At 60.7% G+C, this 66,470-nt stretch overlaps 6 protein-coding genes across 6 annotated transcripts in view; 5 read left to right on the forward strand and 1 right to left on the reverse strand.

The window, feature by feature from the left end:
• Positions 1-1,642, forward strand: part of LOC116833840 (inositol-trisphosphate 3-kinase C-like) — a 9,834-nt gene extending 8,192 nt beyond the window's left edge. The window contains exons 5-6 of the mRNA XM_075070712.1: positions 782-853; positions 1,049-1,642. Of these exons, the coding sequence (XP_074926813.1) occupies positions 782-853; positions 1,049-1,252 (276 nt within the window). The 3' untranslated portion in view covers positions 1,253-1,642. The remainder of the gene's footprint in view (positions 1-781; positions 854-1,048) is intronic.
• Positions 1,643-7,624: 5,982 nt separating this feature from the next.
• ACTMAP (actin maturation protease) lies at positions 7,625-13,199 on the reverse strand. Its single transcript, XM_032795643.2, has 6 exons — positions 13,091-13,199; positions 12,407-12,475; positions 11,089-11,213; positions 9,690-9,819; positions 9,102-9,172; positions 7,625-8,701 (listed from the first exon to the last, which is right to left on the reverse strand). Exons 3-6 carry the CDS (start codon positions 11,189-11,191, stop codon positions 8,334-8,336), a joined length of 672 nt encoding a protein of 223 aa, XP_032651534.1. The 5' UTR covers positions 11,192-11,213; positions 12,407-12,475; positions 13,091-13,199; the 3' UTR covers positions 7,625-8,333.
• Positions 13,200-14,989: 1,790 nt separating this feature from the next.
• Positions 14,990-17,752, forward strand: SNRPA (small nuclear ribonucleoprotein polypeptide A). The gene is made up of 6 exons (XM_032795642.2): positions 14,990-15,131; positions 15,453-15,625; positions 15,738-15,914; positions 16,211-16,384; positions 16,855-16,943; positions 17,142-17,752. The coding sequence occupies exons 1-6, from the start codon at positions 15,059-15,061 to the stop codon at positions 17,299-17,301; spliced, it is 846 nt and encodes a 281-aa protein (XP_032651533.1). The 5' UTR covers positions 14,990-15,058; the 3' UTR covers positions 17,302-17,752.
• Positions 17,753-23,325: 5,573 nt separating this feature from the next.
• LOC116833868 (rho-related GTP-binding protein RhoU-like) lies at positions 23,326-25,283 on the forward strand. The gene is made up of 3 exons (XM_075070601.1): positions 23,326-23,576; positions 24,219-24,277; positions 24,671-25,283. Exons 1-3 carry the CDS (start codon positions 23,369-23,371, stop codon positions 25,115-25,117), a joined length of 714 nt encoding a protein of 237 aa, XP_074926702.1. The 5' UTR covers positions 23,326-23,368; the 3' UTR covers positions 25,118-25,283.
• An 8,720-nt stretch (positions 25,284-34,003) lies between these two features.
• On the forward strand, positions 34,004-46,403 carry LOC116833841 (ras-related protein Rab-4B; the record flags this gene model as incomplete). The annotated part of the gene is made up of 8 exons (XM_032795610.1): positions 34,004-34,166; positions 35,820-35,900; positions 37,368-37,482; positions 38,837-38,899; positions 39,336-39,490; positions 40,839-40,934; positions 41,432-41,576; positions 41,887-46,403. Coding segments are annotated over 7 exons (789 nt in total), but the record flags the coding sequence as incomplete, so codon positions are not given.
• Positions 46,404-50,807: 4,404 nt separating this feature from the next.
• The window catches only part of LOC116833877 (uncharacterized), a 41,301-nt gene continuing 25,638 nt past the window's right edge, over positions 50,808-66,470 (forward strand). Inside the window, 9 exon segments of the mRNA XM_032795650.2 lie at positions 50,808-51,567; positions 53,466-53,628; positions 54,346-54,495; positions 54,826-54,986; positions 55,902-56,078; positions 57,720-57,861; positions 58,065-58,252; positions 59,500-59,641; positions 60,355-60,524. Coding sequence (XP_032651541.2) covers positions 51,388-51,567; positions 53,466-53,628; positions 54,346-54,495; positions 54,826-54,986; positions 55,902-56,078; positions 57,720-57,861; positions 58,065-58,252; positions 59,500-59,641; positions 60,355-60,524 — 1,473 coding nt within the window. The 5' untranslated portion in view covers positions 50,808-51,387.

The following is a 66,470-nucleotide window of genomic DNA, read 5'->3' on the forward strand; positions in this document are numbered from 1 at the left end:
TGGGAATGTTGTACAGACAAAACTACACAGGATCTTTTCAGGGGGCAAGACAATGATGCCATATTTATTATAACAGTTTGATTTATGACCAATAACTAATATCTCAATCCTTATACACACACGTTATACCTAACACACACACACACCCATCCATCAGGCCAGGAAAGCCGGGCACAAGGCCGAGCTGGGTCTCTGTCGGACGCGCACCGATGCCCTTCCATGTTGGCAGCAGAACGTTACCCTCCGAAGTCTCCCATCTCACCCATCCTTTTTGTAGGCTTCAATTTGAATCCAGAGTCTACAGGCCTTGCTGTGTCACTGCCTCTGGGTTTGGGGATTGATCACCCGTCACTTGCAGGCCTGACTTTCAGCCTGGGACCTGGCTTTGACCTTCCTTCTATTGCACCTTTTCTGTTTAGGGTGGACACTTCTTACTTTGTTAGGGCTCTTGTCTGCATCTTCAGCCGGTGGGTTTGAACTTTATTTCATCAGGACAGGCTGGGGCTGGAGGTTGATTCCATCATCCATCCATACCTCATTCACGCATCTAAACTAGCAAATAAGGTTACAGCAGGGTTTGCAAAAGTGAAGGCTGGAGGAAGCTTTTCCAAAGTGGAGTGAGCGTTTTAAAATGGGGTGTGAATTACAATATGGCAAACAGTGAACAGAAGATACAATGCAGGCAAGTGTAGTGAATGGTGAACAGAAGTTCCATTAATAAAGTGAACAGTTAAAAACACTTTCGTTGATCAGTTCTACACCCTCCCCTCTTCCTCCCCAGACAAACTACCTGGAGCGCTTGAAGGAGCTGCGGGCGGCACTGGAGCAGTCCGAGTTCTTCAACACCCATGAGGTAGGTTCTGGCTGGGCGCGGGGCTGAGGGAGGCAGCCAGCCCGCGGGGGAGGCGCTCCCTGCCGAGTGGGGGGCCCAGCCGGTGCCTCTCACCCTGGGGATCTGTTCTCCTGGCCACTGGCAGCCCCAGGGAAGGAACCCAGGAGTCCTGGCTCCCAGCCTCTGCCCCCTCTGAGCTCTGTTTGCCCCCAGCAGGTGGTGGGGAGCTCTCTGCTTTTTGTCCATGACCGGACGGGATTGGCCAAGGTCTGGATGATCGACTTCGGCAAGACGGTGCCGCTGGCCGGGGAGCAGACGCTGACGCATCGGCTGCCGTGGGTGGAGGGGAACCGGGAGGAAGGCTACCTCTGGGGGCTGGACAATCTCATCACCATCTTCAGCACCATGGAGCAGGACTGAGCCGGGGCCGGCGTGCTGGGGACATCCAGCCCCGGCTCTGTGCAACAGCCGAGCACTGCCGTGCAGTGCCCTCCCGGCCTCTTATTTATACAGCCAGATATGCTACAGCCCATCCGCCTGGGCCGGCTTCCAGCGGCTCAGACGACCCCACGCCAGGGATAGGATGGGGCAGCGCCTGGCCCGTCACACAGACATCAGGGGACCCGGTTTACACCAACTAACGGGAAGGGCGAGAACTAGTCCCGTCTCGGAGCAGAGCCACTTCCCGCTCAGCTGTTCGTTCCACAGCCCAGCCCGAGGGAGAGCGAGGCTGGGGGAACCCTGGGAAGGCCGAGATTGGCCCTGGCGCTGGAGCTTCGGGGCACTCGACGGGAGACAGCAGCATTTCGGGGGCCACTGGCTCAGGGATCCTGCACTCCAGGCCCCAGCAGTGACGCTGGCTGGAACCGAACGGGGCTCGGATCCTCTGGGCCCCTCTCCTGTTCACAGCCCATTTTCCTTCAGCTGGGTCGGGAGGAGGCCTCCCAGCCCCACTTCCTGCCCCTGCTGGTATCAGAGCCAGCCCCACCACCAGGCTGCTCCAGGGGACCTGGTCTGCAGGGAGCTGCCCGTTACCGATTCATGGGATGGTAAATTCAAGGCACTTGAAAAGACTTTTTGGCAATAGCGACTGGGCCCTGGTGTGGCAGGCGGCTGTGGGCTCTGGCGTGACCCTTCTGGGCAGCAGGGTGACCCCCAGCTGCAGCTGCAGGTTTCTCGCCCATCCTCTGAAGCATTTGTGGCCCTGCTGGAGGGTCAGATGCGGCCGGCAATTTCCACCCCCTGCACTTTCTTCTGCTGTGGCAAGGAGCCTCCACCGCCCCATGGCCGGAAAATGAGAACCCCAAGTTACTGTGAAGCTTGCGTGTGCGGTGGGGAGCTCAGGGGTTGCCTGTGGCTGAGTCTATCCTCACCTGGGGGTGGTTTTCCTGGCGGCTGGAGAGCTGGGGTGAGCCTGGCTGGAAAGCTGGGGCTGTCTTTAAAGGGGTCTCGGCCCTTTGAGAACCAACCGGGACGCCACCTCCTCTGCCAGCTTTGTGTGGTTCTCCTAGCCAAGCCTTGGGCTCGCCCCGGGCTCTTGCCCTGCATGCAGGGAGCTGGCACGGCCAGCCAAGGGCCACCTCACCTGCCAGCTTTGTGTGGTTCTCCTGGGCTCGCACCTGGATCTCACCCTGCGAGCGGGCCACCTCCCCTGCCAGCTTTGTGTGGTTCTCCTAGCCCAGCCTTGGGCTTGCCACAGGCTCTCACCCTGCGCGCAGGGTGCTGGCATGGCCAGCCGCGGGCCACCTCCCCTGGCAGCTTTGTGTGGTTCTCCTAGCCCAGCTGTAGGCTCGCCACAGGCTCTCGCCCTGCGTGCAGGGAGCTGGCACCGCCAGCCACGGGCCACCTCCCCTGGCAGCTTTGTGTGGTTCTAGCCCAGCTGTGGGCTTGCCACGGGCTCTCGCCCTGCGCGCAGGGTGCTGGCATGGCCAGCCGCGGGCCACTTCCCCTGGCAGCTTTGTGTGGTTCTAGCCCAGCTGTGGGCTTGCCACGGGCTCTCGCCCTGCGCGCAGGGTGCTGGCATGGCCAGCCGCGGGCCACGAAGGCCCCCAGTGGTGCAGGTGCTGGGTGACTTCGTGGACGGCGACAGAACATCTGTGAGGGCTGGCTCCCGGTGTTGCTGTGCCTGGCTGGGGAATTGCCCAGTTGGCTTTTGCTCGCGACATGCAGCACCTCTTGGGCACGGCCCAGCGGCTGCTACTCTGTGATACCTTCTTTCACCGGCGTGCAGCAGCACAGCGCCCATAGTGCTCTTAGCCCGCCCGCCCCACTCGATCCTAGCACCGCCGTGGGGCCAGCACCACCTGCAGGGAGAGCGCCCCCTGTGAGCCCTGCCCCCAGTGACCCTAGCGCCAGCCTGCTGCCCGGGGAACGCCCCCGCTCCCTGCCAGCTCCCTGCCCACATGACCCTAGCACGCCCTGCCTGCCAGGGGAAAGCGCCCCTGCTGAGCCCCTGCCCACAGTGACCCTAGCACCAGCTGCCTGCCAGGGAGAACGCCCCTACCCGCCCCCGCAGACTCCCTGCCCCAGTACCCTTTAGCTGCCTGGGCCAGCCCAACTGCCAGGGTTGAGTGCTCCCTCTGAGCCCCGCCCCGCTCCTGCACAGCACCGCCAGGGCGCCCTCCTGCAGGAGCAGCCCCTGTTGAATTGCTGTGCCGTACTTGCAGATTGGGGCAGCCGCGTTCCCCTCCTGGCAGGACCCAGACGGGCTGGCCTGGCTAGTGCTCCAGCTGGTGGTCCGCAGCGCCATCGCGCTGCTGGCTCCCGCAGCACCCCACTGCCACCTTGTACAGCAAAACTACACGGGATCTTTTCAGGGGCAAGCTAACTAATATCTTAATTACACACACCACCCCCATAGTTACCATCCTGGACATAGCTTGATTTGTGGCTTGATTTTGCAGCTGGGTTCGTGCTGTGGTGGTAACCAGGAAAGCCGGCACAAGCGAGCTGGTCTCTGTTGGGCCTGCACCGATGTCTTCCATGCTGAGCAGAACGTTACCCTCCAAAGTCTCCATCTCACCCATTCTTTTTGTGCTTCATTTGATCCAGAGTCTATAGCCTGCTGTGGTCACTGCCTCTGGGTTTGTGATTGATCACCCGTCACTTGCAGGCTGACGTCCGCCTCGGACCTGCTTTGATCTTCCTCTATTGCACCTTTTCTTTCAGGGTGGAATTATTTACTTTGTTAGGGCTCTTGTCTGCATCTTCCGCGTGGTTTGAACTTATTCATCAGGACAGGCTGGGCTGAGGTTGATTCCATCATCCATCCATACTTTCCGCATCTCAACAAATAGCAAATAAGTTACGCAGGTTTGCAAAGTGAGCTGGGGAGCTTTTCAAAGTGGAGGAGACGTTTTAAATGGGGTTGATTAATTGGCAAACAGTGACAGAGATACATGAGGAAGTGTCGTGAATGGTGAACAGAATCCATTAAAGTGAACGTTAAAAACACTTTCGTGATCAGTTCTACACCTCCCCTTCCTCCCAGACAAACTACCTGGACGCTTGAAGGAGCTGCGGGCGGCACTGGAGCAGTCGAGTTCTTAACACCCAGAGGTAGGTTCTGCGGGCGCGGCTGAGGGAGGCAGCCAGCCGCGCGGGGAGGCGCTCCCTGCGTGGGGCCCAGCCGTTGCCCTCACCCTGGGATCTTTTCCTGGCCACTGGCACCCCAGGGAAGGAACCCAGGAGTCTGGCTCCCGCCTCTGCCCCCTCGCGCTCTGTTGCCCCAGAGGTGGTGGGAGCTCTCTGCTTTTTGTCCATGCGCGGGATTGGCCAAGTCTGGATGATCGACTTCGGCAAGACGTGCCGTGGCGGGGGAGCGACGCTGACGCATCGGTGCCGTGGGTGGGGGACGAGGATGCTCCTCTGGGGCTGGACATTCATCACCATCTTCAGCACATGGACAGGACTGAGCCGGGCGCCTGCTGGACATCCAGCCCCGGCTTGTGCAACCCGAGCATGCCGTGCTGCCCTCCGCCTCTTATTATTACAGCCAGATATGCTACAGCCCATCGCCTGGCGCGGCTTCCAGCGGCTCAGACGACCACGCAGGGATAGGATGGGCAGCGCCTGGCCGTCACAACAGACATCAGGGACCCGGTTTACACCAACTAACGAAGGGCGACGAACTATCCGTCTCGGCAGCAGCGCACTCCGCCTCAGCTGTTCGTTCCACAGCCAGCCCGGGGAGAGCGAGGCTGGGAACCTGGAAGCCGAGATGGCCTGGCGCTGGAGCTTCGGGGCACTCGAGAGGAACGCGCATTCGGGACTGGCTCCGGATCCTGCACTCAGGCCCACAGTGCGCTGTGAACGAACGGCTGGACTCTGGCCCTCTCTGTTCACGCCCATTTTCCTTCAGCTGCGGTCGGGAGAGGCCTCCCAGCCCACTTCTGCCCCTGCTGGTACAGAGCCAGCCCACCCCCAGGCTGCTCCAGGGACCTGGTCTGCAGGAGTGCCCGTACGATTCATGGGATGGTAATCAAGGCACTTGAAAAGACTTTTTGGCAAAGCGACTGGCCTGGTGTGGGCAGCGGCTTGGGCTCTGGCGTGACCCTTCTGGCAGCAGGTGACCCCAGCTGCAGCTGCAGGTTTCTCGCCCATCTCTCGAGCTTTGTGGCCTGCTGGAGGTCAGATGCGGCCGGCAATTTCCACCCCTGCACTTCTTCGGTGTGGCAAGGCCTCCACCGCCCCTGGAATGAGAACCCCAAGTTATGTGAAGCTTCGGTGTGCGGTGGGGAGCTCGGTTGCTGTGGAGTCTATCTCACCTGGGGGGGTTTCCTGCGGCTGAGAGCTGGGGTGAGCCTGCTGGAAGTGGGGCTGTCTTAAAGGGTCTCGGCCTTTGAGAACCAACGGACGCCACTCCTCTGCCAGCTTTGTGTGGTTCTCCTAGCCAAGCCTGGGCTCGCCCCGGCTCTTGCCTGCATGCGGAGCTGGCACGGCCAGCACGGCCCCTCACTGCAGCTTTGTGTGGTTCTCCTGGCTCGCACCTGGATCTCACCTGCGAGCGGGCCTCCCCTGCCAGCTTTGTGTGTCTCAGCCCAGCCTTGGCTTGCCACAGGCTCTCACCTGCGCGCAGGTGCTGGCATGGCAGCGCGGCCACCTCCCTGGCTTGTGTGGTTTCCTAGCCCAGCTGTAGGCTCGCCACGCGCTCTCGCCTGCGTGCAGGGAGCTGGCACCGCGCACGGCACTCCCTGGCAGCTTTTGTGGTTCTAGCCCAGCTGTGGGCTTGCCACGGCTCGCCCTGCGCGCAGGTGTGCATGGCCAGCCGCGGCCACTTCCCTGGCAGCTTTGTGTGGTTCTAGCCCAGCTGTGGCTTGCACGGCTCTCGCTGGCGCGCTACGGCGTGGCATGGCCAGCGCGCGCACCTCCCTGGCATTTGTGTGGTTCTCCGAGCCAGCTGTAGGCTTGCCACAGGCTCTCGCCTGCGCGCAGGTGCTGGCACCGCCAGCCGCGGGCCACCTCCCCTGGCAGCTTTGTGTGGTTCTAGCCAGCTGTGGGTCGCCACGGGCTCTTCCCTGCGCAGGGTGCTGGCATGGCCAGCCACGGGCCACCTCCCTGGCAGCTTTGTGTGGTTCTAGCCAGCTGTGGCTTGCCCGGGCTCTTGCCTGCACGCAGGTGCTGGCGTGTCGAGGCCAGGCCACCTCTCTGGCAGGCTCTGGCTGGGGCGCGGGTGCATGTGTGCGCACCTAGTCCAAGGCCGAGTGAGGGCCTCGTTTCCCCCTGCTCTGCCGCGCTCTCGTGCCTCGTTTCCTGAGCACTTGCGCGTCTGTGGTAGCATTCACGGGCAGACCAAGCCCTGGGAGTCTCCCCACCGGCCCGCTCCAAGCTGGCCGTCTGGGGAGCGGTTTCAAGGCAGGATTCAGAGCCTGGCTCCATTAGGCCCACCAGCACTGCCAGTAGCTGCCTGAGACGCTCAGATCTGCAGCCCTGCTGGTTCGTCTTGCTGAGCACAGACTCCTCACCTAGAACTCATGGGGGGGGGGGGGACGGGACAGGTGGGTGCGGTTCAGGGGACCATCCTGCTCCCCTCTGGCTCGGGTCCAGGAGCGCAGCGTGTAGCCAGCCAGGCATTCGCTCCAGTCACTAAAGTGCTGCACAGGACCCAGGGGGGACGGGCCCTTCCAAATCCAGCCGCCTGGGGCTCTGGCTGCTCTCAATAGCGCTGGGTCACAGGGCAGGGCACAGGCCAAGCGCTGGAAATGCAGCTGCCCAGCTGAGCCACCGGCTCTGAGGCTTTGGTTCCAAACTCGGAGAGCAGCTGCCATGGGTGCTAGTCTCTGCTGGCTATTCCCGGCCAGCCCAGGGCCCCGCAGCAGAACTGAGAGCAGCACTCAGAGTCCCCAGCCGAGATCTGGGCCCTGTGGTGCCAGGTGCTGCACGCACCCTGGAAGAGAAGTCCCTGCGCCAAAGAGCTCACGGTCCAGACAAAGGGTGGGAGGGGAAACCGAGGCACAGAGCAGGGCAGAGGCTTGCCCAGGGTCAGTGGCAGAGCTGGGACTGGAACCCAGGAGGCAGCACCCAACCCACACGACCTTGCTGCCCAAGGCTGTGAGCGGGTCAGCTCCTGGGGGGGAAGGGGGGGTTCTGAACAGGTCCCCCAGTAGTAGTGGAGCCCCTCCAGCCAGTGGAGCGAGGGATGCTCCTGACCTCCCTGCACGCAGGCAGGACGTTCTCGGGACCGAGCTTTGTCCCTGGCCCATTCCTCTGCGTGGGGCTCTGCCACCCCTATGGAGACGGGCACACGGCCAGGCCTCTGGGGCCGGAACTGTCACAATAAACAGAACCTGCCGGTGTGGAAACCAAACAGCCTTTGTCTTTAATGCACGCTGCTGGCGCGAGTCGAAGTTCCCAAGTTCGCTGTATGACAGCAGCTCTAGAGAGCCGAGACCATTGGGCTGGGTGCCACCCACTGACCCCGGCCAGGATCGGGGCCCCGCCGGGCCGGGCGCTGCCCAGACCCCGACTGAGAGCCAGTCCCTGCTCTCAAGCGCTAACAGTGGCGGGTGGCAGACAGGAAGCGTGAAGTTATTTTCGGAGCCGGCCACAAGTACCTGCCGTTTCCTGGCGCCATGGCCTCAAAGCAGGAATCTGGGACAGTCTGAAAAGAGTCACTGGGTAAGAGCAGCAGCTCCGAAGTGGCTGCACCTCCCCCACGGCCACAGCCAGGCGGGCATCAGGGCTTCCTGCGGCACAGGAAAAAGGGACCAGGGCCGCACCCGGCACTTTAACCCCAGTGTCTCTCTCCTCAGTGGGTCTGAGTATGGTGTGACCTGCCCCTCCCCATGCACCGCTCTGACTCCAAGCGCTCTGCAAAGGAGGGCTGGATCATCGGCCCCATTTTGAAGAGGGGAAACTGAGGCACGGAGCAGGGAAGAGTGGAAGAGCCAGGCCCCCTAGAGTCCCAGATCAGTGCTCCACCCACTAGGCCCTGCTGTCCCTCGTAGCATGGGTGGGTCCAAGGGCTGCAGGGCGTCTCCTCCGCCCGGTGCTCCAGTGGCTCCTAGTGCTCGGCAGCAAGGGGTGGCCCAGCTGGCTGGGGCATGGCGCTGTGTGCGGTTAGTGGGTGCAGCAGCACAGTCTTGCCGCAGAGCCCCGCCCTCACGCCTCCTGCGGGCACTACGTAGACCTTGCCGTCACCTGCCCGCTTGGGGCAGAAGTCGGTCAGCTGGCCGTTGCTCTCATGCGCGTGCCGGTAGCTCCACAGCTGGGGGCGCCAGCTCTTGCCCTGCTTGGAGAGCAGGTAGATCTCCAGCACGTCCTCCGGGGCGGGCAGGGGGCAGGCCGGGCCGGGGTGGAAGAGGCCGGAGATCTCCCCATCCTCCTGACAGGCCGGGCTGAGGGCGCCGGCCCTGATGCCCAGCAGGAGTCCTGCAGGGGGAGAGGAGCCAGCCAGTCTCTGCAGGGCAGCTCCATCCCGCCCCTGGGATCACGGTCCAGTGCGGGGGCAGCCCCCTGATGGGTCCCTGTGCCCAGCCAGCTGCCGTACCCTTGTGACAAGCCTGGGAAATGCAGCCAGGCCTACTCGCCCTCCTGTGCCAAGGGGGGGCACAGGAAGCCCAGCTCTGAGTGGGACTGTCCCCACACCCCAGCCTTAGGATGCTGGGAGCCCCAGGCCCTTTCATGGGGAAGTTTGGGGGTGGACCGGGGCAGGTCGCAGTGGCTGCAGGGAGCTGCCCAGGAACAGGACAAATGGCCTGGGCAGGAGGGGCCCAAGCCCTGTTCGCCGCAGCCCCAGAAGCCGTCCCCAGCCCGTGCTGCTGGGACGTACCTGAGATGACGGCCCAGTGAGCTTTGTAGCCACGTCTCCTGCAGGGCTCGTGGTTGGAATCCTCGTCGTAGCTGGGATGGCCGTTAAGGTTTGCCAAGGGGGCTGTGGTGGACCGGCTGGCGAGGAAGGGACACGGGGGGAGCGCAGGCTGCCCCAGCTCTAGGCACCCAGCTCCTGCCCCTGGAGAACTGCCCTCCCCACCAGGTGCTGACTGGGCACACATGGGGTTGCTAAACTTCTCCAACTAGAGAGGGGCTGGAGCATTAAATCTGCTGCTGTCCAAACCTGTGGGCTCTGGAAGCCACCGCAACGGCTGCCTCAGACTGGCTGGACACGGGGGTAGGCGTGGGTAGGGCATTTAACCACTGGGAGGAGAAGGCACCTGCCCTACATTCATCTCCTTGCACTGCAGCCAGGAAGAGGAGACATGAGAGATGAGGCCACGTCCCACCCCAGAAGTGGCCGCATCTGCCTCTAAAATGACACCCCCAGGCCCGTTCTACAGGGATATCAGAACTGCACCAGCCCCGCCCAAGCATGCAGGCTGCGGTGCGGACCTCATGGGGTCACTGGGCATGGCAAGGATACGGCAGTAGCAGCGGGCAGCCAGCGGTCAGATGGCGAAGGATCCTGTCCCGGTTCTCTCCCTCCAGACCTTCGGAGAGCAGCTCGGCCCGGCACTGGAACAGCTCCTCGGCCAGCTGGGCCATGTCAGCCGCTGGGATGGACAGGGACAGGAATTCAGGCTGCCCCGAGGGCCACCCCCAGCAGAACAGCCTGACCTCGGGCCATGGCCCCGGCTTCCTGCTCCCCTAAGCAGCGCTCCGAAAACACACTGCCGGGGGGACGTGAGCCACATGGGGATAACCAAGGACTCTGCAGCCTAGCAAAGGGCTGACACGACCCAGCAGCTGGGAGGTGAAGCTGGACACATTCAGGCAGGAAATGGGCACAGGTTTGTAACAGGGAGGGGAAGGAACTGCTGGAATGATTTCCCGAGGGCTGCGGCGGGTTCCCCAGCACTGGAGCTGTTCAAATCAAGATGGGGGGTTTTTGGAAAGCTCCTGTTCACACGGAAGCGAATTCAGGGAAGGGCCACGTTCTACGGGAGGTCGGACCAGCTGATCCTGATGGTCCCTGCCAGCCTGAGACTCGATGAATCAGAGAGAACACATAATGCTGGCCCCTGGCCCCATGGCATTTATACAGGCTGGGCTCACTGGGGCCTGCACTCAGGATTTTATCAGCAGCCCAATGATAGCTGGGGTTTTTCCTGACAAAGCTCCACCTCCTGGAGTCCTGGGATTCCACAAAATCCTCATCTTTCATTGGAAATACAAGTGCCCAGCCCTGCTGGCCATGGAGAAAAGCTGGGAAGGCTCCAAAGGTGAATTCCTGGCCCCAAGTGCTCGGCATATGCTCACGATCTCTGACTACTCAGGGCCGGCATTAGCGACGCTCCCGCTGCCTGCCCCAGCTTCCAGAGGAACCTTCTGCCTTGGACAGAAACCTCCAAGCGCTTGCTCCTCGTGGAAGACGAACAGCCCCGCTGCGGGGGTTTTTCCCCTAAATCAAGGAGCTTGCAAGTTTTCAAGCAAACTAATCCTGCTAGGGGAACAGAGGTGGGAGCTGCTGCCGTGCAGAAAGCAGGGTTCAGAGAATAAGGCTGGAAGGGTAGACCATCTAGTCTGACCTCCTGTCCCGCCCGGGCTATTCCACGGCACCCAGCTCCCCCTGCATCGAGCCCTTCCAGGAAGGGGTCCAGTCCCCAGCAACGCTCTAGGGGCGAGACTGAACTCCAGCAAGGCAGGAGTAAAGCCCTCGTGCCCTGCGCTACGTACCACCTCTGGGCGCTTCTTCACGCAGTCACAATGCAGAGCGGGGTCTGGAGGCTCCCCCTGGCGCCCTGCCCAGCACCTGTGGCCTAGTGCAAGGAGAGAGTTTTTAACCCCCAATGTGCCACGGGCGATGGCGACCAGTCACCGACCTGAGAACATCTCCCCTTGGGCAGTGTAGCCTCTCTCCAGCGCCACCTGCACGATCCTCTCCAGGGAGACGTCCTGGGACAGGCTGAGGAGGGAGCCTGCCATCCACAGTGCCACCAGCCCGCACCTAGCGGGGGAGAGAGAGAAGAGACATTGCAGGGAGCCTGGGTCCTACGGGCTGAGCTCGGCCAGACCCCCTCCAAGAGTGCTGGGTTCGGAGACGGGTATTTCTCTGCAAGCCTTGGAAGGCTTCCCTGGGTTCCCGTGTCCTTAGGCCTCTTCCCCCTGCAGCCTGGGGCGCGGGTCACCGGCTGGGCTCATCTGGGCACATCTCACTGAGTCGATTCCCTGCCACCACAGGGACCTGGGGCAGCGGTGGCACCTCAGTCTTAGCTCTGAGGACTGAAATGCTTTGCTCCAACGCAACTCGCTGGGCTCAGCATATCGGTAACCGGGTGAGACCGAAGGGCCTGGCCCACCCAGGAGATCAGGCTTCCAAACGGGCCGTTTGCCACAGATGCTAGCTCCATGAAGGCCTTCATTCCTCCAGGGGAGGGTGCGGCTCGCTGAGGCTGCGCCCCCCGCAGGCTGGGATTCGAGGGAGCTCCTGCTTTGCCTAGGGGAACCTGTTTGAGATGGAAAAGGCCAAGTCTGGGGTTTTTAAAGGCAGATCCCGAGTTGGACGTTAGGTTTAGACCAACTCGTCCGCCCTTGTGCTACCTGCTCACGATCCTTTTCCCTCCAACGCGGTAAGTAACCTTCCCCTGGCCCTTTATGCTCTTGCCTGCTGCTTGGGCAGAGCTCCCCGTAAACATCCGCAGGGCTCCCTCCTCGGCCTCCTGCACCCGCCGGGAAACGTTCCTTTGCTGGGATGCCTCCAACAGACTTCCCAGTGGTTAGTCCACTGGTGACCGCAGATCCCTGCCCGCCATACCAAGTGATACGGCCTCCTTGATTCCCGTGCTCCCTGTCTGTCTGCATCGGCCAGCTCTTCTCTTAGACCTAGACTGCGGGTCTCTGGGGCGGGGACTGTCTTCTGGGAGGTTTATACAGGACCCGGCTCCATGACTGGGCTGCCTAGGTGCTACCATAGCACAGCAGCTGGCTCCCTGCTCAGACCCAGGCTGGCCTCCCCTATGTTCCCCCTGAGGCCCAGGCACAGAAGAGCTCTTGGCAACTGCTTTGGAGGGACCAAGCAGGGGAGGCTGTAGATCCATGGGACTGAGACGCCTCCCCCTGCCCCTGGGTGGGTCCAGCCCCGGGGAAAACCGCCTCCAGCTGCGTTTGCCCTGACAGAGAGGAAGAGGTTGCAATACTCACTGAGGCCCCTCTTGGATTAAGGAAGGCACCGCCCTGTAGTAGAGGAGCCACTTGAAATGCCCGCTAAAGCTGGAAGACAGAACCAGGCAAACACTTACTGGCGATTTGCTGTCCAGCCCCCCCTCACCAGCACTTCCTCCTCTCGTAATTCATGAGATGCTCTCGTCTCCTTCCCGAGCGCTTTGGGAGAACGAAGCAGAGGGCTGACCTCAGCTGCCGCTGGGATTGCGGCTACCTCTGGGCTGTGTTATGGCCACACGGCAATGCCCCACTATGGGATAGGAAGTGGCCCAAGGTCCTGTACCCAGTTGGCCCTGCAGAGGGAATTTAGGGAGGCAAAACGGAATTAGCTCATTAGGGCCTGGCTAGGACACCAGGGTTCACCACACCCGGACTTGAGGCAAAGAGCAGAGTCTAGGAACTAAGTTTTATGTCTCTTTTGAATTATGGGCACCGCCAGCAACACGGAGACCTCCACTGCCACCCTGAGGATTAGGGGCAGGGCTGAGTGAGGGGAGCGAACCCCTGCTGAGCCCCCAGCCCCACAGCACCCCCCAGGGCTGCCCTGGGGTCAGCCCTGCCTGCCAGGGGAGAGCGCCCCCGTCTGCCCCCACCCCGCTCCCTGCAGCATGGGCCCCCTGGCACCTGGGCTCCGTCTGGTGGGTCACCCACCCGGGGCCCGACCTGGATTTCCTGCGGCTCAGCAGCTCCCGGATGTCGTCCCTGCTGCCGGGCGCTGGGGCTGCTCGCTCCAGGGCTGCCTTGAAGAACTTGCCCTTGTCGAGCCCGCATGTGGGCACTGGCCGGGGAGGGGGGAGGGAGGGCCCCGCGGGTCAGGAGGAGGCGGGGCAGGGGAGGGGGCGGGGCAGGGCCCCCGCCGGGGCGGGAGGGGGCGGGGCAAGGGCCCCGGGGGGGCAGAGGGGCGGGGGCGGCAAGCTCCACTGGGGGGGCGGGAGGGGGCGGGGCAGGGCCACGCTGGTGGCGGGAGGGGCGGGGCAGAGCCTCCGCTGGGGGCGGGAGGGCGCGGGCAGTGGCCCCGACTGGGGGGCGGGAGGTGGGCGGGGCCGGGAGCTCCGCTGGAAGCGGGAGGGCGCGGGGGGCAGAGCACCGCTTGGGGCGGGAGGGGCGGGGCAAGAGCTCGCGCTGGGGGCGGGAAGGGGGAGGGGCAGGGCCCCGCTGGGGGGCGGGAGGGGGCGGGGCCATCCCCGACCTGGCTGGGGTGCAGCAGGAGGTGAAAGGGCGCAGCACTAGAACCAAGGTCACTGGGACATGGTTATGAGGTCAAGGAAGTTAACGTCAGTCTCGGCGGGCGTCAGCGGGTCACCTCGGGGTCAACGGCGGCGTGGGTGGGGGCAGTGGCCCGGCGGGGTCGGAGGTCAGGTGGCCGCGGTCGCCGCTGGTGACGCGCTCAGGGCCTCCGCCCAAGCCCTAGCGCCCGCTCCGTGCCCCTCCAAAATGGCGGCCGGCCCGGCTTGAGCAGCCGCAAGCGAGAGGTGAATCCCGATCACGTGAATGGATTCACACGCCACCCGCCCCTCATGCCGCCCTTCCGGGTCGCCGTGACAAGATTGCCGCAATCAAATATGTCCATAATAGCGGTACTGACATCTCCGTAATCAGCCAATGGCCGGCAACTTGCGCGTGAGAGGCGGGGATATACCGAGCCGTCCACCAATATCCCCGCCTTAGGGGGGCCGGAAATAACGATGTGAGAACGGCCTTCGATTGGACATGTTACAGGCCCAAGGCAACTGCTTTGATGCCCGCCACAAACGCAGAGGCCATAGGCCTTTCATTGGCCGGGGCCGGACGAGACTCTCTTGTTATAGGCTCCATGCGTCCTACGGCGCTCCCCGTTGATTGGCTCGCAAGCGACATGGTGGCGGGGTCGTCTCTCAGCGGGTCCTGTGGATGGCGGGCGGCGATAGGCCCCTTGCCGGACTCCATCGGTGTAGGGGCCCGTGGCGCGGAGCGCGGCATCTGGGCCGCGCGGGCGGGGGACCTGGCCGGGGGCAGCCAGCGCCCGGCCTGTGTGACCCAGTATGGCCGGGCGGGGGGCGCGGCGGGGCCGCGGATACCGGCGCCTTCCTGGGGCGGGGCTTATGCGGGGCCCCGCCCCCGAGCTCCCACATCCGGGTCCTACGGGGGGGGGGTCAGCTTGTATCCCCCTCCCCACTGGGGGCGGGGCGTTGTCTCTGGGGTGGGGCTTGGCACCCCTGGGGGTGGGGGCGGGGCCCATTCTCTCTTCCCTGGGGGGCCCCATGGCCAGGCTGGGAGCCCGTGGCAGGAGCTGGGGGGACCAGCTGGGGGGCTCCCCTGGGGCTGGGGGGTCTGTGCCCTAGAGCCTAGGCTGCTGCCCCCCCCATAGGGTCTTGGCCCCAGACCCTCACCACGAGCTGCCTCCCCTGAATGTGGCGTCTGGCTTTGCTGCCTGCTGAGGCACCGTGTGGGGCTGCGGGCGCTCTGGGGTGGGATTAACCCCCGCGCCTGGACCAGCCCTGAGCCCTGGAAGCGCACGCTGGGCATCTTCTGAGGCCATGACCCCCAGTGGTATTGGGAGCCTGCAGCCGGTTCCCCCCTGTGCGCTCACCTCGATTTACCGTCTCCCGTCTCTTCTCCTTAGACCCTGCTGTGGTGTAAGTGCCGAGGACGATGGCCGTCCCGGAAACCCGCCCCAATCACACCATCTACATCAACAACCTCAATGAGAAGATCAAGAAGGATGGTGAGCGAGTTCCTGTCTGGAGCTGGCGATGAGGGTGGCTGGGCTGAGGGGCTTGTGCTGGCGCCCAGCACTTTGGGGGGAAGCCAGGGAGTGTCTGGAGGACTCGCTCTCTCAGCCCCCACTCCTGTTCGCTTGTTGCTGTCTGGCCGAGGAGGACTGGGGGCTTTGGAGGGATAAAAGTGACTCCCGCTGTCTGGCAGGGGGGCTGAGCGCCTCTGTCCGAGGCCGCAGGAGTCACCCACTCTGCGTCCAGCTCCTCGTAGTGGCAAAGCTCCGTGTCTCTCTGCTCCGTGTACCTAATGCTCCAGCTCTCTCTCCTAGAGCTGAAGAAATCCTTGTACGCCATCTTCTCCCAGTTTGGCCAGATCCTGGATATCCTGGTGTCCCGGAGCCTGAAGATGAGGGGACAAGCCTTTGTCATCTTCAAGGAGATCAGCAGCGCCACCAATGCCTTGAGGTCCATGCAGGGGTTCCCCTTCTACGACAAGCCGATGGTGAGTGCTGCGTGCCGCCCTGAGCTGGGGGAGGCCAACTGACGGGAGCTGTTGGAACTGCCCGAGCCGCTGCTCAGCCGGGCTCCCCCTGATGAGCTCTCTTCACCCCCAGAGGATCCAGTATGCCAAGTCAGACTCCGACATCATCTCAAAAATGAAAGGCACCTACGTGGAGCGTGACCGCAAGCGGGAGAAGAGGAAGCCTAAAGGCCCTGAGACGCCCGTCGTCAAGAAACAAATGCCTGGGGCAGCTGCTCCGGTGGCAGCTGCAGTGCAAGGAGCTGTCCCTGTAAGTAACGTGAGCAGCGTCTCTGCCTGGGCTGCTGCCCCAGGGCAGGGGCTGGTTGGCAGCCGGAGCTCGGGGCCTGAGGGAGCCTTTCCTAGTGCAGCCAGCATGGTTTGTCTGGGGCTGCTCTCAGGAGTCGGCCTGAGTCTGCTGGCCCAGCTGGCTGTGGTTAGCTTCTGCGGCCAGCGGCGGGCTCTGATGTGAATGCCAGGACTGTGCCCAGGCAGCCCCCGAGGACTCCGGGGCAGGTCAGCGCCCAGGATCGTGTTGTGAAGCTGGGCTCTCTCTCCCCCGTATAGGGAATGCCGCCAATGAACCAGGCCCCCCGCATGATGCACCACATGGCAGGCCAGCCTCCATACATGCCCCCTCCGGGTATGATCCCCCCACCTGGCATGACTCCTGGAGGAATCGCGCCAGGGGCCATGCCCCCTCAGCAGATGATGCCTGGCCAGATGCCACCTACCCAGCCGGTGAGTATGACAGAGCTTGGCCTGGTTTCGGCTCCTTTCCGGCAGCAGGTAGCAATGGCCATGTCTGATTGGACTCAGCTGTGTGGGGGCAAAGCTCCCTCTGGGCGTGGGGCTTGGGGGAACAGGGCCTTTCCCCTCCAAGGTACCGGTTCCAGTGCGGAGAGGAAAAGAACTCGTGAGCTTGTGTGGGACACCTCCGTGAGGGGTAAGTCTCCCCTCTCTCCGTCTCTCCCCGGCTTGTTGCTCGCCTTGGCTGAGAAGCCAGAGATGCTGAGTCCCAGGGGACTCCCCTGCATGGAGAGCAGGGGGCACTCGCCCTGGCAGGGGGAGGGAGGGTGGCCTGACCTGGGTGCTGCCTCTGCTGTGTGCGTCTGGCTGGAGCCGCCCTGCAGGGTTCTCAGCCTTCCTGTCCAGGTGGCGCTCGTAGTGTCTGCTCCCATCCTGACCCCTGCTCGCACTCTCCCTCGCAGCTCTCTGAGAACCCTCCCAATCACATCCTCTTCCTTACCAACCTGCCCGAGGAGACCAACGAGCTGATGCTGTCCATGCTCTTCAATCAGTGAGTGTGGGCCCTGAGGGAGCTGGGAGGGCCGAGTGGGGAGCTGACGGTCCCAGGGTGGGGGGTGCCAAACCTTGGTGGAAGTGGGCGCTCTGGGAGAGCGCAGAGCATGGTGCTTGGGAGGCCAACGGAGGGGGGCGGGTGCCAGAGTGATCTGGGGGCCTGTCCCCTCTAACAGTCGGGTCCTGCCCCCACCAGGTTCCCGGGGTTCAAGGAGGTGCGGCTGGTGCCTGGGCGGCACGACATCGCTTTTGTGGAGTTTGATAACGAGGTGCAGGCTGGAGCCGCCCGCGACGCCCTCCAGGGCTTCAAGATCACACAGAGCAATGCTATGAAGATTTCCTTTGCCAAGAAGTGAAGCCCCCCAACCCAGGCCCAGAACTGCCCCTCCCCACTGCCCCAGTTAGTGTCTGTTCTGAACCTGGTTCCCCCCTGTTTTTACCGGTTCCCCCCTGTTTTTACCAGTTCCCTGGAAGGTAAGTCCATCCTCAGGGCCAGCTGGATTTCCAGCCCCAAACTCCCCCATTCCCCAGAGCCTTGTGAACTGCCGGCGGGGAAGCATCCCCCCTGCACGCCACGCCACCTTGCTGCTCAGAGTGGGTAGGTGACTCTGGAGCGCCACCAGCTGGTGATCCCTGTGTCTGCAACGAGCCTGGAGCTGGTTCGTGGTGGGATGGTTGGTGTGGGGGTGGGGGTGGCTGGAGGCAGCTAAAACCCTTCTGAAGCATTGTACCCAGAGTCTGCTGCTCAGACATTGCACCTGGCGCTCTCTGTTCTGTAATAAAAGCTCCTTTGTGACCTCCCTGTGACACGGCTGGCCCATTCCTTGCTGGGATCCCAGGTGGGGTGGGGTGAAATCGACTGGGCGGATTCTCTACGGGGGAGTCTCATTCCGTTAAACCCGTGTCCTGAGAGATGGCTCTGAGCCATGCCCCCGGCAGGGGCAGGGCATTGGCAGGAGCTGAAGAGAATTATTCCCAGCCCAGTGATTGTGAAAGTGGTGAATTCTGGGCTTACCCCACCAAAATCCGAGAAGTCTTGGGGGGGCGCTTGTCTGGTCTGAGCAGATTGCCCTGCCTTCTATAACGTAGAGCCTGGAGATCCCAGGATGCACTGCTGGATGGAGCACTGCATGCTGGGAGAGAACACCGTGAAGTGGGTGCCTGGGAGGGGTTGTGCCCCCAGGGTGGAGAGGAATCACCAGTGGCTGGGTTTTGACTACCAGGGTGCCCCCTCTGCCCCCCAGAGATGGCTGCCTACCTCCTCCATTGGCTTCAGAGCTAGTCTGTTCACCCCCTGGCTGGCTGAGAGGAGCCCTGCAGGTGCTGGGGGGTCAGGTGGTTCCCAGCAGCCCCTCAGCAGGGCTGGGTCTAATGTGTTGAGTCGCAGAGCATGAGCTCAGAGCCCAGGATGCTGGCGCTGGCGGGAACTAGTACCTGTGCCACGTAGTGACCTGGTGCCATCTGGCTCAGTGGGATGTCACCGCTGCCACAAGGAGCTTCTGAACTGGGGGGCTTCAGGGGACTCCCCTCCTGGCTTCCCCTCTGACACGGGGCTGGTGGGAGAGCTTTGACAGTGCCCCTCAGCCCCTTCTCTGTGGGGTCCTGCTCCTTCTGTGAGCCTCCGCTGTAGAGAGATGTGGACAATGGGGCCAGTATGTTACCCGAGAGCCGGCCCCTGCGTCAGCAGCCGCCCCGCTCGCCCTTGCTCCTGGCTTGTGTTTGTGGCGCTGGATTATTTAAAAAGCGGAGCGGAAGGGGGCAGAGAATTTGAAGCTGTTGACGGGATTCTGTCTCCCCTCCGCTCTCGCTCTTTGTGTGGCCTGGCCTGAAGACTCCTTGTCTGTTGTGGACATGCAGCCACCTCTGGGGTGGGCCGTGTAGCAGCAGCACTATGCAGTTGGAGGCAACCAGCCCCATCCTGGGAGAGCCACAAGGCCAGAGAATGGCATTGCCCCTACTGGTGTCTGGGCTGGGGGCCGGGGGAGCTGGAATTGTCAGGACGCCAGGCGACATTCTGTCCAAAACCTGGTACCTGCAGCAGCACAGTGCCCCCTGCTCCTGGCAGCACATTCCCTTCGACAGGTTTCAGGGTCACTCATCAGCAGCATGACCCCCCCAGCGCTGCCTGGGGCTCAGCGTCCACTCAGGGAAGGGCCCCCCCTAGTGCCAGGCAAGGCCCAGCACTGCCAAGGGCCCCCTGCCGAATGAATCGGCCCATACTCTCTGCCCAATGGGGTACCTGCTCCGGGATCTCCAAAAATGGCTCAGGGCGGTGACTAGAAACACAGCTGGGCCAAGCTGCCCTCCCTGCGTGGACAATCAGCCTGGGGTGGCTGCATTTCGCCCACCATGGCTAACACCCGGCTCTGGGCCCAGGCCGCTCTGCTGGGCGCCCTGCTGGGGCTGCTGCAGGGGGGCCAGCAGCTGGGCAAGCTGGCGGAGAAGAAGCTGTGTGCGGACACTGACTGCAGCCGTGAGTGTGCCCGGGGGGGGGAGGCTGGGGGCAGTGCCAAGGCCGAGGGGCTACATGGGGGGCGGGCTGGGGGGGCAAGGCTGTGCGCCTGAGGGTGGCATGGGGCTGCATGGGGGCGGTGCGGGGGCAGGGCTGTGCCGAGGGGTGGCACGGGGCCTGCAGGGGCGGTGCTGGGGGCAAGGGCTGTGCCCTGAGGGGTGGCACGGGATGCATGGGGGGCGGTGCTGGGGCAAGGGCTGTGCCCTGAGGGGTGGCAACGGGGCAGCAGGGGGGGTGCGGGGGCAGGCTGTGCCCTGAGTGGTGGCACGGCTGCATGGGGGGCGTGCTGGGGGGCAGGGCTGTGCCTAGGGGTGCACGGGGCAGGCAGGGGGGCGGGTGCTGGGGCAGGCTGTGCCCGAGGGTGGACAGGGCGGGCCAGGTGAAGGGCCATGCAGTGTGGGCAGGGCAGGGCCTCTATAGGGAGGGGGTGATGTGGAAGTGCAGTGCCTGGGCCTAGGGGAATGGACCCTCTGTCTCCCCTCTTCCCCCCCCAGATCCAATCTCCGTTGCGGTGGCCGTGAGGAATTAACAATCGCTCCCGACTGCCGCTTCATCCCCCAATCACAGCGCGGGCAGGGTTCGTTTCTACGTCTTCTCCAAGCTTGAAAGGGCCGTGGCCGGCCTGTTCTGGGGCGGCAGCTGTGAGTCGCTGGAGGCGGGCGCTGGCGCTCTAGAAAACGGCTCCCTTGGCTCTGGCTGGGCGGCATCAGCCCCTACAGCTGGGCATCATGCCCCGGTGCGAGCAGGAGCCAGGGCCACGCAGAGGGCTGGGCCTGACCCCCCACATTTTCCCAAAATCACCAGGTCAAGCCAGTTCCAGCCCTGCTGTTCCCATCTCAGCCCGGTGCCGCCTCTGGCAGGCTGGTGGGCTCCTGTGTGACGGTTTGCTGGGTCTCAGGTCCTAGGGGGTTGGTTCCCGAGCAGGACGGGGGGGGTCCATGGAGGAGGGGGAGTTGTGCCCTGCCCTAGGCTGCAGTTCTGTCGAGGGGAGGGGGAGGGCTGATGTCAGGGGTCTTGGCACCCCCAGCCTAACCCTCCCAAATCTGCCTCTCCTTGCAGGTACAGGCGGATTATTATGGGGGAGCACCCTAGCCGCCTGGTTTCTTTCCCAGCAGCGTGGTCCAGGAGAGCCCAGTAACCTTCAAGCTGGGGAAGGTGCAGAGGTTCAAAACCGAGTGTGAGTAGCCCGAAACTGCAGCCGGTGGGCACCCAAGATTATAGGTGTGGGAGGCCACGGGGAGCTGCCACCACTCACGAGACCACGGCACGCGGAGTTTGAGCTGGCCTGGGCTACGGCTGGCATCTTGCTCCATGGCCTTACGGGCACTGAGCCCCTGAAGAACGGGGGGAGAGACTGTGGGGATGGCAGAGCTGGGGACAGAGAACCCAGGAGTCCTGCTCCCCCAGCTCTACCCATTCCCCTCCCAAAGCTGGGGAGAGAACCCAGGAGTCCTGCTCCCCCAGCTCTACCCATTCCCCTCCCAAAGCTGGGGAGAGAACCCAGGAGTCCTGGCCCCCCAGCTCTACCCACTAGTCCCCATTCCCCTCCCAGAGCTGAGAAGAGAACCCAGGAGTCCTGGCTCCCAGCCCCACCTCAGCTTGTCCCCCCCACCGTCCCTTGGCCATGTCTGATCCCTGTACTCTCTTCCCTTCCAGCAATGGGATTTCTCCTGCCAGTGAGTCCTGCCTCGGCCCCCGCTGCCAGCCTCGCTTGGCTCCCAGCACCCCCTCCTGGGCACCGTGGCTCCAGCGCTTGGCCCAGGTCCTGCTGTTGTTCCAGAGCCCTGGGGGCAGGAGTGAATTTCCTTTTGCTGTAACAACAACACCCCCCTCTCGCCTTAGGGACTTTGGTCCTGGGGCAGCTCCTTGTAGCTTTGCCCTCACTACCCTCCGCCTGCAGCCACTCCAAAATAAAGCCACCCTGCAGCAAACTTGGTGGCCCCCGTCTTTCCCTGGGGAGGAAGCAGGAAGAGTGGATCTCTTGAGTGGGGCGGGGGCTGTTTGCAGCTGCTTTGGCTTCTCGCTGGTGCAGGCCAGCTGTCCACCTGCCTGGCTTGAAAAGTGAGTCCCTTTTGGCTGGGGGGGCAGCCACCAGGGGTGCCCTGGGGGCAAAGGGGAGGTTCCCTCCAGTGTCCAGCTTGGTGGGGGCACTTGGGAATGTTCCTGTCTCCTGTTTTCCTCCCTCCCCCACTGCTGCTCCCCCTTGGATTTGGGGGCTGCTGCAGAGCTGCTGCAGCAGTGTCGTCCCCCTGGAGCAGCAGGCTGGAAATAGAAATCTCCTTCATACACCCTGCCCCAGATTCTCTGCCATCCTGCCCTGCTTGTGCCATGCACTGTACCCACCCCTGGCGTGGGGCTGGGGCCTGGCTGGGTGTGGCTTGGGGTGGGTGGGGAGGGGGATTTCTGATCCCTGCTCCTCCCTCCTCCCTGGGCTGAGGGGTGGGGCTGCAGGATGGCGGAGCAGCTGGTTTCTCACCTGCCTGCTCAAAGTGAAAGCAGAAAAGCGAGTGCCGCCCTGGGGAGGTTTGGGTAGCCAGCAGGCTCAGCAGAGGCAGTGGCTGAAGGAGACCTGGAGGCAGGTCCCTTCTAGCTCAGGGCAGGGGGCATGTGGGGGTCTCCCTAGGGCTGCCCTGGTACTGGGGCCAGAGGCTGTCATCCCCTGCACTGCTAATTCCCTGGGGGGCGTGGGGGATTAGCTAACATCAGAGCCGAGGGGCTGCTGCTGTAGCCCAGGCTGGCTGGGACCTTTCAGATCTGCGCTGCCTGCAGCTGCCAGGAGCCCCAGCCCTCGAGCGAAGCTGCAACTGGCAGCAAAGCTGGAAGGTCTCCACTTTGGGTTTTGGCCCAGGGGCTGAGAGCAGGCTGGAGACCTGGGGCGAAGCTGGGGGCTTCCCTTCTCCTGGTGCCTTTCCTATGCCCCAGGGCTAACGGGACTTTGGGGAGGGGGGCAAGCGCATGGGTCTCACCTTGCAAAATCTGGAAGGCAGCCAAAAACTGGGGGGAGGTTGTAGATGTATTGTCTGTATGATGGTAGCACCCAGGAACTCGACCAACAGCTGGGACCCCCACCCCAAAATCAGCCCCCCTGTCTTCCCAGCTGCCCTGACTGAGACCAGGGCCCCGCTGGGTTGGGTGCTGAGCCTTCCCCCCCATCTCTGGCTCTGGAGCTCTCTGGCAGCTGGCGCTAGGGCTGGGTGTGGGAACTGCAGGGCCAATAAGCAGCTCGCTGAAGCCAGGGCCCTGCCTGGAGCCCTTGTGACCTGGCCCTGGAGTCGCCCTGGCGCCCTGTCCTGTTTCCAGTAACAGGTGATGCTCTCTGCACATGCGCCCGGCTTCCTCCTGCTTGTGCTCCTGGTGCACGGAGGCAGCGCGAAGCCCTGTAGACACGGTCTGCGGCGGTGTCCCGAAGGTGCTGGGCGGGGGGCTCAGGGCAGGCCCCACCCTGCTCCTCAGTAGAGAGGGACCGGTTTCTATTAATGCGCTACAGTGGTGGGTGTCCCTGGGCTGGGGCCAGGCAGCAGTGACAAAGGGTCTCACGCAGCGGAATCGGCCAGGTGGGGCAGGCCCACGGGGTGGGGGGGAGTATTGGGGCTGAAGCTGAGACAGGTACCCCAGTGCCCAGCATGTGCCCGGCTCAGCCAGGGTCCCTGGAGTGCCTGGGCAGGGGGAGCTGGATGCCCAGGGTCTGGGCAGGGACACTCCTCCTCCCCACCCCTTGTGCCCCACCTCCCACAGCGTGCGGGGCGTGTCCCCCGCTAGGGGCGGGGCTATGGAAATGAGCCGGGCTATAAAGGCCGGCTCGGGGCAGAGCGCAGCGGCTTGGAGCGCTGGGCGCACGGGGGCGCAGCAGGCTCCGGACACCCCGCGGCTCCGGCCTCCGCCCCCTCCGCGCAAGGAGCCCGGGCCGGATCATGCCCCCGCAGGGGCTGCTGCCCGGGTACCCGCCGGTGCCCCCGCACCGGCCCGGGCCCGGGCTGGGGCTGGGGCTGGAGCTGGAGCTGGAGCTGCAGTGCGTCCTGCTGGGGGACGGCGCGGTGGGCAAGACGAGCCTGGCGCTGAGCTACAGCGCCAACGGGTACCCGGCCCGCTACGTGCCCACGGCGCTGGACCGCTTCTCGGGTAGGGCTCCAGCCGCGCTGCGCCGGCCCGGGCGCCTGCCAAGGGCTTTCCCGCTCCCTGGGGCGCACGGTCCGTCCCCCCGGAGGTCGCGCTGCCGGCGGGGGGTGCTTTGCCCGCCCCGCTGCCCTGAATGGGACCCCCCCTTATTCCCCCTGGAGCCCAGTGTCAGGGGCTGGGAGCCAAGACTCCTGGGTTCTATCCCTGGCTTGGGGGGGAGTGGGGGCTAGTAGTTAGAGCAGTGGGGGCTGGGAGACAGGACTCCTGGGTTCTCTCCTCAGCTCTGGGAAGGGAGTGGGGGCTAGTGGTTAGAGCAGGGGAGGCTGGGAGCCAGGACTCCTGGGTTCTCTCCTCAGCTCTGGGAAGGGAGTGGGGGCTAGTGGTTAGAGCAGGGGAGGCTGGGAGCCAGGACTCCTGGGTTCTATCCCTGGCTTGTGGGGGGGGGAGTGGGGGCTAGTGGTTAGAGCAAGGCAGGCTGGGAGACAGGACTCCTGGGTTCTGTCCCACCACTGAAAGCGGGGGGTAGCCGTTAGAGGAGAGGGGGAGGGAGCTCTGCCACTGACCTGCTTTTGAGAAGCGTAATGTCCCTGGGGCCGGGGTGGGGGAGTATCTTGCTACAGGGATAACAGTCTCTTCCCCTTGCAGCCGTGGTGCAGGTGGACAGCACCCCCGTGAGGCTGCACCTCTGTGATACAGCGGGGCAGGTAAGAGCCAGCTGGGAGCTCCCTTTAACCGTTCAAACCCCCGGCACGTCTGAGCACGTCAGCCAGGAGGTGCTGAGCAAAGTAAGGAACCTGCCCAGCTCTGCCCCTGCGGCCCCCTGCTCACTGGGGCTCTGTCCCTGCTCTGGGAGGGGAGTGGGGGCTAGTGGTTAGAGCGAGGGAGCTGGAAGCCCAGATTCCTGGGTTCTATTTCTAGGTCCACCTCTGTCTCCAGGTGTGGCCCTGAGGAAGTTGATTCTCTCCTTGGGTCCCAGCTCCCGTATCAGGGACACCGGGATAACCTCTCCCCCCAGGCAGGGGACTGGACGGGTCTGGGGGTCCAGCTGAGGGTGGCTGGAGGCACTCACTGGGGGCTCTCCCTCCGCTTCCCCCCAGGACGAGTTTGACATGCTGCGGCGGCTCTGCTACCCCAAGGCAGATGTCTTCCTCCTCTGCTTCAGCGTGGTGGCCCCCACCTCCTTCCAGAACGTGGGGGAGAAATGGGTGCCGGAGCTGTGCCGGCTCTGCCCCGCTGCCCCCCTGCTGCTGGTGGGCACCCAGTGCGACCTGCGCCAGGACGTCCAGGTGCTCATCCAGCTGGCCCGGCGCCGGGAGAAGCCAGTGGCCGAGCCGGCGGCCCGGGCGCTGGCCCAGAAAGTGGGGGCTGTGGGCTACGTGGAGTGCTCGGCGCTGACCCAGCAGAACCTCAAGGAGGTGTTCGACACGGCCATCCTGGCAGGGCTGCGGCATGCTGAGGCCCGGAGCCGGCAGGCGCGGAGCACAGCCAGCAAGGTGCGGACGCTCTCCAAGGCCTGGTGGAAGAAGTATGTCTGTGTGCGGTAGCCGCCCACCTCCGTGTCCCCTGGGGCCACCCTCCAGCTGGGGGGTGAAGGGCACTCTGGAGTGTAGGGGGCTGGGCTGAGAACAGACAACTCGATCCAGGTGTGGATTCAAGAGCCTCCGGGCGGCTGCTGAACTGGGTGTTTGCCGGCGGGATGGAGACAGGGTGGCTGTGCCGGGCTCCAGACTCCCCCACCCATGCCCATGTGAGCTGTGCTCCTGGGCTGCCGGTCTGCATGGCCTCCCCAATCGAGGGGGTCCGAATTCAAAGCAGGGGCTGGTTCCCCGCTGTGGGGAAAGCCAGAATCTCATCCCTCAAGCTGCCTCCTTGCAGGACAGTCTGTCTTGGCCGGGGGTGGGGGAGGATCCCCCCCAGCACAGTCCCTTTTGCAGAGGATTTTGGTTTGCATGGGGCAGGGAGTGAACCGCTGCAGGAGGATTGCCCCGCTGGACTGGGGAGGGGCAGAACCAGCCCCCCTAGACTGGCCCAGCAAATCCTCCCCCTCGCTGGGCACTTTGTGGAAGGGAATGGCCGGGCACGGGGTGTCCATACTGCAGGGGGCTCAGCCAGGCCCTCCCTCCCCCAGCTGTCTCTAGGCGGGGTCAGAGCCAGCTGCAGCCACAGACTGGAACTTCCCATGTGTGGGGCAGGCTGTGGGGGCCGGTCTGTGGGGCCCTCTCCTGCCGACTGCTATGTTTGCACTAGTATAAAACATCTCTGGCTGAATGGGGGTTGGCCAGGAGCCCCCTCCCCCCCCTGGCATGGGGACCCCCTGACAAATCCCCCTTTCACCCCCTCCCAAGGCCTTAACCCCTTCAAAGCCAGCAGTGCCCTTGGGCGTCCTGTGCCTCCCACTGGGAGGGGGGGGCTGCGGGCTCTGCGGACAGCCGGCCAAGGGGCGTGTCGGGGGGTGTGCTGCTGAACTGCCCCAAGCTCTGCCCCAGGGGTGCTGGTTTCTGATCCCAGGGAGGGGTGGAGGGGGGTGGCAGTTTGTCAGCTGCTGTTGTGATAACCCTGGGCAAAGCCAGGGGTCCGTCCGTCTGTCCTTTCTTTTTTTTAAATGTCTGGAACCAATAAAGTTTCTTTCCCTGGTGCAAACATTGTGGGAGCTACCCCGGGAGCTGCTGGGGGAGGGGGGGAGCCGAGCACTGGGGGGTCGATCAGTGCTTTGAAGGGGGGATTACAGCCCCCTCCCCCAAGCCTAGTGCCCCATGTTGCTGGGCACGGCCTCAGCCCAGCTCAGTTCAGGGGCTCAGGATGGGTCTGGGGAACCACTGCTGCCCTAGGCAGGGCGGGGGCTGGCTAAGGCCCAAGGTTTGCAAAGAGCTGGGGGGGCCGGGGCTTTCAGTGCCACCTCCTGCCCCGCCCCTGGGGAAGGCCCGGGGGCTGAAAGCCGGCAGGTCCCTGATAACCAGCCGCCCGTGTTTGCCCAGGGTAGGTGAGCGGTTCGAGCAGGAAGGGAGGGCAGTGCCCTGGCTGGGTGCGGGGAACTGCTTTTGTGCGCCGGGGGGGATGGAGCCAGTGACGTCAGGGCCAGGAAGGGAGAGAACCCAGGAGTCCTGGCTCCAAGCCCCCCTGCGTCTCACCACTGCCAGATTCCTCTCTCAGTTCACTTCTGTTCCCATGAGCCTGCAGCCAGGGGGGCCCAGGGCCCAGCGCCAGGCTGAGCGGGACCTGGCGGGGTTCCCTGATGGGGAGACACTGAGCTCTGTATCGGGCTCCAGGGGACCATGACAATCAGTCCCCACCTACTGCCAGCAGCCCCTGGGGGGGCAGGTCTAGTGGTTAGAGCAGGGGCTGGGAGCCAGGACTCCTGGGTTCTCTCCCCAGCTCTAGGAGGGGGGTGGGGTCTAGTGGTTAGAGCAGGAGGGGCTGGGAGCAGGACTTCTGGGTTCTGTCCCAGCACTGGGAGGGAAGTGGGGGCTAGTGGTTAGATCAAGGGGGGCTGGGAGCCAGGACTCCTGGGGTCTGGGCCTCGGGGAGGGGAGTGGGGCTAGTGGTTAGAGCAGGGGGCTGGGAGCCAGGACTCCTGGGTTCTGGGGCTCGGGGAGGGGAAGGGGGTGTACAGGGCAGGGCAGAGGCTGCCCCCTGGGGAGGAGGGAAGGTTGGTCACGTTCCTTTTACTGCCCTTCCTTTGATGTGGTCCCTGCTCGAAGCTGTTCCTGGCCGGGGACTGCAGTTGACTCTGGCCTTATCAGCGGCTCCTGCTGCCCTGCCATAAAACTCAGGAGGGGAGCAGAGCCGAAAGCCTCCGAGCCTGGGCAAAGGGCGCTGGGGCCTCTTCTGCCCCAAGGATGGGGTGGGGGGAACTCTGCAAAGAGCTGCGCTTTGCCGGACGTGCCCCACCCCAGAGCTGGCTGCATCCCTCTGCCAGGGCCACTTCAGACCCTGAAAGTGAGGGAGAGAGACATGGTGTGGGGGCTGGAGTCTCTGGGGAGCCTGCTGGGGGACATGCCCCACCCCAGAGCTGGCTGCATCTTGCTGCAGGTTTGGGCCATGGCTCTTGGCATGTAATGATCAGCCTCACAGCAGCGGGGCACCAGCCTGCCCCCCTGGGCTAGGGGGCTGGGGATTCCTGGCAGGGGGGCGGGAAGAATCAGGAACAGGGAATCCCTGGCAAAGAATTATCCTGTGTGGGGATTCCCCAGGGCTTTACACCCCCAGTGGTGCTCTGCCCCACTGATCAGCACCCCCCGCCCCCACTCCACGGCTGTCAGGCTTGGGTGGCCTTTCCTGGAACTCGGACAATCTGATTCCTCTGGGCAAACCCCACTTCCCTTGCGGAAATCAGGAATCTGGGACACGACACTGGAAAACCCCACCTGGCGGGAACGCGGCCGCCTGGGGGGGGGCAGTGGGGTTAGGGGTCGGGATCTCAGTGGAGCAGGGCCAGCGACCACTAGCCAGGGATCTGGCCCCAGACCCTTAACCAACAGCATCAACTGGGAAAAGCCTGGGGCCTGGCTCCCATCCTCCCTGGTTCTAGCCACCAGCCCCCACTGACCTCCCAGAGCTGGGGAGAGAACCCAGGAGTCCTGGCTCCCAGCCCCCCCATCTCTAACCACAAGGCCCTGCTCCCCTCCCAGTGCTGGGGTTAGAATCCAGGAGTCCTGGCCCCCAGCCCCCTGCTCTAACCCACCAGATCCCACTCCCCTCCCAGAGCTGGGGAGAGAACCCAGGAGTCCTGGCCCCCAGAGCCCCCTGCTCTAACCACTGGGCAGCTCGGATGCCCCCTGGCTTTTATTTCCTGGGCTGGAGGGAGGCAATATGGGGGTTTGGCAGGGGGTTGGGAGCCTCCATTTCTTCATCCCCATTAACTGCCTCCCCCATGATCTGAGCCCTGCCCCACCCCCCAGGTGCTGTTCCAGGAACTGGCTGGCAGAGGTGGGGCTGCCCACAGGCACGGGCAGGGCGTGTTCGCATGGCAGGTACAGGGAGTCCATGGTACAGCTGCCCGCTACCTGCCACGCCCAGCTGGCCTGTTCCCGCCCCGGGTCAGGGCTTGCTGGGGCCTGTGGATGAGAGCACAGAGCTCCGGGGTGTGTCTCAGCGCCGTGCCCATGCAGTGCTGGGGGGGCAAAGGGGAAGCAGGATGCCTGGGTCCCATTCCCGGCTCTGGGGGGAGTGGTGTCCTGTGGTTAGAGCTGGGGGGAGGGGGCTGGGCACCAGGACACCTGGGTTCTGTCCCTGGCTCTCGGGGGAGTGGGGTCTAGTGGTTAGAGTGGGGGGGGGAGGGGGCTGGGAACCAGGACTCCCGGGTTTTCTCCCAACTTGGGGTTAAGCTGGTCTCTCTGGGGAGGGCTGGGGGCTCCCTCCTAGGAACCCAACCTGCGAGCCCCCTCCCCAGCCCCCACTCAACTCCCAGACTACAACATGGCCATTCACCTGGGGGCTGAGATTGCAGGGGGCTGCTGGTGAGGGGCACTGGCAGAGCTGGGGGGCAGTGCGGGGAGCCCAGAGCTGCTTAGATTCAGTTCCTGTCACCGTGGGGGAAGCCGTTCACACAGCAGCCTCCCCCCACCATGCTTCTGGGGCTCTTAGCTCCCCAAACCCCCCTTCCTTCAGCAGCAAAGCCGGGGGCGGAGGGGGAGGCTCCTGGGGCAGAATCGCTTGGCGTAGGCCCTGGATGCGGGGGGTCAATCCGGGGCAGGGGGCAGATTTCAGCCCTGGGCACATGCCCCCGCCATGGTGCAACTCGGCGCCCTGCACCCGAGGGTGAGCCGCAGGCTGGGCTGAGCTCAGCTCGGGTGAGGAAAGGAAGGAGCCTGTAGAGGGTGGGGCTGCAACACAGCTGTGAATAACAGGGGTGGGGGGCGAGCAGTGAGACCCGATCCCAGCCCAGGCTGTGGAGGGGTGTCTGGGGTGTGAGCCCGGGGCCCCCCAGCTGCCTGGCGAGGGGGACACAGGAGGTGCCGGGGCAGCCAGCCCTGGGCTCCCTCTGCAGCTGGTGCCTCCGGAGCCCAGAACACAGGTGGAGGGGGGGGGGGGGGCAGGATGGGGGGGGGAGCTCAATGGGGCCCTGCTGAGCCCCTGGGCTGGTTCACCGGTCTGGGAACCCCATCAACTGGCCCTTTCCATACACAGCGACCACCCCCTGCCTGCTGGGGAGCTGGCCTCTGCCCTGTGGCCCCCTCCCCAGCCTGGCCCTTCGCGCCAAAGGATCCATGGGTCCCGCCGAGCAGCTGCTTCTCCAGGGACGCTGCAGCCCCGCGTCCCTTAGCTCTGACCGCACACAAAAGAAAGCCGGGGTGAGAACCCAGAGAGTCCGGCCTCCCAGCCCCCTGCTCTAACCGCTAGAACCCCTCTCCCTCCCTGAGCCGGGGTGAAGAACCAGGAGTCCTGGCTCTCAGCCCCCACTGCTCTAACTCGCTAAGAACCCGCTACCCTCCCTGAGCACGGGGGCGAGAACCCAGGAGTCCTGGCTACCCAGCCCCCCCCTGCAGCTCTAGACCGCTAGAACCCCCCTCCCTCCCTACTCCCTCCCCTCTCCCTCCCTCGAGCCGGGGTGAAGACCGCACGGAGTCCGGGCTCGCAAGCCCCCTGCCACTAAACCGCTAGACCCCTCCCCTCCCCTCCCCTCCCTCTCACCTTGAGCCGGGGCGAAGAACCCCAGGAGGTCCGGGCTCCCCAGCCCCCCCCCGCTCTAACCGGCTAGACCCCTCCTCCCTTCCCTGAGCCGGGTGAGAACCCAGGAGTCCCGGGCTCCAGCCCCCCTGCTCCTAACCAGCTAGACCCCTCCCGCCCCTCCCCTCCCCCTCCCCTCCCGAGACCCCGAGAGAAGCTCAGGCCAGTCCGGGCTCCCAGCCCCGCCCCTCCGCCAAGCCCCTCCCCGGGTGACGTCCACAACGCACGCCAGGCGCGCGGCGCGGACCCGGAAGTGGATTATAACCGGCCGGGTCGCTGGGCGCCGCCATAATCGCGCCCGCTACCGCTCGGCAGCTCCCAGCCTCCCGCCCCCGCCCGCAGCCATGTCCCGAGAGCTACGAGTCAGTGGGGGGCTCTGTGCCGGGGGGGCAAGTGGGGGAGGGGGGCTCTGGTGCCGGGGGCCAGTGGGGGCTCCGTGCGGGGGCGGGGGGCTCCGTGCCGGGGGGGGAGGTGCGTGGCACGGAAGGGGGGCGGGGGGCTCCGTGCGGGGGGGAGGTGCAGTGGCATCGTCAGGGGGGGGGCGGGGGCCTCCGTGCGGGGGCGCGGGGGGCTCCGTGCCGGGGGGGAAGGTGCGTGGCACGGAGAGGGGGGGGCAGGGGTGCTCCGGTGCCGGGGGAGGTGCGTGGCACGCAGGTGGGTGGCGGGCGGGCACGTCGCACAGCCAGCACCTTCACGCCGGTGCGCTCGAGGTCTTGCACGCGCAGGGGGGGCGGGGGGCTCCAGTGCGGGGTGGGGCTTTCTGTGCCGCGGGGCCGGAGCGTGCCGTGCGGAGTCACAGCGGGGAGGCGGGGTCGCACCCTCGAGGGGGAGGAACAGCGACGTTGAGCCCGCGCGTGTGGGCTGGGGGCGGTGGCGGCGGAGGGTTGCCGGAGCGAGGCGGAGGGGTGGGGGCGAGCAGGGTGACCTCCTCCCCGCCCGCGCTAGCTATCACTCGAGCCAGCAGCGCTGTGGCCAGGACGGACAACCGAGGCCGCCGCGTCCGGCTCAGGCCTGGCAATCCTCCTGCTCTGGGCGTGCCAGAAAATCTCCTACCACGGAGCAGCGTCCTTGGCCCAGTTTGGCGCCTGTGCGTGGTGCTCCGGTGGGGGGCTGGGAAGGCCCTGCCCTGGGAATGAACCGGCGTTCAGTGGCCCCTGTGTGCCCCCCGGGGGGGCTTCGGGACAAAGCAGGGCTGGGGCGCGGACGGAGGAACAGAGATGTGACTTTTTCCTCATGCACCTCCGCCAGTTCCGCCTCCTCGCGTTGGTTTTGTCTGCGCGGGGAGCGCTTTCTCGTAACGCCCGTACTCCGCACGAAGCCGTGGGTTAACGCTGCTTTTGCAGGAAAGGCCTGGGGCTGTCACCTTTCACTGCAGCCCTGCCCGCATGGGAGTCAGCAGCTCCTAGGAGCGCGCACCGGGCCCGTCTCTCACGGGCCTGGGCTGTACAGCCAGCGGGCTGTGTTCAGCTGTACTGCGAGAGCCAAAGCCAGCAGTGAACTGGTGTCCACACTGGGGCTTGGGCTGGTGTCACTCTGCCAGTAAATAAACAGAAAATCACCCCCCTTCCCCCAGCCAACACCACAGGCTGCCCTTCACTGCTGGCACTCTTCACAGTCAAGAGGCTGAAGAGTTTGTTTCAAACCACTTTTGTTGGAAATCTCGCTGGCTGTTCGTCCAGCCAGACTCCTGGGGAGAGCAGGGGAATCTCTTTTCGCTTGTTTTACTTTGTGCCTTTGCATGTCTTCAGGTTCACTGGTTGTGCGGTTTCCTCGGGACCTGCGCTCGTGTTTGTGTTGTGTTCCGCATGAGCACGGACGGCGCCACGTGAGAAATGTGATCAGAAAACCGCAGTTGGCAGAGAGGCAGGTGCCATGGCTGAGATGACTTTGAACTCACTCGCTGCCTAGATATCAAGATAACTGAGTTCCCTTTAAACCTGGCACAGGCTTTGTTTGCTGGGCCCAAGGCGTAGGCTGGTGTTTTAAGATGGGGAGATAGCAGCCAGTGCTTGGGAAAGCAGCATCCCAAATATTTCCCTTGTAAGTAAGGTAATGATGGGACCGGAATAATTGAAGGGAAGTGGTTTTGCCAAGTGGGAGAAGCCTTTCTCTCAGAGCTGGCATTGATCTTTAGTTAGGATTTTCCATCACTGGCCATTTTAAAATCACGGTGGGCTCTTTTTCGAAAGACTCTGCTCGGGTTCAGAGCGGAATTACTGATATAGGGGAGTGCTGTGGCCTAGGTCTGGCGAGATTACTTAGCCCGGCCTCAGGACTAGGTGACGTACGAGATCCCTTCGAGTCCCATATGTCTGTGATCCAGCGGTTCCTTCTGGCCGTGGAGTCTCTAAACCGGTGAAGGGGAAGCAGGGAGAACACTGCTGCTTTCATCGTGAGGGCGTTTGTGACTCAAACACCGCGAGGTTCTGCCGAAGACCAGACGTTTATCTGGGAACGGTAGCTGAGCCCATGGCTCATCATGACCTGTTAGTTCCTGGTACCTCCCCTGGCTGTACCTGCCTGTTGTCTCCTGGCCTACGTGTTAGGGTGCCTAACACCACTGTCTCCTGCCCCACAAGTGGGGTCCAGTGCACTCGACAGCATCCGCAGGGTCACTGGTAGGAAGCTGTTCTACGAGAGGATTGTAAATCAGGGTGTTTCAAGGAGCACCCCCGCCCCCCGTACGTTATTCCATCGTTGTTCCCTGCGAGGTTTCTCGCACCTTCCTCTGGGCGTTGGGAGCTGGGCCTTTGTGGACACAGGCGATGGGCTTGGTGGGAGGCTGGTCAGAGCTGACGTAGCCGTGCCCAGTGCTCCTATGGCAGAGAGGGAATGGGGCACGAAACCGCCTACTGAGCTGAGTGTAAACAAACAGCCTGACTTGGGAACGGTGACCGGAGGGAGAGACACAGAGTGAGCCCCTGCCTCAGTTTCCTCATCTGTAAAATGCTTTCCTGCCAATGGGCGAGTGGTATAGATCGACGTGCTCGGGTACCACAGTCGTGGGGCCATATATGTACTGACGCCTCCCCCCACCCATGTGTTTTTAATGGTGCGGGTACACAGGTGAGGAGTAGAATTGCTGTCTCCAGATCCAAACGGTGTGAATACCTGGACAGGTGGTAATTTGGCGCGGGAGCAGGGAATGCTCCATGTATAGTATGGAGCCTGCTCCACATGGCAACCCCTCATCTGATGCCAAAAATCCACTGATGAGAATAAGTCTCTGTAATCCTGAGGGCGAAGGCTTGCTCTGGAAGTGGAAAGGTGTGTGGGGACGGGCGGAGAGAGGGGTTTGTGGCTTTAGATTGGACCAGAATTGTGCCTTATGCCCCCCGGCTGCCTTCGGTTGTGACCCACCAGTCGAGTAGCATTGATGTGGGCTTCGACGCAATGACTCTTGCTTGCAAATTCTTCCAAATGTGCCTCTGGTAAATGAAAAAGACTTTAGATTCATAAGCGAAGCACCAGTGAGACTTAAAAACAGCTTCCGCCCATGGGAGTCTGCGGGCTGGTCTACGCTGGGTGCGTACGTCGGCATCGTGTGAAAACTCCACCTCCTGAGAGACAGTTAAGTTGACCTGACCCCCGTGTAGAATTTCTGTCGACCTCGCTACCGCCTCTCGGAAGTGGGTTACCCAGGCTGACGGGCCGACCGGCAGCGTGAGCTTGAGTATGGCTCTGGGGATCACTACTTGGATAGTGGTGCCAGTTCTCCCTTCAGTCTGGCTAGCATGGTCGAAATAGCCAGAGCAGCTTGACTGTCCGCGTGGGCCGTGCCAGCTGGCCCGGACCTAGCATCTACCGGGGCAGCTCGTTCCCCTTCCCACGTGGAGCATGTCCCGCGGGGTGACTGGGCCCACACTAGGATTGGGTTGTTCCCCCATCAGACTGGCATAGGTAAAGTGGCACGGCTTTTGCATGGAGGTAAGGCCTTTCTCTGTGTGGGGGGCACCCTGCAGAGGGGGGTCTCTAGGCTTTACCGTCGTGCCACCGGGGACAGTTAGAATCTGAGCCAGAGATCGCGCTTCGCACTGCAGCCGGAAGGAACTGGCTCTGGCTGGTGGCTGGCGGGAGAGTGTGGGACTTCAGCCCAAGAGATCTCCCTGGACGCTGTTGTAATGGGAGGCTCTCGGGAGTGGGGGTAATATGGTACGGTTCTGTCCGGTGCCCACCCGCGGGAGGGCAGATGGCGCGGAGTGCTCTGGGAAATCCGTTGATCTCATTCGAACTCGTGTTTTGTTTCTGGCCTTCCCTTCTGACCGTGGCAAGAACTGCCCCTAAGGTCTCTGCACACTGCGTTTAGCCCTGGGGAAAGGCCGAGGGCCTGGATTCCCCTGCCTGTGCTGCCATGCCAGGGATCCACCTCATGGTGCTGGGCAGCCTGGCTCCAGCTGGCCGAAGCAGGTGCTTATGGAGGAGCCCCGAGGCCTGTCTCAGCCTGTGTTCTGGCTCTGACAGTGGTTGGTGCTAGAAGTTTCAAGGACAGCGGCAGCCATGGGATAATCTGCCCCCGCGTTATGTCTCATGCTGGTTTCTAATAGTTCACTTGCTTAAGCCCTGAGTAGGAGGAGGGTTAATGACCCTTCTAAAACTGTTCATTAACTATAATGACTCTGGTTCTTCTTGGATCTTCCTTAGTTCTTGGTCTCAACAACTTCATGTGGTAGGGAATTCCACAGTCTAACCATGGTGTGTGGGAAAAGTCTGTCCTTTGGCCAGCTGTGCATTTCCCACCATTGAATCACATTGGGGTCCCGTTGTGCGTGAGTGACCAGCCAAGGAGAACGGAAGCTCCCGGTCTCCCTTCTCTAGACTGACCATTTTATCAAACACCCCCCACCCCATGCTCGTCTCCTTTCTGAGGTAACCAGTCCCACTGTCTTCACAGGACTGTTGGTCCAGGCCGTTGATGGTTCTGACTGGCCTCCTGTGAACGCCTTCTAATTCGGTAATAACCTCATCTCCTGCCAGTAAGACTTGTAGGGGTTTTGAACCTGTGACCTCACACGCTCTGGACTGCAGTGGGACTGGGGCCTAGCTTAATACCTGGGAGGCTCAAGCCCCTAATGCCTGGAGGCCTCTCTCTGGGCTGAGCAGCGTTGTGTCTCTGCTCCTCGTGTGCACACCTGGCTGTTGGTGATGGCCGCGGCATGCCGATCGGTATCCGTGCCCTGGTGCGAGTAGAAGGGAGCTGGCCTAACGCCCAGTGGGGTGTAAATAATGCTAAATTAACAGCGGTGCCAAAAGACGCCAAGCTGAGTCAGGTCCCCGTTGCGCTGGACGCTGTACGTACACCTAGGATGAGACTGTCCCCACCTCAGCGCGCTTTGTCTAACGAGACACGGGGCCAAAGGAAGCGTCACTATCCCTTGTAGTGAGGTGTGGGGAAATGAGGTCACCGGGGAGTTTGATGCAGGAGAGCACTGCGCGTAATGTTTCTCCGTGCGTGTTTCTAAAGACTAGTTAAGAAGGTGCTCTGCTTTTCGTCAACCTCCCCAGCCCCCTTAAACAGAACGTGCTGCCCCTTCCCCACAGCCCATGCTCCAGTGTTACATCTGTGCTTATTTTGTTCTTCAGATTTCCTCTTCAAGTTCCTGGTGATAGGAAGTGCTGGTACCGGGAAGTCCTGTCTCCTGCATCAGTTTATAGAGAATAAATGTAAGTAGCCCTGTTACTGTGGCCAGTGCTGTGTTTAGTTGAACTGATTTCTGTTCTGCTCTGGTGTTTCCTGATACCCGAGACCCTCGGAGCTCATCCAAAGAGGAAGATTCTCCTGCACGCTTGTTGCCAGAAGGACAATTGAATTTGCCTCCTGATCTGCCCTTCAGCTCCAGAACTGCCTTTTACAAAAGAAGCTGACGAAAGAGTGGGAGTTTTTACCTCCAAACGTGTGGTGGTGGGTTTTTTTATCACGACGTTTTAAAACTTCAGCCTTCTTGAAAACCTTCTTCCTATTTTTTTTATGGGAAAGCTGAAACGGCTCGACTAGACTAACTGGAAATCCAGCGTGAAACCCCTGCTGCTCTGTGGTTTTCATTGCAAATGTCTTTGCACAACCCTGGCTTCCTCCGTGTGTTCAGCAAATTACAAAATTGTATCCCAAAGGGGCTTCCCGTGTTGGTAACGAATCTGCCCGGTGCTTGATTTTCACACACTGTGGGTAGTGGATTAACCGTGCCAAGGAAATGAAAAGGGCGCTTTGTGGTGCACGCGCACACACTGCGCGCACACTGCACCCTCACCCCCCTTTCTGGGTACTGACACATCATCTCTGCTGGCTCCCTGTGTGAGCAGATTTGTGCTGGGGTATAACCGCTGCCTGCGTTCGCTTTTGACGCTCCCGCAGTGGGGTGCTGGGGCGTTCCTGGCTTTTTGTTCAGGTGACGTGACTCCCGGGGGCTGGGCGATCGCATGGCAGCACTGGGTCAGGACCCTTCATGCTGCTGCGCCACCGAATCGTGTTTTCGCGGGCTGGACCAAAACCGCAAAGTTGGCTCAATCTGGCAAATTTTCCAACAGTGGGAAGGCAAAAGCAGGCATCTGTGTGTGCTGGTCCCCTGCTTTTGACAGCACTGTATTGGACCAACAGTTTTGTGGGGGCAGCTGCGAGGGGCTGGGCTAGCAAGGGCTGCAGGTTGGGAGTCAGGGGCACCGGCAGGGCTGTGAGGGCCAGGGCTGGGCTGGCAGGGGCTGCAGGTCGGGAGTGAGGGGCACCGGCAGAGCTGGGAGGGGAGCAGGGCTGGGCTGGCAGGGGCTGCAGGTCGGGAGTGAGGGGCACCGGCAGAGCTGGGGGGGCCAGGGGTGGTCTAGCGGGGGGTGCAGTGAGGGGCACCAGCAGGGAGGGAAAGCTTGTCTGCACTGTGCACCTCCTGCTCATACTGTATCACTTCAGGAGGCCCTAAAAATAATGTGACTCGCTCCCCTCACCACGTCGCTCTGCAGCAGCTGGAGCCTCCAGTCTGCGCAGGAATCAGACTGAAGCAGTCGCAGGTCACTCAGGGCTCCTGGGTATCAGCCCTTGGACAGGAAGCTCCTGGTCCTGCAGTGGTTCCGCTTTGTAGCTGACCCCTAGGAGACCAGGGGCTTCTCGGTCTGTCACTGACTTGGAATCTCTCCCTTCTCCAGTCAAGCAGGATTCCAACCACACCATTGGAGTGGAGTTTGGATCGAAGGTGGTGAACGTCGGTGGGAAAACGGTGAAACTGCAGATCTGGGACACGGCAGGACAGGAACGGTTTAGGTAAAACCCACCTATCCAGTGACTGACCATTTGAAATGTCTCTGGAGTAATGTCCGAGGCCAGGGTGCTGCAGCAGCCAGCCTTCCAGGCTAAGTCTGGAGACGGGGGATAGTATTGGTGGTGGTCCCAGGAGCCTGCGAAAGGGGAGTCTTGCCTATGTAAAAGCGGCTGTGGGAGTTGAGTGGAATCGGAGAGTGACAGGAGTCGCTTTTGCCATTGCCATGGAGATGCAGCCACCTCTGGGGCGGGACGTGGCAGGTGCTCACCAGCACAGCACAACGCTCTGTGCCGGTGTAACAGGACAGGCCTGTGTGCAGACAGCGGGATGCTGTACCTAGAGTTAGTCTGGAGTCTTGCCCATATTGCAGCTCTGCATTACGGCAGCACTCAGAGGGCCCCGACCAAGACCGGGTACCTCCATTGTGCCTGGGCCTTCCCCTGCAAACTGGCAAGACCCAGAAAGGGTGAGAGGGGAAACCGAGGCACGGATGGGTGGGGACTTGTCCAAGGTCATGTGGCAGGTCAGTGGCCAAGCTGTCCTGACTCCCAGCCCAGTGTCCTGCCCACTAGGCCACGCTGCCACCCAGCCTGGCTGCTTGTAGCCTTCCCTGTTGTGGTGCTGCCTGTGTGTGCGAGTTAAAAAGCCCTGAGTCCCTGAGCCTGCTTGCTTGTGGGGCTGCGGCGTGGGGCCAGGGGCACGGAGCAGGGTCTCTGCTCCTCTGGGTCTCCCCAGAGCTTGAGGGGTATGGACGATGGCCGCGTCTCTGATGGGGAGCCCCCTTCCCAAGAGCAGTGCAGAGAGACATCGTCCTTCCCATTGGTCTTGGGGTGTGGGGCTGTTCCCCGTTAGGACGCTGGGTCCGATCCACCCCGGGCAGGCGCTGGAACGCAGGACCCTCCCCTCTGGGAACACCAGCTCCCCTCTGTCCCTGGAGGGAGGGGCTGGCAGGGCCAGGGGCCTTTCCCCTCTCGGGGGCACTGGCAGGCTCAAGGATCTCGTTCCAGTTTGGCTCCAGCCAGGGGTGATGGAAGGTTGCTCCAGTCTGAGATGGATCCGTGGGGCAGGGGCCACAGCACAGAACCCCACCGCCCCCCCGCCCCCCCGAGGGTCCAAGGCTTGTGTGGTTGAGCCCCTATCTCAGCCCTGGGGCAGGTTGGCCAGTGTCTGTGGCTGGCTCCTCTTACTGGCCCTGTCCTCTGTGGGGCGGCCTGCAAAAACCCACCTGGTGCCTTTGGCTCCTCCATTACCCAGCAGCCCGACGCCTTCCCCCGCCCCCTTTCCCACGGGGCTGTGCTCCCAGCTGCCCTGAAATCGCCCCGCTGGTCACTCCGAGTCTCTCTCCTCGCCCTCTAGGTCAGTGACGCGCAGCTACTACCGCGGTGCAGCCGGGGCCCTGCTGGTGTACGACATCACCAGGTGGGTGTTCATCACTGCGGGGGGGTGACTTCTGGCTGTGGGTCGATGCGATGCCCTGCCCCCACCCCACCCCCAGCTGGGGCTCCCAGGAACGGGCCGAGCTCCCTGGGCAGGTTTCCACACAGAACTAGATTAAAGCCACAGAAACGGGACCCGAACAGGCCTCCCCTCGTTCCAGGCTGAGCATCCGGGCTGGGGAGCCGGGCCGGTCCCACCCCAGCGGCCGAGCCGAACCAGTTCTGTTCTGCTCCTCGACCTGGCCACGTAGGAACACGCTGCCCCCGGGTCCGTGCAGCCTGCGCCCGAGGTCAGTGCCAGCAGCGGGCGCTGCACAGGGACCCCTCTGGCAAGCCAGGGCCTGGGGGGCAGCCCCCAATCCGGGATCTGTGAGAAGTGCCCGGTTGCTCCCCACTGACCCCTCTGTCCTGTGTTGCAGCCGAGAGACCTACAACGCTCTGACCAACTGGCTGACGGACGCTCGGACCCTCGCCAGCCCCAGCATTGTCATCATCCTCTGCGGGAACAAGAAGGACCTGGATGCGGACCGGGAAGTGACCTTCCTGGAAGCCTCCCGCTTCGCGCAAGAGAACGGTACCAAGGCAGGGTGCAGGCAGGGCTGCTCTGGGGGCTCATTAGCCCCTGCCTGGCCCTTTGCATGGAGCAGGGGTGGTCCTTGGGGATGTTCCTGTCCCCTGCCTGCTTTGCCATGGCACCCGGCCTCAGTGGTGAGAGAGTGTCCTGTGATCTCCGCGCAGCCAGGCCAGGTCCAGCAGGGGACAGAGCTATGGAAAGTGGTGTGGGGGCAGGCAGGGTTGGCCCCAGGGGGGCTTGGCAGGAGGCACTCTCGCTCGGCAGGCAGGGCTGACCTCAGGGCAGTGTTAGGGGACAGGGTGGGGGGCTCAGCAGGGGGTGCTCTCCCCCAGCGGGCAGGGCTGGCTCCAGGGTGGCACTAGGGGGTGCTGTGGGGCAGAGAGTGGGGACTCAGCAGGGGACGCTTCCCCCCGGCAGGCAGGGCTGGCCCAAGGGCGGTGTTGGGGGGTGGGGAGCTCAGCAGGGGGGCACTCTCCCCCAGTGGGCAGGGCTGGCCCCAGGGAGGTGTTGGGGGGCTCGGCAGGGGGTGCTGTCCCCCAGTGGGCAGGGCTGGCCCCAGGGCGGTATTAGAGGGTGGAGGGCTCAGCGGGGGGTGCTCTCCCCTGGCAGGCAGGGCTAGCCCCAGGGTGGTGTTTGGGAGTAGGGGGCTTGGCAGGGAGTGCTCTGCCCCGGCGGGCAGGGCTGGCCCCAGGGCTGTGTTAGGGGACAGGGTGGGGGGCTCAGCAGGGGGTGCTCTGCCCCGGCGGGCAGGACTGGCCCCAGGGCGGTGTTAGGGGGTGGAGGGCTTGGCAGGGGGTGCTGTCCCCTGGCAGGCAGGGTTGGCCCCAGAGCGGATGCTGAGGAGCCTGGTGCTGCTAGCAGGCGCTATCTTTTTCCCGTGAGTGGTAGCACCGGAGTCCTGGCCACGCCCGTGGCCCCCCAGAAGGGCTCATCAGCCCTGGGGTGCTGCCCCAGCCCTGGAGGCAGGTCGCTCCTTTGCTGAGCGCTGAGGGGAGAGTGGCAGCTGCGCTTGGCCCCTTGGGGCAGGCAGGGGAGCTCTGCAGAGCTGCTTGGAGTGGCAGCCTGTCGCTGGTGCTGTGTGGCCAGGAGGGGGAGCTCGGACTCCATAGCTAGAACCCTGCCTCGGACTGGCTGCGCCAGGTCCTGCTCCCCGGGTCCGTTCTGTGTGTTGGCCGGGTGGGATCCCGAGCGAGGGGCGGCTCCATTGTGTGTGTTGGCGGGGCAAGGAGCAGCGTTGTCTCATGATACCCAGCTGCGGCTTTCCCAGGCTTAGCGGGGCACTGCGGCGAATCGGGCTGGGAGCCGCACCCGGGTTACCTTCCTGCCATTTCTCTCTCCGCCTCGGCAGAACTCATGTTCCTGGAGACCAGCGCACTGACCGGGGAGAACGTGGAAGAAGCTTTCTTAAAATGTGCCAGGACCATACTAAACAAAATTGAATCAGGTACGAGGGTGGAGCTGGCGGGGGACCCTGGGGGCACGACACAGCCCCACGCTTCCCCCTGAAGTGTTTCCAACCTGAGCATCCCAGCCAGGAAGGGAAACGGGTTTCCAGTAATAAGAAGAGTGATGGAGACAGATGATGGTCTGGGGTCTGGCTGAGGCCAGGGGCCCCAGGCGTGTTCTGAAGTAGGGCAGAGGCGGGGGTCTGGCCCAGTTCTCCAGGAGCGCGGCGCTGCCCTACGCCCCCTGCGCTTTGTGGCAGCAGTTCTCTGGCGCCCGCAGGGTGTCCGCTCTCCCAGCCCACCGTGGCGGCCACTCCCAGATCGATCTCGGAGACGGTAGTGAGGCTGGAGTCTGTTAGCAAGTGACTGCACCCGGGAGTTGCCTGGCTGGTGCTGGTGCGAACCCACGGCTGGGCCCCGCCTGTCCTGGCAGGGTCCTGGTGAAGATTCCTCCCTCGTGCGTCCCACCCTGCTGAGCGCTGCTCTGTCTGCCCAGGTGAACTGGACCCCGAGAGGATGGGCTCAGGCATCCAGTATGGAGACACCTCCTTGCGCCACCTGCGACAGCCCCGCGGGGCCCAGACGCAGAGCAAGCAGCCGTGCAGGTGCTAAGTGCGAAGGCACCAGGAGTCTGTCTGCAAGTAAGCTGGGGGGAGCCACGTGCGCACGGGCTCGGCCGTGGTATCCTGGGGGGCAGGTTGTCCAGACTCCGACTGACAGTCTGTGGAGCTGGCTCCCTCCGCAGCCCCCTAGCAGTAGGGCAGGCCTGGGGCACGTGGTGCTGGGTGGGTGGGTGTAGAGGCTGGAGCTCGTCTCTCTCTGCTGGACTCCCCCCTGCCCCGACTCCCTCCGGCCCTCCCTCCCAGGCAGCTGTCTGTCAAATCCCCTAGACCCCTGCGGGAGTTGCCCACGAGCTCGGCTGCGGAGACTGACTCTCTCTTCTCTCCACAGCTCTGTATCGTGGCCAGCCGGGGCCCCGGGCTGAAGCACTTTCTCTTCTCTTCCCAGGACCACGTGCCTCGCGCGCTGAGCCCCTTGCTTCCTGAGCCGTGTGGCCCACGAGCCCTGGGCCTCTGGCAAACTGCCCGTTTGATTGTGTGCAGCCATGGCATTGTCTGCTAGCCGCTCCCTGCCCGCTGCTCGTCCCCCTCAACCCAAGGCTGGCGCGGGCCCGGCTCAGTGATGACGTAACGGGGCCCAGGCCAGCCTCCTGGAGCTAACTGCTGCTCTGGGTAGGAGAGTTCCCCTGGGTGAGCACCAGGATGAGGGGGGAGCGGGTTCTCCTTGGGAGATGGTTCGTTGGGGTTGTCTCCTGCTGCCCCGTTGCTCGGAGCTAGGCAGGTAGGGGGTGTCTTAGCCTGGGGGCTGCCTGTCACGCGTGGGAGCAGGGAAGCGGTTCCCTGCAGCATGTGGCTTGCCGGGCACTCTAGGCTGGGCTGGGATTTCTGTTAAACTGGTTTTGCTTTTGAAGCTGGGGTCTGGCTCCTTTGGCTCCGCCTCATCTCGCTGCTTTTCCGCCAGCCAGGCATTGCGCTCCCGAGCACTGTGCTTGCGACGTCTGCCCTGCCCCGGGCGGCGTGACGTTCTGGGGTGACAGACGGACAGTTGGGGCTGGGCGGACTGTGCTTTCCCTTAGAAATGCTGTAGCTGAACACTGGACCATTGGCGGATGGGGCCACTCCTGTCTCCGGGACTCTGACTTCGCTGGCAGCTGCTCTCGAAGGGTTGAGTCTGGTGCAGTGCCTGTGGCGGGAGCCGCTCTGCCATTGGGTTTAGTCCCAGCTCCTGTGGGAGAGTCCCTTGGGCTCTGCAGCTGAGGCACTGAAACCCTTGGGCGAGCGCGGGGATCTGGGTTTTAAAACCCCACGGCAGATGTAACAGCACAGCCGCATCTCAAACCAAGCCGCCTATTGGGCAGGAAAGTCCAGGTCTCCTGAGCCGGGATAATGTGCTGGTAGCACCTTCTCCTGGGGGGGGGGGCTGGTTCGAATCCGGCCCCTCTGGGTCCAGACCTACAGTCAAATTCTCAAGAGTGCCGAAGTGACACGCTCCAAAGGCCTGTTGAAAGCCAATAGGATCTGGGCTCCTAAATCACCTAGTGCTCTGAATGTTAACAGCCTCTGGCTCAGCCGGCTGAGAGGGGCTCGCCCTGGGCAGAGTCTGGCTGCAGCCATCGCTGACTCTGGCCCACGGCTGCAGGGTTGGATTTGAGGTGGTGACAGAGGCGTAAAACCTCCTTGAGCAGCCAGAGCCTGTCTGCTTTGTCCTCGTGCAGCCCCTCGCCTGTGCTCCTTCCCCATCCCTCTCGCCTCTTCCGGCAGCAGTGATTCCTGGCCCCCTCGGACAGCTCAGCTGGGCTACAGCCCTGGGGTCTGTCTCCTGATCCTTGGCCCAGAACATCGCATGACCCCCAGAGCCCTCCTGCGGTAACTGCCAAACCTGTGACACTCAATAGGCGGCCCACGGGCCAACTGTGGCCCTTCCTGGCTTCTCAGGGGCCGCCAGCTCCCCTCACGAAACGTGTGTGATTCAGTTCAGTCCGTGATGCGCTGAAGTTCTGGAGAGAGCATCACCCCCGCCCGTTTTCTCATTAGTGAAGGAAACGGAGCCACAAATGAATGCGCCTGGGCGTAAACGTCACCAAATTGGCAGCGGAAACCGAGCGTTTAACCTGAACTGGCCAGCGGGTTTTCTCTGTCACGCTGCCTCGTCTAAACCCCAAGCCTGTGTGTTGAGTGCGCCAAACGGCCGTATCCATCTGGAAGGTCGCCACGGTGAATCACGGCCTATCCTCTTGGCAGTGTTGCAAGATGTGACAAAATGGAAAATCTGCGGTCTCTGTATTGCACTACAGATGTCCTCCTCACCCCATCAGCAACTGCAGGGAAAAGCAGCAGCTGCTTCTCTTCGGAGAATGTGGGTGCTCGCGCAAAAGAAACGGCCCTTCCTGGCTGCCAAGCTGGAACAGGCGGGTACGCTGGATGTGCGGGGGGAGCTTTTTGCCGGAGGTAAAAACAAAGGTGACACTGAACCGTAAGAAGCAAGTTCCCCCTTCTGATTCCATGGGAGGTAATTTGAGGGTTGGTTGCCAGCACTGCTTTCCGAGTTACAAAACGCCAAACACGTCTCTGGCTGTGGACGAATCAAGCCACTGACGGGACACTGCCAAGCTATCGCTGTTTGCTAGTATTTATGATGGTGACGTTTTCAAGGGAGAATTTTTGTGCTGAAATCTACCCCCAGGAGAGCATTTTTGGAAAGATAAAAGGCTCTTTTGGGAGGGAGAAACAACTTTCTGCAGAGCTAAACCAAAGGGTCCTGTTACAGACGGGGGCCCTCCGTGACAGGGAGAGAAGGGCTTTGCTCCACCTTTGGCAGCAACACAGGCTTATTTAAATGCACTTCACTGCATCATTCGCCAGACTGTCCTGTGTGGGAAGTTGTGGGGGGACTTGGACAAAACCAAATTACAGCAGAACCTTCGAGTTACGAACTGATTAGTCTGCCGCACACCTCGCTGGGAACTGGGAATATACGATCAGGCAACGACCAAAAAACCCCCAAAACTCGAAATGCAGGACAGTGTGTGTTAAACGTAAGCTAGTAAAAGAAAGGGAAGGCAGCGTTTTCCTTCTGCAGAGGAACGTTTCAAAGCTCTGTTAAGTTGATGTTCAGCTGTACATTTTTGAAAGGACCCCAGCGTTTTGTTCAGCCTTGCAAACAGCCTCTGTTCCTGGGAGGTTCGTAACTTCAAGGTTCTTCTGTATTGTGACGAGATCAGCGAACTCTACACGCTCAACGTCCAGCTTGGGCCATCGTCTTTGCCAAGCTCTTAGCAGCCCCTTCAGCCGAATACGGTGACTGGTGCAGTCCGGCGACATTCGCTAATTAAGTAGAAGGTGCCTGCGAGAGGTTTTGTGCGTTTCAGAAAGAATCAACTTTCTTTCAGACCAAGAGGCCCTGGAATTTACAACTGCTGCCCCGCTCTGTGCTAGGGAGCTTCTCTGTGCCATATGACTGGTCACGTGAATTCCCTCAGCGTGCCGCTCCGAGGCCGGGCCAGGAATCTGTGCCTTTCAGAGCAGTCTCAAAACTGTTCAGAGCGACTTAGGAGGATGGTTCATTTCCCCACGTTGCCTGTTGTTGTGGCAAGTGACAGATGAAGATGAGGCAAGAATTCCTAAACCACCTGAGAATTTGAAAACCCCAGAGAATTTGCATTTATTTGCATTTATTCGCCATCTGTTTGTCTGTGCCCGAGGGACCTCGCCCTTCTCAAGCAAAGAACCTTCTCAAGTCAATTGACAAAGGTCTTTCAATTTCCAGCGCTCAGATGTCTTGGCAAAACTCAGAGGTGTGGGTCCATGCTGGGTCAGACCAAAGGTCTGTCTAGCCCAGGATCCTATTCTCTGGCAGTGGCCAGTGCCAGGTGCCCAGAGGGGGTGAACAGCACAGGGAATCAGCAAGTGATCCCGTCTGTCACCCATTCCCAGCTTCTGAGCTTAATATGCTGACGAGTTTCAGGATAGTTAAGAGAGAGCTGGCTACACTCCGGCTATGTTCGGCTCAACGTCCCTCTGCCAGCCTGGGTTTTCCACCAGGAACGTTATGAAAAACCCAGCACCTCAGTCGCCTGACGGACGAGCAGCCCTGACCACTCACAAAGCGTGTCCCAGATCGCTGCCATCCCCTCTCCCGTTCGAGAGTGCCACACGCGGGGGTAATGTCCATTTACAAACTTCATTAGAAGATGGAAATGCTCCTCCTGCCGTTGTCAATCACGGTCTTTACTTACAGGCAGCTGAAATTTTTCTTTCATTTTATATGGTTGGCCGTGCGTGACACCCCCCCCCCCCCCCCCGCCTCTTGTCCTGAAATTCTCAGCTGGGCCCCGGGGTAGATCAAATCGAGTGTCACTGGTGAGGCCTTGCCAGTGTCCTGCCTGGGCTGGGGCCAGTGCTGTGTGTGGTGAGGGGGCGGGGAGCCCAGCACGTCCGTCTTGAGCAAGTCGCCTTCACCTCCCTTCTGAGAGCCTTGGGGTCTCTGTCCTTGAATCAGGCTGCGCCTCGTTGAAAAGCTCCAGCGGGGGTGGGAAGGGAGCAATGATCGGGCCACTGTTGGAGAGGTGGGGCGACCCCTGGCCGTGTGGCTGTGAGCTCTGGTGGGTTCGTCTCTTGTGTTCTTATGCTTAAGCTGCTGTTATTTATTGGGGGGTGGGGGGATGGGAGGCTGCTGCCTTTGTGGCTTTCCTCGCACTCGCCTCTTGCCTGGCCCGTCCCAGGGCGCTGGTGGGAGGATACAAGCGGCTCCCTCCAAATCCTCTTGAAACTGTGGCAGGTTAGGGAGAGATGGTTGGATCCAACCCGGCTTATAATTCACACCCTGTGAAATTTCTTCTCTTTAAAGAAAAAGCCCTCCAACTTCAGTTGTGAAAATGTGACTTCTTCATAAAGTATTAATGTTTTCCAGCTCTGGCCTCCTGGTGTCTTATTGCTGCTGACCGGGTCCCGGCCAGTGCTCGGGGCTGTACGTAGCCTTCGCTGCAGCGGGCCAGGCCACGTGGCAGCAGAGCTGGGTCTGGGGAAGCAGAGACAGCCAGGGCCTCGCCCGTGGTCCCACAGCCCCTGAGGGGCAGAGCTCCTGAGGCTCGGCTGGCACCTGTTAGTGTTTGCAAAGCTACCAAGCGATGGCGGCTGGAGAACGGGGGCTCAGCGGCAGGCGAGCTGGCCAGGTGGCGCTGGGAGGATGGTTCCTGGGTGAAGCGCAGGGCATGGGCCGCAGCGGGAAGTGCCGGGACAGGCAGCTGGCGAGCCAGCGTGGCCTCCCCTCCCGCAGCATCCGCGGGGACCAGATCACCTGGGTGGAGGGGTGCGAGCCTGGCTGCCAGGCCATCAGCGCCCTCGTGGGAGCATCGACCAGCTGGGTGGGTCCTCATCAACAGCAGGACTAAGGTGAGCCCTGTGCTGGCCTCTCGGACTCCTGGGTTCTCTCCCTGGCTCTGGGAGGGGAGTGGGGACTGGTGGGGTCAGAGCAGAGGGGGCTGGGAGCCAGGACTCCTGGGTTCTCTCCCTGGCTCTGGGAGGGGAGTGGAGTCTGGTGGTTAGAGCACAGGGCTGGGAGCCAGGACTCCTGGGTTCTCCTGGCTTTTCCACAGACCCATTGCAAGTCTCTGCTGGGTGCTGCCTCAGTTTCCCCATCCCAACCGGGTGCTGGCAGCTGGGTGGTGGGCTGCATGGGTGGCAGGGCTGTGAGTGGGGAATAGCTGGGGAACAGATTGAGCCCCCAGGTCAGTAATCCCGCTGCCCTTTGGCTGGCAGAGCTCCTCTGCTCTGCACGGGGCAGCCTCGGGCAGGGGGTGGGGACGTGTGTCAGGACTGTCACCAGCCCCTGCATGTCTGTGGCTCACATGCTGGCTTAAGTACTTTCTCTGGCCGGGTGGGGGGTGGGGATGGCTGAATGCCACCCCCGCAGGGCTTCGGGACCCAGCGGGCTGGGCAAACTCGGGTCTGAATCTTACCCTTGCCCAGCCCAGCGTCTCTTCCAGCCCAGACCCTCAGGCCCAGTTCCTTAACGGTGTTTGGGCACCTAACGGCGAAGGGAAGTTAGCTGGCTCCCAGCCGCCGCCGCTCCCCTGCCACAGCTGGGAAGAGAACCCAGGAGTCCTGGCTCCCAGCCCCCCTTTGCTCTCGCCACCAGCCCCGAGAGAACCCAGGAGTCCTGGCTCCATCTCTGACCTCACCCCAGAAGTGGCTGCATCGACAGGGCTGCTGGGTGCTGGTCTAGGAGCAGGGAGGCTGAGTGGGGGCTGCCAGTGTCGAAGTAACTCCCGTCCGCACAGGTGGGTTTGCCCTGGCGGGAGCAGAGCTTTACCCTGGAGGTGCTGTGGCTCCTGGGATGTATCCCTGGCTCCAGGCCCAAGCCGCCCTGACATCTCTCCCGGGCTGTTGTGGGGAGACTTTGGTAGAGTGCTGAGGGGTACAGCTCACCCCAGCTCTCGCCTGGACCTCTTTGCTGAGCCCACCGGCTCGCTGGGGCGGCTAAACAGTTAGGAAAGGGATTCGTAAAGCAGAGGAGTGAAACTGCTTTAACCCTCCAGTGTAGACGCTCCTGTGCCAAATGTAAACGGCCTGAGTTGGATTTGGGGAGGGAAGGCCGCGGGATTGAACGAAGGCTGCTTGGATTCAGGGTCAGAGCGTCCCCCTGGCAGTTTCACGCTGTTGAAATTTGCACCTTTTCTTCCTTCAGATTCGCTCTGCGTGTGCCCGGTGGGAGTCCCCCGCCCGTGACAGGGGTTTGAAGGTGGGGGGACTCGAGTGGGGGGCAGAGCCAGCCCTGCCCAGGGCTCCGTGTTGCCCAGCATTTGTGAATTAACCTTTCTAAAAGTGACGGCCACCCCCTGCCCTCCAGCTCTAGGGGGAGCCGGCTACTCAGGCCTTTCGCTGCCCGATGAGACATCTGCGTGGGTGCTGGAGACCCTGGGGGGCCGTGCTGTTCCCCCCAAACCTTGGTGCATGATGTCCATGTTCACATATAGTCAAAACAGCACATTTCTCCTCTGATTTATCACTATGACATTGTCAACCCCCCCATCATATTGACGGTGACTGTTAAAGCCTTCCCAAAATGTATTTCTGCTCTCAGCTTCCCGGTTTTAATTAGGGGATAGTGACCGGTGCAGTCCTGGGCGGGAGATGGGGCAAAGGCAAACGAAGTGTAACCCTGTGCAAACTCCTCACAGTCGATTAACAGAGAACGATCTTTCATGTGTTTACCAGCCATCTGTACCAAATTCATGTATTCTCCATGCAGCGTCCTGCCTCGAAGTCCGGCTGCAGAGGCTTGGTCGGTATCTGTTCACCAGCCACATACAAGGCCCCAAAATTAATATTGTAATGTTTAAAATGAAAGGGATTTTTAGCGTAACTTCTGCTAATGGCGTCATTATCCACAAACCCTAGGACAAGCCTTTTGGGTAACTCTCCCAAGAACAGGTTCTCCTGGTCACTGACCCTGCTGCCCGACTGACCGGTAGCTGTCTGGCCTTGCAAGCTTCCAGAGGGCTATTGCCACTCGCTTCTCAATTGTGAGGGTTGCTCTCATCTTGGTATTCTGGCGCTTCAGAGCAGGGGAAAGCAAGGCACAAAGTTCCATGAAAGTGCCCTTATGCATGCGAAAGTTTCGCAGCCACTGGGAATCGTCCCACACCTGCAACACTATGCGATCTCACCAGTCTGTGCTTGTTTCCCGGGCCCAGAATCGGTGTTCAGTGGCTAGAACCTGCCCCATTACCACCATGATGTCCATATTGCCAGGGCCCATACTTTGAGAGAAGTCTGTGTCCATGTCCTCATCACTCTCGTCACCGCGCTGCCGTCGCCTCCTCGCCTGGTTGTGCAGGTTCTGGTTCTGCACGTACTGCAGGATAATGCGCGAGGTGTTCACAGTGCTCAGAACCGCTGCGGTGAGCTGAGCGGGCTCCATGCTTGCTGTGCTATGGTGTCTGCAGGAGAGCAGAGTGGCAGTGGAAGTGGTGGATGACAATGGTCGCCTAGAGGACCTGCAAGGTGGCTTCATGGCACCAGGAGAGCAGAGTTGCAGCGGAAGTGGTGGTTGGAGGATGACGGTTAGCAGTCCTCCTGCACCGTCTGCTGAAAGCAGTATGGCGCCCGCAGAGAAAAAAGGCATGAAACAATTGTCTGCCCTTGCAGGGAGGGGTGACTGATGGCAGGTGCCCAAAACCACCTGCGACAATGTGTTTGCCCCATCAGGCATTGGGAGCTCCACCCAGAATTCCCATGGGCAGGGGAGACTGCGGGAACTGGGGGAGAGCTACCCACAGTGCAACGCTCCGAAAGTCGATGCCAGCCTCAGTACTGGGACACACACACAATCCACTGTATCAAATCGATTTCTAAAAAATCAACCTCTATTAAATGACCTAATTTCATAGTGTAGAAATACCCTAAGGGTGAGAGCTTGGGTAGGGGGAGGCGCTGGGAGCCAGGACTCCTGGGTTCTATCCCAGCTCTGGAAGGAGAGTGGGAGTTAGTGGTTAGAGCCTGGGAGCCAGGAATCCTGGGTTCTTTTCCTGACTGTGGGAGGGGAGTGGGGTCTGGTGGTTAGAGCAGAGACAGGGGTGGGGAGGAGCTGGGAGCCAGTTCTTTTCCTGGCTCTGGGCCAACTGTGGCTTTGGGGTTCAGGCTGTGGGGGTGATATGGGGCTATTTGCTGCCTCAGGTAGAACAGCCCCACCCCTGGGGCTCTCTGCCGTAGCCCCTAACAGGACACCTCTGTGCGTCTGTGCGTCCGTCCGCCATCACCATCTGGGATTTCAACGCCAAGGAGCCAAAGGCAAATACGGGCTGGGTAAATGGGTTACAGCGCAGCTAGATCCTGTCCCCCATCCCTGGGGCAGATCAGGTCTGGAGCCTCTAGATGAGATGGGCTCCCCCATACCTGAGCCCCTGAGCCAGCCCGTCCCTCGCTGTGGGGCTGGATTGGGGCTGGCAGCCCCTAGAGGGACCGGCCCCTGCCCCATTCCTACCCCCCTGAGCCAGCCTGTCCCTCGCTGTGGGGCTGGATTGGGGCTGGCAGCCCCTAGAGGGACCGGCCCCTGCCCCATTCCTACCCCCCTGAGCCAGCCCGTCCCTCGCTGTGGGGCTGGATTGGGGCTGGCAGCCCCTAGAGGGACCGGCCCCTGCCCCATTCCTACCCCCCTGAGCCAGCCCGTCCCTCGCTGTGGGGCTGGATTGGGGCTGGCAGCCCCTAGAGGGACCGGCCCCTGCCCCATTCCTACCCCCCTGAGCCAGCCTGTCCCTCGCTGTGGGGCTGGATTGGGGCTGGCAGCCCCTAGAGGGCTCTGGGCAAACTGGTCTGAAGGAAACAGGCTGAAATTCAATCAGGACAAATGCAAAGTGCTCCACTTAGGAAGGACCAATCAGTTGCACACGCACAATGGGAATTGACTGCCTGGAAAGAGAGCTGGGGGCCCAGGGGGATGGACCACAAACTAAATATGAGTGACCAGTGTGACGCTGTTGCAGAAAACACGAACATCGTCCTGGGCTGGACCAGCAGGAGTGTTGTGAGCAAGACCCGAGCAGTGATTCTTCCGCTCTGCTCCGCGCTGATTAGCCCTCAGCTGGGGATGTTCGTGCCAAAGACCTGACAAGCGGGCACCACGCCAGGCCAAGCCACCCCCGCTAGATGCCTGGGTTCAGAGGGGGCCTGCGAAATCCCCGTTCCGCCATGTTCAGAGCGCACTTGGCGGGGGACGCCCGCTCAGCTTGACAGCAGCTGGCACAAAGCCCGAGCCCTGCCTGCCTGGTGAGTCAGTCAGCTCCGAATCTCGCCCCTTTCCCTCCCAAAGAGTCTGTCATCAGGGCACCCGAAAAGTCATTCAGTGCCAGTGCAGTCCGGAGCACCCGGTTCCCCCTGCGCCCGAGCGAGCGACATGGAGCTCACCACGGCCACACTGCTTTTGCTGCTCCTCGGCCTCTCCTGCCTGCTCGTCTGCCTCCATGGGAAGGGCCAGCAGAAGAGGGGGTGTTTGCCCCCGGGCCCGCGCCCGCTGCCCCTGCTGGGGAACCGGCTGCAGCTCGATGCCAAGGACATGGTCAAATCTCTTCGCAAGGTAGGGGCAGTTTGGGGGCTGGCGTGGGAACAGGCTGGGAATCCCTGCAGCGGGCTGGGGAATTTCTGGTTCCCTGTTGTCACTAAGGGGGGTGCAGGTCCCCGGCCCTGCTAGCAGAAGGGGGGAGAGCACAGCTAGTGAAGCCTCAGATTTAATGTAGCCAGGACCTTATCCTGCAATGTTCACGCGCTGGGCTGCCTCGCTGACTTATGTACTTGTGCTCAGCCCCATCCCCGTGCAAACACCAGCACTAGTACTGGGCACTCAAAGCCCCCACCTCCCTTAGTGTGTGTCTGCCAGTAGCCCCTGGAGAGCCCAGTCCAGACCAGGGCCCCCTTGTCTTGGGTGCTGCAGCTTCCCCTCAGGTGACACAAGGAATCAGTGAAGGGGGTAGAAGAACCCAGGCGTCCTGGCACCCAGTCCTTGTTGTTCAAACTCACCCACTCCCCTCCCGCAGCCAGGGATAGAACCCAGGAGTCCTGGCGCCCAGCCCCTCCCGGCAGCTGCTGAGGTGCAGGGTAGCTCTAATGAGGAATGTGGAGTATCCAGCTGCGCCAGGCAGAGGCTGGACTAAAGCGAAAGATTCAGCGAGGCCCATCGGGCGCAGCTCCCTGCTGATGCCCTGTTCATGCCCACGTGGACACGGCCGGCTTTGAGGGGCAGGTGGCCCAGCCTTAAACCCCAGCTGGACACACACGGGGCAAGTGAATCTATGCAAAGTCCTAACCATTAATAGCTGGGTCCACGGGAGAGCGTGGGTGCCACCCAGCTAGTGACTCGTCTCAGCGCCGTGTTGGAACCGCTCGAGTTTATACAACATCCCAGGGTAGCAACCGGCCGCCCTGCTTTTACAGATGGGGAAACTGAGGCACAGGCGCAGCAGTGACCTGCCCCAGGTCATGCAGGGAGCTTGGTGGAAGAGCCCAGAATGGAGCCCAGGAGTCCTGACGCCCAGTTACCCCCCTACTTCCCTCCATGCTAACTAGAACTGGCCAAAACTTGGAACTTCTGATTCCTGGGAAGTTTTGCTACTTTGGTTTTGTTGCAAGGGGAAATTTCCAAGAACGTTTGTTTTGGAAACGGTTTGGGTTTGGTTTGGTTTTTTCGCTGCCCGTTTGAAATCGAGAGGGGCTGTTCTGCTGAAAGCTCTGCGCCAGGACTCTCGCTGCCCAGGGGGCCCGACTCCATGGTCACTTCTTGCCTTAGCATCTCTACAACTGTGGCACCAAACCTGGACTGGGCAGCGCATGAAATGGACATGATTCAGACTGACCCCCCTGAATATCAGCAGAGAAACTGAGGCCAGCCAGGTGCCTTTCACCGCAGGGCCACGGCCAGGGCCAGCAACTCCTCTGACTGCCCCAGGCCGGGGAACCCAGGGCTGCCAGGGGCTGGGGCCAGCTGGCTTCCTGGGCTGCTCGGCTAGTGGGGCAGCGCCGGGCTCAGTAGCCTGCCAAGCTTGGGCAGTCTGGGGCCGGGGAGTCCTGCCCTGGAGCTGGGGAGTCCGTATGCTCAGCCCTGGCCTTGCTGTCTGCTAGGAAACCGGGCAGATTTCGTCAGAACCGGGTCACAGGTCGGCATTTCCCATGAACCCCTGAGCAGCTCGAGTGTTAACAGCCACTTGGTCACATTCAGTCCAGACTCCTGGGTTCTCTTCCCAGCTTCAAGTGGGGAGTGGGGTTGAGTGGCTACAGCAGAAAGCCAGGACTCCTGGGTTCTCTCTCAGCTCTGAGAGGGGAGTGGGGTTTGGTGGTTAGAGCAGGGGGTTGGGAGCCAGGACTCCTGGGTCCTCTCCCCAGCTCTGGGAGGGGAGTGGGGACTAGTGGCTGGAACAAGATGGTGTGATTGTTTGGTTTGGGGCCCCATATTCTGACTCCTGGGTCGCTCTGTGTTTGCAGCTAAGTGAGCGCTATGGGCCCATCTACACCCTCCACCTGGGCTCCTGGCGGGTGGTGGTGCTGTGCGGCTACCAGGCAGTGAAGGAGGCCCTGCTGGACTAGGCCAAGGAGTTCAGAGGGCGCGGGGATCTGCCCGTGCTCTTCCGTTTTACCCAAGGGAACGGTAAGGAATCCCCCCCCTCCACAGCCCCTTCCCGGCTTTCAGCCACTCAGCCCTTCTGCAGAGATGGGGAAGTGGGGCAGGACCCGCAGAGGGGCCGGCTGGCCTTGCGGCTTGGGCACTGGACTGGGAGCCAAGGCACTTGGGTTCTCCAGTAACCTGCTGGATGACCCTTCCCCCAACTCTGGCCAGACATTTCCCCGCTCTCTGCCTCAGTTTCCCCTCCCACCCTTTGTCTGTTTAGATTGTAAGATGCTTCCGTGGGATCTGGATTCAATTCCCCGCTCTGCCACCGACCTCCTGTGTAACTGTGGGCAGGTCACTGCTTCTTGCTGGGCCTCAGTTTGCCCACCTGTAAAATGGGGATAATCATTCATTCCCCGCAGAACACTTTAGAGCAAGAGTCAGTGTCACAGGCCATCTCCGGGGGACCTGGATTCCTAGTTTCCCTCAGTCCTGGTGTCTGTGTGTGTGTGTGTGTGTGTGTGTGTGTGAGAGAGACCAATTTAAGGGGCAGTGGGGGCTAGTGTCAGAGCAGGGGATTGGGAGCCAGGACTCCTGGGTTCTCTCCCAGCTCTGGGAGGGCAGTGGGGGCAGCCCTTGGCAGCCCATGAGCAGGGCTCGGTTATCGTCAGTCGTTCCAAGTGTGGGGCTGGCGTCGGTGGGGGGAGCTGGGCTCCCTGGTGCCCTCCCTTCACTACTCCATGCCCCCCACCCCAGGCATCACCCTGAGCAACGGGGAGAAGTGGAAAGTCCTGCGGAGATTCGCCCTGCAGACGCTGCGCAACTTCGGCATGGGCAAGCGGAGCCTGGAGGAGCAGATCCAGCAGGAGGTGCGGTGCCTGGTGCAGGAACTCGCCCAAACGCAAGGTGGGTCGCCTGGGGGCCATACGCGGCCAGGCTGCAGCCCCCAGCTGGGACGCAGCTTCCCCTGCTGCCCCCGCAGCGCCCCCTGCTGAGCCCCCCGCCCTGCTCCCTGCCCCACATCACCCACTGCTGCCCCCGCCGCTCCCTGCCCCACAGCACCCCCTAGTGCCTGGCTCGCTCAGCACTGAGAGAAGAGAGCGCCCCCTAGCACTGCACTGACACCAAGGGGAACCCCTGCCCCCTCTCCTGAGTCCCGCCCCCACAGTTTCCCAGCCCAGCAATGACCGAGTCAGACTTCCCGCCGCTTACAGCTGGTTCCCCCCACCTCGCTAGCCGCGCCCTTCGACCCCACCTTCCTCATCAGCCGGGCCGTCTCCAACGTCATCTGCTCCATCCTCTTCGGGGGCCGGTTCGAGTACCAGGACGGGAGCTTTCTCACCCTGGTCGGCCTCACCAACCAGATCTTCCAGTTGCTCAGCTCCCTGTGGGGGCAGGTAGGTGCTGCTGGGGGCCGGGGAGGAGACTGCATCTGGGGGGGGTCCCCCCTGTGATCCCTCCTGGCAGACATGGAGAGCAAGTGGTCACCATCCCCTTGTTCCCTGCCCAGCTGTCCCTTCACTCGACCAAAGCCTCTGTCCGACAGGAGGAGCGATGCACACGTCCCCGGAGCGTGTGCGCACGGGTCGTTATGGCAATGGACCCACTCCCGTGCACGGTTCGTGTGGGTAACACGCTCGCATCCTGCACGGCCCATCACGATAACGTGCTGGGCGTGGGCACAATTCGTTATGGTGGCCTGGCCTGCGCACGCCCGCACTGCCTTGGTCATTAGGGTAACGTGCATACACCGCACTGCCTCCCTGTTCATTACGGTCATGCACGTGTGGAGTTCACTATGGTAGTGCAGGCACACTGCTGCTCCGTTCACGATGGTATTGTACACACAGAGCTCACTTTGGCAATGCACATGCACTGCTGCTCTGTTTTGTTTACTAAGTTTTTGCATGCACAGAGCTCACCACGTATTGGACACCCAGAGGTCACCATGGTAATGCATGCACACTGCTACTTCGTGCATTGTGGTAATGTGCACAGAGCTCAGTTCACCACAGTAATGCACGTGCTCTGCTGCCCTGTTCATTATGGTAATGCACACAGAGAGCTCACCATAGTAATGCAAGCACAGAGCTCACGACGGTAATGCACATGCACTGCTGCTCCGTTCACGATGGTATTGCACGCATAGAGCTCACTATGGAAATGCACATGCACTGCTGCTCTGTTCACTACGTTTTTGCACGCACAGAGCTCATGATGGTATTGCACGTGCACTGCTGCCCCGTGCATTATGGTAACACATGCACCGAGCTCATACACTGCCGTGGGGTGACTCGTGTCCCTTTCCCCAGATGTACAGCATCTTCCCTGGCCCCATGTCCTGTGTGCCGGGGCCTCACAACAGGATCTCTGAGAACTTCGAGCAGCTGCGGCTCTTTGTGCTGGAGCAGGTGAAGATGCACCAGGAATCCTTTGACCCCAACTCCCCCCGTGACTTCATCGACTGCTTCCTCCTCAAGATGGAGCAGGTGAATGGGCTGTGGGTGCGGGGCGGCGCAGGGCAGGGCAGTGGGCCGACTGACTCCTTTAAAACTGACATGCATCTGGCAAAGTGGGTATTCACCCACGACAGCTCATGCTCCAATTCGCCTGTTAGTTTGTAAGGTGGCACAGGACTCTGTCGCTTTTTACAGAGCCAGACTAACATGCCGACCCCCTGAGCCTTGAAACTGTGTCTGCTTCAGCGTGTCGTAGTGACTGGAGCACTGGACCAACCTGAGGAGAGCTGGGTTCTGTTCCTGGCTTGGCTACTGGGTGACTGTCCCATGCCTCAGTTTCCCCATCTGTGCAGAGGGGCTAATGGGCCTTCCTTTGCCTGGACACTGTGAGCTCTTTGGGGCAGGGACTGTCCCTTGTCTTGGTATCACCTGGCACAAGCAGGGGCCCTGTTTTTGGTTGGAGGAGGGGATTCTGGTGCCACAGGGGTTCGTGGCCTTGTGTCCGTACAGCACCAGGTCTGGGGCTCGGGTAGTGCTACCGTAATGCACCTAGTAGCTACAACAATAAGCAGCACCTGGCGCAGAGCGGGGCAAGCCCATGGCTGGGGTTCCTTGGTGCTCCTGTAACACAGGGACTGTTGGGGGTTGGCTTAAACCTTGTTGCTATGGGCCGGGTGCATCCTGTCCCCACTCAGCCTTCCTGGCTCCAGCCCGCACGACCAGTTCCTTCCCTTTTAAAAAAGCCCCAAGAGCCTCACCCAAACCCTAGCCCCTGCCGCTGAGCTCAGCTGCCACTGCGCCTGCCGGAGCAGATTGGCTTTGTTTGGGGTTGATGTTAGAACAGGCGGGCTCATGGCCCGGCCCTGCAGAGCCGCATGCCACACAGGCCAGTGGCCCGTGACCAGCCCCGAATCGCTCCCCGCACTTGTAGGGAGGGGAGTCTCTCTGGAGACCCTCCCTGCTCCATCACCAACCATACTGGTTTCTGCCTTTGTTGCTGCTTGGAGATAATCTCCAGAACCTCTTAATCTGTTGTGGGATGCCGACCTGTAACCCAAGCTCCGGTGAATCACATTCTCACAGCCCTGCCCTCGACGCAGGCAGTGTTGCCAGAGAATTGCAGTTTCAGGCGTGCTCAGGAGCTCTTTGCAAACATTAATGGCTTATTTCACTTGACGCACCAGCCTGGGAGGCAGGACAGCTTAGAGTGGAGGAAACTGAGGCATGGGAGGGATGGGGAAGTGACTTGCCCAAGGTCACTCAGCAGGTCAGGACTAGAACCCAGGACCACCACTCGACCCTATTCCCCTCCCAGGGCTGGAGATAGACCCCAGGAGTCCTGAAGGCCAGCTTTGTGCTCTAACCACTAGCCCCCAGCCCCCGTGCTAACGAGAAGTGCACGCTGCCTCTGCTGAATATAGCAGGGGTCCTGAAAGTCCAGCTTTACTGGCCCCCCTGGCTGTTCAGAGTGACTGTCACCAGCCATGGGCTTTGAACTGGGGAGATGCGGGGCTAACAGTGTCTGGCTCGGCTCCTTGAGCTAAAGGATTAGCCCCCTCGCCCAGCAGCAGCAGCAGACCCAGGAACTGCATCCGTGGAGCCGTCACTAGGGGGAGATGGTGGAAGATACTCGAGCATTGTGGGTTCGAATTCTGGGTGATTCCCCTGCAGGAAAACCAGGACCCACTGAGCTACTTCCACACAGAGACCCTGGTGATGACCACACACAACCTGTTCTTTTCGTGCACGGAGACAGTCAGCACCACCCTGCGCTATGGCTTCCTCCTCCTCATGAAGCACCCAGAGATCCAGGGTGAGCGGCGGGGGCGAGGGAGCTGAGGTCGGGATCCATGCCACCGTCTATATTTTAAAAGGCAGGTGTAGAAATCGCCAGCCACGTCTCAGACGTCACCAGCTGCAGACCTAGCGTGTCCTTGCTGCCTGCGTGACCAGCTGGGATGTCAGGCTGCCCCACCCCACCAGAAACCACTTTCCATCCCGCTTGTTTCTCCGCAGTCAGAGTCCACGCTGAGGTCGACCAGGTGATCGGGCAGCACCGCAGCCCGTCGGTGGAGGACCGGAGCCGCATGCCCTACGCTGATGCCATGATCCATGAGGTGCAGCGCTTTAGCAACGTGTTCCCCATGGGGGTCCCGCACGCGGTGACCCGGGACACCCGCTTCAGGGGTTTCCTGCTTCCAGAGGTAACAGGATTTCCCTCCTCCCCGCGTTCGAGCAAGAAAACACGTTTCTCCCTCCTGGGCTGGAATCTCCCCTCTTGTCAGCTCCCAAAGGGTGTTTGGAAAGGGACAGACGGCTGGAACCATGGCTGGGTAGACTGGCAAATGGGTTGGATGGATGGACGGATGGGTGGTGAGCGGGTGGCCAGAGAGGGGTGGCATTGGGACGGGTAGATAGGATGGATGGTTGCAAAGGCTGAGGGACGCGTCAGTAGATGGGTAGCCGGACGACAGACGGACAGACTGATGGATGGACAGGGTGGAAGGACAGAAAATGATCCAGATGTCTAGAGGGTGGATCGTTGGATAAGTGGATAGACAGGCTGAGGAGGACGGACGGATGGCGGCACCGGTGCCAGCCAGAAGAACGAGTCCATAGATGGGCAGACAGGCAGATGTGTGGCTAGACCAGTGAGTGGGTGGAGAAGCCAGATGGATGGAGAATCCCAGACCCAGAGAGTTGGGACAATTTGTCTAAGCCCCGGCCGAGAGGCAGGATTTGGCAGCTCTAAACCAGCCAAGACAGGCTCTCTCCAGCCGTGCCTGGGCAGAGATGGATGGACGGTCAAGCTAGATAGGATGAGTGGATAGAGAGACAGAGGGATGGATTAACAGCCAGACGGACATAAAGCTGGCTGGCTAAGCAGGGGACGGATGGACGGGCAGACAGACAGACGGAGGGATAGCTGGGTGGCTAAGCAGGGGATGGATGGACGGACAGACAGAAGGACAGAGGGATAGCTGGCTGGCTAAGCAGGGGATGGATGGACAGACAGACAGAAGGACGGAGGGATAGCTGGCTGGCTAAGCAGGGGATGGATGGATGGACAGACAGACAGACGGACGGAGGGAAAGCTGGGTGGCTAAGCAGGGGATGGATGGATGGACAGATGGACGGACGGAGGGATAGCTGGCTGGCTAAGCAGGGGATGGATGGACAGGCAGACAGAAGGACGGACGGACGGAAGGAAAGCTGGGTGGCTAAGCAGGGGATGGATGGACGGACAGACAGAAGGATGGAGGGAAAGCTAGCTGGCTAAGCAGGGGATGGATGGATGGATGGACAGACGGACGGATGGAGGGATAGCTGGCTGGCTGAGCAGGGGATGGATGGACGGACGGACAGACGGACGGACGGACGGAGGGAAAGCTGGCTGGATGGAGAGGTCCTCTGGACGCACATGCTGGAGCTGTGTGTTTCCCCTGCCCAGGGCACGAACATGCTCCCGCTGCTGTTCTCTGTCCACAACGACCCCACCCAGTTCAAAGACCCGGCCACATTCGACCCGGCTCATTTCCTGGACCCGAGCGGAGGCTTCCAGAAGCATGACGCCTTCATGGCCTTCTCCACGGGTACATGTGGCCTGCCCGGGCCGGGGCCGCGGAGCGGGAGAGGGACAGGCTGAGTCTCCCCTAACATGTCTGCTCCAGCGCCGGCCTCGGAGGATGCGACTGCCTGGATCAGCCCCGACCTCAGATGGAGTAACTCAGCCTGGCTCCATGGCCTGGGGGTCACCACAAGGAGGGATCTGGCCCCTCTATGTCGCTGTGGGGCAGAAATGACCTCCGGAGAGTCCAGGGGCCTCCCCAGTGGAAGGCGGCCAGCCCCAGACCTAGGCCCAGCCTCTGAGCCAAGGCAGAGCACCGGGAAGGCCGCAGGGGGCCTCCTGGGGGTGAAGCGTGGGTGGGGCCATGCCAGGCTGTTTGGGGAGGCACAGCCTCCCCCAGCTTAGGATACCCACTGCCCATGGTGCTGGGGCTGTTCTCTGCCCCCTGGGACCCATAGGGGGCGGACTGGGGCTGTGGCCGGAGCGCACTGTGCTGTGGCTATTCTCTGCCCCCTCAGGGCCCAGAAAGGGGACGGAGCATGAGTTAGAGCAGCCCCAAGGCTGCTGTACCTGACACTGGGGGCCGGTCCCCAGAGTACAGGGAACATGAAAGGGTCTTAAAGGGCACTGGAGCCCCAAGTGCAGGGAGAGGGAAACCGAGACTTGGGGCGCGATGGATCCTGAAACGCCTCTGACCCCCACGCACGGCCTGGACGTCACTGTGTTCCTTTCCCCCAGGGAAGAGGATCTGCCTGGGCGAGGGCTTGGCTCGCATGGAGCTCTTCCTCTTCTTCACTGCCATCCTGCAGCGCTTCACCCTCATGCCCCTCGTCCGCCCGGACGACATTGACATCTCGCCTCTGATGAGTGGCCTGGAGACCGTGCCACGCCACTACGAGTTCCAGGCCGTCCCTCGCTGAGCGAGCCGCTGCCCATCCCGCCTCCGCTCCCCTTTCACAGCCTCGTGTCCTGCAGCCTTTGCATGTCTGAGATGAGTTTTCAGGCCTCATCGCTTGCAGTGTCTAATCAGCACAACTGCAGTGTTCCTGCTCTCGAGATTTTACCGCACTGCCTGGCGGGCTTCTCTCTTTTTAAAGTCCGGACCTCCAGATTCGTGAGCTTAGTTCAAGTTTTCATTACAATCAACTACAAATAAAAATTGTCCAGCTCTGGGGGTGGTAGAGAAAAGTTTAGAAACTTGACTCGAGTAAAGAAACCAGAAGCAAATAAAATGAACTCAAATCTCAACCAATCCCGTGATTTTTTTGAGTCCTGATCTGTTGAACGCTCGGGGCTGGCCGGGTTGCTGCTGTTAACGGGACTGGGCACTGGTGGGGCAGAGCTGGGAAAGCTGCCACCAGTTCTGTTGTTTGCACTTTGAGCGCAGAGAAAAGCTGCAACAACCATCGGAGTGTTGGAAAATTGCCTTGCTGAGTGAGGCTTATGTATCTCGGTCTGTTTAGTTCATTGGGATCTCGCCCGCAGCTTCTCAATACATTCCCCAGGCCTAACGGGCCCATTAAGCTAGAGCAGAGAGGCAGAACCAATTCCTGGAAGTTAAAGCCAGACAAATTCCCATTAGAAATAAGGCAGAAATTTAGGGCACAAACTCCCTGGGGAAGTGGTGGATTCTCCTTCATTGACAACTTTTAAATCAAGAGGGGATGTTTTTCTGAACGATCTGCTCCAGGAATTATTGTGGGGCTGTTCTCTGACCAAATCACTTCATTAGACACAACTTAGTGGGCTCTGTAAAGGTCAAATTAACTGATTGTAATAGTCATTATTGGCCTTAAAATCTCTGAATCCCAGTTTTCCTGGGACAATCCCATTTGCCACAGGAGGTCCCGGGAATTTCTTTCAGGCCACCTGAAAAGTCCAAGTTTTCCAATTCGTCCATTCCCAAGGTTTAGCCTTTTTAATAACTACAGAAAACTCCTCTTGCTGCATGGGGAAGATTTGCGTATGGCTTTACTGGAAACAGAGGAGCATTCAGGGTAACGACCAGTGTTTGGGGTGAAGGCAGAATCCTACCGCATCTCTTAGAGGAGCATTTGGTGGGTGTTTCTGGCTAGGTCTGAAATCCTCGGGGGCTTTCTCATGCTTTGTAGTGCATGACCCAGGAGGGCAGCAGACCTATCCGGTCTCTTTCACCACGAGACACCACAGCCAGAAGGAAGGTGGCGAAAACGAACATTTCTCCTGCTCTGGTTGCTCTCAAAAGGGCAGAATTTGGCCCAGTTTAGCTACCGCAAAGCCAGGCTGTTTATTTTTCCTCACCAGGCCTCCTGTAGGAGAAGGTTTAAATTCCTCCCACCCTGCCAACCAGCCCACGGGTAAGCTGATGAAAGGGGCTGTGTCTTTAACACCTTCCCTCCTGCTGTGAACTCATCTCAGGAGTGCTGAGGTTGCTGAAAGACCGTTTTGGGGATGATGGGCATTTTCAGCTCCCACTGAGAGAGCTGGGGCCATGGCAGATCAGACGCCTGGCAGAGAAAATCATGTGTTCATTTAAGGGCCAACTCGAGACCCCTTCAAGGGCCTGGATTTTCATAGGGTGGACGCGCCGCACTTTCCAAAAAGTCTCTTTAAAGTGTCTCAGGGGTTGATGCTTTGTTAGTTACTCTGAAAAACGTAGACTTCAGAGGTTAAGAGGCCCAGGGCCAGATCCCTGGGGGGTGTGAATCAGCGTGACCCCTGACTCTGGTTCACAGCCGCTCAGTGTCGGCCGTGCTCGGGGGATTCACAGGGAGGCGAGCGCTGTCTGAACTCCCCAGTCGCGTGAGCCATGGGACTCTGGCAGCTCTGCTTGTGTTTTGGTTTGGCTTTTTTTAAGCGTCTTTCTAGTCTTCATGGTGGCAGAGAAAATGTGACGTACGAAACCGGAAGCCAAAATATATTCTATACCCGATGCTCCTAATTTCTGTTAAGCCGACCCTGCCGTTTGTTTGGTTGGTTTTGTGGAACCAGCGTCATGCTGTTTGAACCCTTTGAGTTCAGCACGACAGGAAAAAAATTGAGTGGCAGGTGGGGCACAGTGCCCAGGAGCTAACTGAGCCTGCCCTCAACTCCGCCTCGTCTCCTGGACTCTAGTGTTTTAAGCGCAGTGGAGTCCAACTGGGTTGGCTTCTCAGTGTTCGCACGCTATGAATGTCCAATAATAATCAACAGACTGAGCGTTCGTATAGTGCATTTGATCAGTCGCTTTCAACACACTTTACAATGAAGGGCAATAGCATCGTCCCTCTTTAACAGATGGGGAAGCTGAGGCAAAGAAGTGGGGGAGAGAAGCAACTGCCCGTGGTCACCCAGGAAGCCAGAGGAAGAATCCCACATCAATGCTTTATCCACTAGGAAACACTGCCGCCCATAACAAAACATACTCCATGCGTAGGATATAAATAATTAGCTCCGCTATTGCCAAGAGACAAGTAACCTAGGCTTTGTTACGCTGTTGCGTGACCCCAGTACTACAGCCAAAATGCCGATGTACACCCAACCCTTTTCAAATATTACCCAACGGCTTGGCTGGCTCCCTGTTAAAACCACTTGAGACTGTTTGCCTCTTTCGCACCTTTGCCCTGCTGGCTGGCTCATGTGGGCTGTGGGTGAACATTATGTGAGCTGGGGGCTGTGTTCCTAGTTCAATAAAACCAGTTTTATAAAGCCAGTGTTACCAGCTTTGCCCATTATCTTGGGACATGCTCATTTATTCGGGTTACTTTTCTGGGACAGCGGATTCTGTAATTCTATCAATGTGCTGCTTGTCTCACGTGTGTGTTCATATGGAGCAAACTTCTCCCTTCTACAAGTCCCCTTCCAATGGAGTGATCCTGCAGGACCTAGGGTCCCTAGGGCTGGGTTTCTCCAGCCCAAGAACCAGATGAACCCACACCCACGCACACATTCATTAACAGAGCAAGTCTGAGCGGACCGGGTCAATCAGCACTGTCAAGCTGACCCCTTATATGTCCCTGGACTCACTGGGCTGGATGAAGCAGCACTTTCAAGCTGACTCTCCTTATATGCCCCTGGGCTCCATGGACTGGGTCGAGCAGCACTTTCAAGCTGTTACCCTCATGTGTCCCAGATTCAGCACGTCCCTATCCCCACCTTCGCAACATAATTGTACTGGCAGTAACCTGCTTGATGAGCAAACCCCACAGGATTCTGGGCACTGCAGGGATCTTTAGCTTAGGTAAAAGAAGCGTTGCTGCCGAGTGAATGGGGGAAGCTAAAAGCACAAAAGAGTAAGGTTCAGCCAGAGAGAGAGAAGCAACCAGCTTAACCATACAAGTTATTTATTGAATACCGGTGATAACTGCACAAGGCGGCTAAACCAACATAACATACATTTTAAAGGTCAATACCTAAGGTAGAAAGGAAACATGAAAAGAGAGAGAGAGACAGAGAGGGGGATCTCACCACTCCCTGAAGCTTGGACAGGTCAGGGTTCCCAGATGATGCTGGTAGCTGAGGGTCCTGAGGGCAGGAGGCAGGCAGAGTCCCCAGCACGATCAGTCAGGAGAGTGTGGAGTCCTAGTGGAGCTGATGCAGAGTTTGGATCTGAGCATCAGAACCCTAACTGGAGGGTGAGTAGGGACTTTTGTAGAGAAAATACAATTGTTCCAGGGAGAACAATAGATTTGTTTATAGGTAAAGCTGATAACTCAAGGGTTTTCTTTAGCCTAGACAAAAGGAGCTGATCACTCTTGGCTATGGGTGGTGTTTTCTTCCAGGGAGCTCACAATGCAACTAGGCGGCTTCACTATTTGGATATCAATTAAGGATTCATTACTAGAGTTGGTCTGATAATTGCTGAGCTGGGTATGTGCCGAGCTAGGTTCATTAGCATCTGGAGCAGAGATTCCCATGATGCAGTGCTTCCCTGCTTTTTCTAGTCCCAGAATTCAGTGTGGTTCTTGGCTCTCCATTCTGTATGCAGATTGAGATGTCTTCCTGTCCCATCTTTCATGCAGATGAGGCTAGGGGAGTTGTCTCTGCTCTCCATTCTGTATGATAATGGGGATGTTTTAATCTTGTCACCCTTGTCAGGAGGGGTCTCGGTGTGTCTCCCAACACCCTTCACTGCTCTCTGCAAGTTCTTTTCTCTAATGAGTTTTGGTTTAAGTAGAGGCTGGGGGGTGGAGGGGAGAGTCTTTCATGAGTCAGGCTGGATACTGCACCCTTGTTCCCCAAGAACACAGAGGTTTCTGGTATTACCAGCTAGTGTTTATCCTTCCCCTGGGCTGCAGAATTGCAGGCTCATTGATTTAAGCGGGGGGAAGATGGGTCACCATGGGGGTAAATATAACCGATTGGCTTATGCAAGGTGGTAGATTGAATCATGCACCTCCTAGTGATGCCCGTGTTTTAAAAACTAGGATTCATTCACTGTATAATTAACCTGGCTGATTAATGAAGATGTGCTATGGGATGCGAAGCCAGAGGATGTTACTGAGTCAGCTTGGCTAATATTTGTGAATCACAATAGCAGATGAAGGACATCTTTTTTTAGACTCATTGTAAAGTTAACCTGTGGAACTCTCAGCCACAGGATACGGTTGAGGGAAACAGGTGACATTACTGGACGCTGTACTCTTCTAGACCATTGCTAGAATAGTAATAATAACCTAGTTCTTTTCATCCATAGCTCTCAACATCTTTTACAAGGGAGGCTGGGATCAGTATCGCCATTGTCCAGATGGGGAAACTGAGTCACGGAACAGTGAAATGATTTGTCCCAGCCAGCAGAGCTAGGACTAAAATCCATGGCTGTAGAATAACATTGTACTTTTTATAAAGGAAGGCTAATGACAGATGTTCTTATTGCCAGGACAGTCTAACTCTGCTATTAAAACCAAATCTGGCCGACCTCCTGGCCTCATTAACGTCTGGTGGGGCTGAAGCTGGGATTGACGTGCCCAGGCTGCGTGGGGCAAATTGGGCAGGATGCAATTTTCTCCTCAACAAATATTTTTGAGAGTTTGAAATCCCCCCACTCAAATCAGGATGAAAAGTCGAAATCTCAAACAAATCTTTGTAAACTGAACCCCACTCCCCAGACACACTGACTTTTGTGTGTTCTTTTGGGCTGATCAAACCCGTTTAATCATTTCAAAACACTTTTTGTTTTTTGGGTCTAATCTGCTTCAATTTGGAAAGGAAAATAGGAAACCAGGCTGGTTCCCATAGAAAATGTCAAACCGTTTAACCAAGCTCAAAATCCCCCACCCTCAACCCTGACACTTTTATTTGAGTCAGGAAATCCATCAAACCCGACCGTGCCTTACCAATTGTTTGGATCAATCGGCATTTTTCAACAGAGGGAAAAAAAAACCAATTTGTCAAAAAAGTCCTACCCAGCTCGCTCACTGGCGCCTTGGCCAGAAGCCCAAAGCCCTGGAGAGGTCAGCGTCCCACCGCACACCCAGGGGGTGCCAGGGTGGGCAGAGATGGCCCCATAGGACTCCCTTCTTGTGTGGGGCTTGTCAATGTGTCTTCTCCCATCCCCTGGTGTAGGGGCTGCACACAGCCTTACAGCTATTCACCGTTTCCCCAAGAGCTGGTGGGCGGCAGAACATGAGTTAGAACCTGGACTGGCAGAAACTTTTCCTTCTCAACATAGGGTGCATCATGGGAAATGTAGTCCTCCTGGGGAGACTGGCCTATGGAGGAGATGGGGGCCCACAAGCCACCTGAACTACAACTCCCATGAGGCACTCCTGACTCCCCTCCTCCCCCAAATCACACTTTTCTGTGGGAAAATTTTGATGACACATTTCATACCCTCCCCTCCCCTCTCCTTGTCAAATTTTCACCAGGGGAGTGGGGAAAAAAGTCTATCTCTAGTT

This window comes from Chelonoidis abingdonii, chromosome 11 (assembly GCF_003597395.2).
Source record: "Chelonoidis abingdonii isolate Lonesome George chromosome 11, CheloAbing_2.0, whole genome shotgun sequence".
Lineage (NCBI taxonomy): Eukaryota > Metazoa > Chordata > Testudines > Testudinidae > Chelonoidis > Chelonoidis abingdonii.

Excerpts from the sequence above, each read along its gene's own strand:
- ACTMAP (XM_032795643.2), bottom strand. The coding sequence starts at position 11,191 with ATGGCAGGCTCCCTCCTCAGCCTGTCCCAGGACGTCTCCCTGGAGAGG. Across the intron at positions 9,173-9,689 it reads GGCTGCCCGCTGCTACTGCC|CTACGACGAGGATTCCAACC; the intron begins GTATCCTTGCCA and ends CGGCCATCCCAG. Across the intron at positions 8,702-9,101 it reads TCACTGGGCCGTCATCTCAG|GACTCCTGCTGGGCATCAGG; the intron begins GTACGTCCCAGC and ends CTCCCCCTGCAG.
- SNRPA (XM_032795642.2), top strand. The coding sequence starts at position 15,059 with ATGGCCGTCCCGGAAACCCGCCCCAATCACACCATCTACATCAACAAC. Across the intron at positions 15,132-15,452 it reads TGAGAAGATCAAGAAGGATG|AGCTGAAGAAATCCTTGTAC; the intron begins GTGAGCGAGTTC and ends TCTCTCTCCTAG. Across the intron at positions 16,385-16,854 it reads AGATGCCACCTACCCAGCCG|CTCTCTGAGAACCCTCCCAA; the intron begins GTGAGTATGACA and ends TCTCCCTCGCAG.
- LOC116833868 (XM_075070601.1), top strand. The coding sequence starts at position 23,369 with ATGCCCCCGCAGGGGCTGCTGCCCGGGTACCCGCCGGTGCCCCCGCAC. Across the intron at positions 23,577-24,218 it reads GGCGCTGGACCGCTTCTCGG|CCGTGGTGCAGGTGGACAGC; the intron begins GTAGGGCTCCAG and ends TTCCCCTTGCAG. Across the intron at positions 24,278-24,670 it reads TCTGTGATACAGCGGGGCAG|GACGAGTTTGACATGCTGCG; the intron begins GTAAGAGCCAGC and ends GCTTCCCCCCAG.